This window comes from Serinus canaria, chromosome 1A (assembly GCF_022539315.1).
Source record: "Serinus canaria isolate serCan28SL12 chromosome 1A, serCan2020, whole genome shotgun sequence".
Lineage (NCBI taxonomy): Eukaryota > Metazoa > Chordata > Aves > Passeriformes > Fringillidae > Serinus > Serinus canaria.
In genome coordinates this window covers 20,734,269-20,806,357 of record NC_066314.1, presented here as the reverse complement: position 1 = coordinate 20,806,357, position 72,089 = coordinate 20,734,269, and the positions used below count along the sequence as shown (strand labels likewise).

At 39.0% G+C, this 72,089-nt stretch overlaps 1 protein-coding gene across 1 annotated transcript; it reads right to left on the bottom strand.

Annotated features, from left to right (window-relative positions):
* Positions 1–44,402: 44,402 nt before the first annotated feature.
* GPR37 (G protein-coupled receptor 37) lies at positions 44,403–57,918 on the bottom strand. Its single transcript, XM_030238672.2, has 2 exons — positions 57,208–57,918; positions 44,403–46,789 (listed from the first exon to the last, which is right to left on the bottom strand). Exons 1-2 carry the CDS (start codon positions 57,916–57,918, stop codon positions 45,971–45,973), a joined length of 1,530 nt encoding a protein of 509 aa, XP_030094532.2. The 3' UTR covers positions 44,403–45,970.
* Between the last annotated feature and the right edge of the window lie 14,171 nt (positions 57,919–72,089).

Here is a 72,089-nt window from a genome sequence, read left to right as displayed (position 1 = left end):
ATTAAAAAAAATACAATTCTACTTCTGTTAGTAAATTCAGAATATTAAATCTTTTCATTTCTTATTAATTGAATACTCCATGTAAAAAGTTTGTTTCAAAGGCAGTCTTTGTCACCGCCATTCATTCAGCTCTATTTGCTGCAAGTCTAAGGAAGAATAAATTGATAAGTGGCTCGTTGTAATGTCATTTAAATGGAAAAAACCCTTTACTTATTTCCAGAGACAAAATGTAACCAACTTTTTATTTATTGTCCATTGGGTATAAAAATATAAATATACAGGGAGATTCAAAGCTCTCAGAAGCTCTTTTTTAAAGATTAGTCATGGGTTGGTGTAGTCTTTGCTATACTTGCTTGAACTCAGGACACAGAATGCTTAATATCTCAAGCAGTCTCTCTAGAAGTGACTCTCCTTTCTGTGTACACAGGCAGTGGCAGAACACAACATCACCTTTATGTAGTGCTCCTGCTGAACAATCAGTGTGCAGACTGCCATTAGCAACACCACTGAATATTCCAGGTACTCGTGTACTTTCAACAGAACAGCACAAGAAGACAGACAGGCAGCATCACTTTTGAAAGCCTAAGCCATTGGATATATATCTGAAATACTGAAGAAGGCATGGATTAAATTCAGAGGACTCTGAGTTGCACTTTTCTCTGTTGATACATTCCTGTCTTGTTGTCTTAGATAACTCAAGTTCTATCATCATCATAGTACAAGGATTTCATATTATCAGAGCTTCATACCTTCTTGATACAGGCAGCTCCTCTGCACACTGACGTCTCCAGGTCCTCACAGTAATCAAACCCTCCTCACTCCTCTTTCCTTACTCTTATATAGCACCAGTTTTTATTGATTGCAGGTGTGGCCTGTTAAGATCAGTCCCACCTCCAATCTTCAGCAACTGAAACAGCTGCCACTTATTGGGGGACAAGATCACCCTCTACACTGTCTAGGGGCTTGATAGGATGATTTCATCAGGACAAACTCCCAAGCATGTTTGCTGAGTGAGAGTAAATAACATGGCTAGTCAGTTTGCTTTTTTTCCGTCTAAAATAATTCCCAAATTTGGTGGAGGGCTAGGGAGGGAATATGGTGCGGTGTTTTTTACAATTGAAATTAAAAACTAGTGTCTGGTTTTGTTCTGTGAAGAGATAAAGCAACAACCAACAAAAAAAAAAAAAAAAAAAAATCAAAAAACCCAAGCAGAACAAACAAACAAACAAAAAAAATCCCAAACAAAGTCAAAGCCAAAACCAAGAAAAAACCCCAAAACCAAACACTCCTCCCCCACCCAGACCCCAAACACCCAAACTATGAATAAGCAGACACATCCCATGATTAAGTTTTTTAAATGAAATATCTTGAAAAATTATTTCAAGTAGAAGTCTATCTCTAAATCTACCATGGAGGTCAAACAGCTTGAGTGTAGGTAGCTGCAAGGGTGATGAAATGGGTTCCATTTTTTCACTCATGAGTGTGCCTCTGTGTTGGGTAGTGAGAAAAAATGAAGGTGCTGGAATTTACAGAATGTGGAACAGAACAACAGTATGATAATTCAAACAGAACTCTTATTTTCTGTTCTGAGCTCTGATTTCAGCCAATAGATGGCTAAATGCATTTTTTTATTTAATGAAAGGTATATACCACTTTTCAACACACACTGTTCTTTCAAATAATAGAATCCTTTTTATCATTCTTCTTAATAGACTCCTAGAAATTAAACTGCCATCTGGCCTATGAAGACATTAAGATATAGGAGAGGAATTTTACCATCAGGGAAGTTACACAAGGCACTCTCCTCAGGCATTCTGGAATTTATTGACCTACATCTCTGGTGCACCAGGTCACCTTGAGTTTCAGGGACTTTGAAAATTCTAAAGAATCAATATTTGCAAAGACAGGAATTTGCTCTCAAGCAATGACCTGGATGCAAGCACATCTATAATATCCAGGGATGCTTCACTGGTCTTTCATCAAGACATAACAGCAATCACATTCTTTGGCCACAGTTCTTTAATGTTTAAAATTGAATTGAATAGGAAATTATTTGAAATTTATTTGGCCTTTAAATTGAAACTGAATTGCCACAGAAGAAAATATTGCTTATATGTGAGGTAAGGAAAAACAGGATATGAAAGTGGTGAAAGATAGCAGATATAGACAGATTCATTTAGTGCCCCAGAAGCAGTAGATGAAAAACATTGCATTAAATACTCAGTTTTGCATTGAACATGGTTGAAAGCATTTACAGCTTTCTATAATGCCATGTTCTTGATAATGTGGCTTTCTGCTACTCAGAATTTTTTTAGTGCTTTTTGCAGTTTTATTGAATGAGAAAGGCAGTAAGACACATTTTGTGACAGTACCAATTAAAGCTTCTCTCTGAAGAGTTTTGCTGGGAAAGATGTTGATCAACAGGCTGATGTAGTATACAAAAGGCACAGTCACCTGTCTGCAGCCACCCTCAGTGATGCAAAATGACAGAGAGGAGGCTCTGCCATTACCACATTAGTCATGAAGAGTGCTCTGAAATGCTCTTAAAATACTGACAGGAGAGTGCTTCCAGATTTGTTAAAAGAGCTGTGAATTACTGTCTCAGGGCTCTTCAGTGATGTTATCTATCCCAGGCTGAGAATGCCAGGCCAAGACAGGCACTCCCGTATTATTACGAGATAAATGTGGAGAGTTCTGCTCTATTTTCTCACATGATGCAGAGAAATTCATCCAAGAGTAAAATAAAAAGCATCTCATCTCCATTGTGCTTCTTGTCTTCACTGTGTTAACACAGGCTCAGATCTCAACTCAAAATACAGAGGCTGCTGAGATTTGTGGACTTGGAACTTTTGATTCAAAAACATGTCATGACACACAATTTTGGTATTTCCCCCACTCTAAATTAGTCTAAGGGTGAAAAGCAAGAACTGACAAGGCTAAGCACAAAACTGTTACTTTGGTTTTTGTGGGAGGCTGAGAGAGGTCTACATGTCCCAAAGTCAGATACATAAATCCAGTAACAGCCTTATCTTTTCCAGTGCAAAAGAGTAGCAAATTAATTTCATTTCCAGGTAAGTTTATGATATATGAATAAAAGGAGAAAAAATGGAAATTTTTAAACATGTCTGAGCTGTATAGACACTGGACAAGTAGGCGAGCACTCTAGACCATATGGATTTACAGGCAGCTTGCAACCAGCCTGAAATCTGTTGACTGTAAATCCCATCTGCCTTCATGGCAGGTAGGATTGGTGCATTTTCAGGCAAAATGTCAAGAGTGCTTCTTCACAGCTCTCCATGGCCATCTACTCTGCACAGTGCTGCAGCAGCAGTCTCCCCAGCTGTTCCAAATCTATCTTTGTATGGGAAAGAAAATTGCTTTTCTGTGTGCTCTAAAGCTCCTGATTTATCTACAGTCTTCTTCCAGGGACACTCCAGCTGGTCAGCTTCAAGCCAGCCCTGCAGTTTTCTTTGCAGATAGATAATGCAGATGGGAAACAAATATGACTTTGAGCCCATCCTAGAGATGATTTCTTAATTGTGTGAATACAGCCATAGTCTAGCTGAAATTGCAGACAGAATGGAAGCTGTGATGATAAAAAAGCACTACACAAAACAAATGTCTACAAAATCCACATTATGAAGTTAATTTGTAGTTAGGTGGCCTCCTCTTTGTTGTGCTGCACACTAAGGTGTGCCCAGAGGAAGGTTTCTGTAATGTTTCCAGCATTGTTGAATTCCACCAACACTGAGCAGGTCACACTTCCAAGGACGTGGGTACTGGATTTATTTTTCCTAAGTCTAAGCTAAATTTCAATCTAAGTTTTTAACCTTGGTCTCCTTTTAAAGAGAATGGTGCGTATTTTAGAATGCGTGTGAATTTTAGACAGACGTCTAACATGGGCCAGATGACTCCCTCTCCAGAGCTGCTTATCTCTCCTTGTCTATCTTAGTTAACAGGTGCACAGGAAGCACGTATTAGATGCAGATACTTAATTTTTAAGGTCTCAACTTGAGGAAAAATCATCAATAAATACTGCCGGTCAATAAATTTTCATTTTGCCATAGATTTTACTTATTACCCCAGTTTCTTTGTGTCTTAGTTTCATCTTAGTGTCCTAAGTTTCCAGCTTGCTCTTCTCAAGGAGTTACCTCTCAGTTCCCAGAATCTTTAGTATGGCTACTGCTTGTTACTAGGTGCCCATACAACTCTTAAAAAGGAGATTTTTGAACTTAATCAAAGTTTCTAATTGCCATCATGCCATAAAATTCACAGTACTTAGAAAAATTGTGTTGTTGCTATCCTATTAATAAGCAACATAAATCTAGTAAAGACTTGCTGGTTCTTTGCTAGTGTTTCTGTGCTATGGTACAAACCCATTTAAAAAAAAAGCATTTCAGTGGAAGCCTTTTTGGTTCATAAATTTTTAAACACAAGAAGACTCTTGTCCTTTTTCATAGTGAGGAGGCATTATACATATACAGCTTGTGGTACGAAGCAAGAAGTTAGCAAAACCCAGTAATTAAGCTGAAAGAACAAAAAAAAAGAAGTATATAAGTTATCAGTCATAGAATACAGGATACAAATTCTGGGGCAGGGGTTTCTACCTCCAATTTCTTTTTTAATTTGACTATCATCATTATTGTAAGTGTGTGCTTTGGGATATAACCTTCAGCACTGGAAAAAGTACTCAGAGGTCTCTGCTGCATTTCATTTTAATGACCTCTGGGTCATTAAAATGTGCATGTTTTCATGGTTGTTTCTCTCTGTGCTGGGCATCCCAGGCGTGTCCCTTGTGAATCCCACTAAAAGTTGCAAGGGTGCTTCCGAAGCAAACATTTTGTACAGAAACTCACAGAGTTTCTTTTATCAGCATGTGTGCACAGATAGCATATCACTTGGGACAAAGATTCCAAGGCACCATCATCACAGCTCCTATGATCTTTGGACCAAGGTCCAGATAATCTGGAATTAACAACTGAAAGAAAAATAATTAACACTTTGCATATATTATTATTTTCTTAGATAATATTATTTATATTTTTAAGTGTTTGACATGCATGAAACATGTACCAGCATGTAAATTCTTTGTGACACCAGTCAGTGTACTCTTCAGTCTCCAGCAGGGATGGGTGATCACAAAATGAGAGGTGTACACACATACTCATGATGGATTCGTACCTTAGGACAAATTCCATTAATCATCCATTCATCTTCTGCTGTAAGACAAAGATCAAGTATAGATTCTTATTATTGCTTGTACCAGACTATGATCTAGGGGTTCAGGTCATAACCAGCTGCAGTGGCCATCCTGTGGTAAACAGGAGTTTCAGGATGCACGTGAAGTATTCCACCTGCACACCTGCACAACAACCAGGGACTTATATTTCCTCTGTGCACATTATTACCCTTTTTTAGTCCTACCATTTCTTTCAGAATTTGTCTGAAAAGAAAGAAGCCACAGACAGAAAATCTTTTCAGACAACCTTGAGAAAGATGGAAGATAGTCAGGAAAAAAAAAAGAATAATCCTCAGCATTCCCAGTACCAGACTCCATGAAGGTTGTTTTCCTACAGTTCTGCCTATGATTCTGACTCTTCGGAGATTACTGGAAACATTTAGTTGAATTTTGAATGTAGGAAACATAGTTGCACCATTTTCTTCCTCTGTTTACTTGGGAAAATTTGAAATATGGGCATAAAGATACTTATTTCACCTCCTAAGGATTACGTGATGTGGAAACTGAAAAAAAAGGAGAATATTATTTCCAAATTGAATTACTCCTTGCAAAGCTAACTGAAAAAGGTTATTGAAAACAAAGTAACTTGTTGTCTTTAACTGAAAAATCATTCCTATCAGTGCATGAACCAAAGCCCAAGCCAAATGGCATAATCTTTGTCTAACAGGCTCTCTGCATAAGATGCAAGGAGGTTTGTGCCCAGAGACTGATTGTGCCTCCAATGCTGTGGGGTCCTGGTGATCCCTGTCATTCTAATGGACCATTAAATTCTGTTACTAATGGGCACACATTAAAAAGCCAACTGTAAGGTATTATGAGGTTAATAATAGTCTCTAAATGGCTAGATGTTTACTTGGATAATAAAACCACCCTGTTCTACAATAGCTAACGTTAAAAAAGACAAAAATTATTTTGAAAGCAGCATAAATTCAACTGGCTTCAAGGCAGACACTAACCCCTAACTGATGGCAATTCCCTTTGTGTATTATTTTTCCATAATTTCTCTCTGCTGGAGAATTTATTGCACCTTTATTCTAAACATTTGGTCCCAGATCTACCACTGACAACATATTGGCATAGAGAGGGAGAGAAGCACTCTTCCAGCATATGATTTATTGATTTCTATTGGGGTGTAGGAAAATGCAACTTTTCAATAGCCTGCAATCAAAAGACATTCAACAAAAGCTATGGAGACTGTGAAAGAATAGGCAAAATATTATCATCCATATTCATGAAAATACATTAACCCACTTACCTGGGGTATTCAATTATTTCCCTACTTATGGATAATATGCAGGCTAAATGTGTGCTCTAAGTGTCAAGATCAATTTAAAAAGTGAGTCTATTGCCTTTTTATGTCCTGATATTAAACAGTGTCCTGCATGCATGGCTGTATCTTCAAAATTGTTTAGTTTTCACAAAAGCCCCAGCTATTCCATTACAGTACATGAATAGGAAAATGGAATGCACAGAATACTACTGAGCAGCTAATGACATAGATGTTTTATTTGAATCATTCAGAGCAATGCACAAATGTCTGGAGACCTCAGAAGAGACTGATATAGTCGCAGTCAGTTTGACAGAGATGGAAGGAAGAAGGGTTTGTCACTACTGTGTGTTGCATTATAGAGAGAGCAGAGAAAGGGGTAAATATTTCTGTAGTGTTCATGAATTCAAATGAGAAATTCATACTTATATTGTTTTCCATTATACATCCAGGAACTCCTGGTCAAATATTGCATTCATACTTTCTCATTAAATACTTTTCTGTTAAAATATGTTGCATAAAATACTCTGAAAGTTGAAGAACACTATGAAATGCCTGGACCATGCAACCTAAAGAAAGTAGACTTTGGAAGAATATCTACACTACTGAAAAGTTTAAATTTTTCAGATATGTTACAGGTGACTTACCACATTCAAAAGCACTTTTACTATCCTGTTGATGCCTTAAAGAACCCAGAAATAAAACAGCACACTTTTGAGACAATATTAGTGTAGCAGGTAGTATAAATGCTGGTCTTTATTGGAGGCCTCCAAAGGGCAGATATGGAAAAATGTCCAACCCACACAGGGTAAATACAGTTTTACAAGTTTAGCAAATTAGCATAGTTTACAAGAATCCCCAATTGGAAGCAGAAGTGATGAGGTAATTCCCTCCTTTTGGTTTCACCTCTCCTGTAGCCCCCCTTCAGATAGGAACTAAATTCTGTTTATGAAAGGGCTGGTTTCAACCTTGGCTCCCAAGGAGAACCAATCTAGGATTGGTTTGAGCCCTCAGAGTTTGGAGCCTCTGGAATGTGTTCTGTCTTTCTGCCTAGGAGGGTAGGAAAAAGATAGGGAAAAGTACTGGAGCTAGCTAGGAACTATATAACCATACAACAATAGCCTGCAGAGCTAGAAATACATATGAAGGAAATAATAAAGCAAAAATCATTCTGGTCTCACTGCAATACATCTGCACAGCAGATGTATTCCACATAAATAGACATGATTGGAGAATGTTCTGTCAAAGTTGTGTTAATCTGGATATGTCCTTTTTATATTATAAAGAAAAAAAAAAGGATTTTGACTTCCTTGGATTCCTTATTTTTCTGAACAATGAACATTTTGATTTCAGATTGTCATGAAGAAATTCTGAAAAAAGTTCAATGAATTTTTTTACAAAACTTCCTATGAAAACATTGCTTGCATTGCTTATTCTGTCAGCTGCTCCTCTTAGTATAACACGAAGAAAGTTGTAACAGATTCTCTCCAGTTTTCTCTTTCTTTTTGTATGAGAATGATTTTGTCTTTCAGTAGATAGCTAGCCAGCAGAGGCAGATGACTTTGCAAGGCAGGTTATAATGCTAGTACAGTAGTATTTGAATATTATGATTTGGTAGCTTATTTATTTGCTTAGTTTTTCAAGGTAAATTATTGATTTTGCAAACTGTGGGGTTTTCTAAAAATCAAATCCATGCTTTGCAATTCACACATAACAAGAAAGATTAACCACATTCCCCTGGGTTTAATTTTGAAATTTCTGAGTGAGACTGCATTTAATGCATCATGAGGTAGTTTAAAAATGCTAATATTTTCAATGGAAGCTGAGAAAGGCCTGATAAGTGTTTTAGGCAAGTTACTATAAGATAGTTCTGCCACAATTTCTTCCATTGTAGCATATGGAGAGAAGTAATGCATGATGAAACTCAGAATAAGGCTTTTTATAGAAGAAGATTTCTTGCTTTAATGATAACATTTCAGGGCAATTTGTGAATGCTGAAATGTAAACACTTAGAAAAACAAGTCATGCTCACAGGACCTGACTTTCACAACAGTTTTGTGCTAATGCCCCCTATTTTTTTCAGTCATAACCAGGTAGAAAAATTCAATTCGTATTTCAAATATAGCAAATAAGGATGAATTTGAAATAGTTTTTTTAATGAAGAGATTTTTATGTTATACTTGTAAAAACACTGATGTTGAAGTGAAGGTTTGAGTAAACTGTCAATAAAGCAAAGAGTTCAGACTGATCTTCACTGTTTAACTTCAATCTGCCCTTGTGTTGAGTAGATTGGATAAACTGGTTCTGAGGTCAGAATTGAATTTATTTTACTGGAGGCTTTTGCTGATCTACTTCAATCTGGATAGGCTTCCATTCCCTCTCTGAAAAATAATGATGACAATGTGTGTCTTTAAAGATAGTGCTTGCGAGAATATTCCAATTATATAATACACAGATTTTTAATATTTATTAATAATTCTATGGTATTGAATTTGTTAGCATTATTTTTTTTTCTGAGCAGAAACTCTTTTGAGAACATGATGAAGCTTGCCTTAGAAACTGCCACAACCAGATAAAAGGAACAAACAAGTTCATTGAGATGAACATGTCTCTTGAGAACCATCAAGGAAAAAAGACTTTTCTTCACAGCTCATAGTAAAATAATATTTTCCCTTCTATATCACATCCTTGTATTTTTTTGGCTTTTTTTTTTTTTTTTTTTTAGAGCATGGGCATTTAAAGGGTGTTTTTTAGAAAAACAGAAAACACAACATAGGAAATCAATATACTGCAGTTGGGGTATGGGATACTAGTACCTGCTCTGGCTTTAAACCAGCCAGTTGCAGCAGCTAGTCATAGCTGTGGACAAGTCAAACTGAACTAAACATTCAAACACCTAATTTTGAATAGCCTTTGAGTTTGTTCTCCTTTGGAGCTGACCAGCACTGGCAACAGAAATGACCAAGAAGAGCAATGGTATCCTGGCTTGGATTAAAAAAATGTGACCAACAGGACTAGGGAAGAAGAAGACCCCGTACTCAGGACTGGGTCCAGTCTGAGCTCCTCACTGTAAGAGAGAGCTCAGAGGTGCTGGAGTGTGTCCAGAGAAAGGCAATAAGGCTGCTGAAGGGTCTGGAGCACAAATCTGGTTAGGAGCTGCTGAAGGAAATGGAGTTGTTTACCCTGGAGAAAAGGAGGTTTTGGGGCACCTTATCATTCTCTACAACACCAAAGTGGAAGATAAAGCCAGTGTGGGTCACTCTCTTCTCCTAGGTAACAAGTGGCACGACATGGCCTCAGGCTGCACCAGGGAAGATTCAGGTTGGACATCCAGAAAAATTTCTCACTGAAAGGGTGGTTAAGCATTGGAACAGACTGTCCAGAAAGGTGTTGGAGTCATTATCCCTGGAAGACTTCATAAAATGAATGGACATGATAATTAGTGCTATGCTTTTATTGGCATAGTGGTGTTTGGTAAAAGACTGGACTTAAACAATCTGGAGCACTTTCCAACCTCAGCAATTCACTGATTCTATGATTCTCTCTTATTCAGGATCAATATACCCTGACAAAGTAAGATCCTTATGATATAACTATTACTGTTTCCCAAACTGCACATTTGTCCCAAAATTGTGGCAAATCAGCAGAGACATCTCTATAACACCACCCCAGGTCCACAATGCTTAGAAGCTCAGCTTAAGGACAGCCCAGTGATGGAGCCCACTGAGATCAGTAAATGATGTAGGCCCATTAATACAGAACAATCTAATAAATCATGCCAGAAGAATCATTCTCTTTGTCTTTTTTGTTTATAAACCAAGTAACCTGCCTACATATTGGTTACTTATTGATTGATTACAAATTAGTACTTATTAGTAATAGTACTTATTATTGATTACAAATAATCAAGAGGTCACCATACTGTCCAGTTATTCAGGTGCATCTTCATCAGTGTGAGTTTCAGCAAGGAGATAAAGAGAGGATTAAAGGTGTAAATAGGTGAACTGATATCTATTCAATACATGGACAGTAGTAACTTTGACAGGTCCTTACATGTCAATTAGCCAGAGATAGTTACAAAGGGGTCCCAAATAAACAATCCTTTTCCATCACAAATATAGCTTCAGAGTTTTTCCTTTTATGGCCTGGACTTCTATAGAATATAGAAAGGGAATATAGATTATTTTGCACTGTAAAACAACCTTGGTGAAAACAATTCAGTGAATCACATTCCAGATCCCTTCCACACTAAGAAATCTGAAATTTCTCCAGGGAGTTTTATGGCTAGAAGCACTGGATAAAGCTTTGGTGTATGGCAGACTTTCATAGCTGGTGCAAGGAAGAGTTCCTAGGTTTCAGAATTAACACCTATTACAGCGGTTTTCTGAGGGTCCCAGGATGAGGGAAGAGACGAGACAGTTGGCTCCATGCATCAGAAGGCTTGATTTATTATTATACGATATATAAGATATAAAAACTATACTAAAAGAATAAAGAGAAGGATTTCACTACAAAGCTAAGCTAAGAATAGAATAGGAATGTGTAAACTGAAGTCTTCTCAGCCCGAGACGGGCCGAACAGGTGAATTGTGATAGGTTCTTAATTGCAAACAGTCTGACGGGGCCAATCACAGATTTTCCCGTGGCATTCCACAGCAGCAGATAAGAATTGTTTACTGTCCCTTCCTGAGGCTTCTCAGCTCTCAGGAGAGGAAAATTCCTAAGTAAAGGATTTTTCATAAACTATGTCGGTGACAAACACCTTTTGTTGATTTAAGTTAACAGATAGTTTTAAAGCCTTACTGATGATGCTTAAAATATTGTAACCACCTACATGGCCTTTACACATCAGGATATCCCCAGTGAATGGGTGAGAATGATCCTGACCCTGAAGTAACAAAGATGAAATCTTGGTAAAAATTCTATCATGACCACATCCCTATAAAAACTTTTTTTGACACTTATTTTAAATTTCTCCTTCCATTTTTACCTAATTCTGACTTATTCTTCTTCAAAGACAAAGCAAACCCTCAAAAAAAATTTAATTAAATTAGAGTCAGGACATCCCTGCTTAGAATTTCCTGGCCAGTAATAGTGACATAGGTAAGTAGCCTAAAGTAATATCTAGAATTTTACACCTCCCTTAGACATTTATTTCCAGGAATTGTTCAACACCTTGATATTTATTGCTCTAACAAATAACCCATTAACTCCTGCTCATATTTTTATCAAGCTGAACTTGTAGGTTTGTGTAATCTACAACTGCTCGTGATATACAATTATTCAAAGGTAGGACACTTCATTTCATGTTCACTAATTATGATTCTTTCTTCAACACTGATGTTTCAGATCAAAAATGTGACAGCATAGCCAGTAGAAATAGCAACTGAAAACTGTTATCAAAGAGTTAATGAGATTTTACAAAGTAATTGTGATGTAATCTCATTTTTATAAAATGCATTTAAAAACTATGCTTCTGTTTTATCACAAAACTCACTTGCTCTTTTATTTCTATTGTCTCATTTTAGGAATGCAGAAGTGTGTGCAGAAAATTATAGTATATAGCAAAGTCAGTTGGTTATTTTCCTCATAACTCTTGCAATTTCACATCTTCAGCTTTGTTAATTCCAGCCTAGAATGAGACTTTACCTCTCAGAGGTAAAATATCTCATGACTGGGAGACAGCTCTGGTTTCTTGTGTCTTCCTCTTTCAAAGCAGAATGAAGCAGCTATGCTAGGTGGTAGGTGAAAATTTGGTGTGAAGGTTTTGGAGTCTGACAGTGTTCTCTGGTGTCCTTAGCCAAAGAAAACTACCTTAAATTGCTAACAGACTGAGATAAGAGTAATGTACAGAACAGAGAGCACTGGAAAGTTGTGTAAAGTCACTTTTTAATCAGATTCCACCCCATTTTAATGTGGTTTATTTCATCTCCTAACAAGACATCACTCCAAGTAGGTGCAAAAAATTGACACTTTAGCTGACTGTAAGAATGTCAAAGACCAGAAAAATGATGGATTAGTTGGATTGGGTGATCAGCTGTGATAGTTTCAATTAACCTATTTTCCAGGTGGCAGTATTTATAAAAGTAACTTTTCAGCCTGAGGCATTCAGCCATGCCTTGACTGTCTGATTATTCCTGTGACTTATTTGTATTTCTTGCTAATAGATGTTTTAGCAAGAAAAGGTGCTAATACTATCACCTAACACAATTTTTTCAAACTGCCGTACAGAAAATGACACTACTTAATTTTTGGCATCAAAACTATTCCAACTAAATGACTAGGACATGACTTTTAAAAATGCATTAGTGGACAAAGAAAATGATAGAATTAAAGAATCATTTGGGCTAGAGAGAAACTCTTGAGGTACCCTTTTGAACAGTGTGTTCATGGGAACAGCACAAAATTTTCCAAGGAAGAAAGAGCAGTCTTTAGAATATTTTATTATTCCAAGGCATCTGGCTTCCTTCATAAATTTGGGTATGGCCCTTACTTTTCCTGATTCCTTACTTGCTAAGGGTATTATTTTCCTATCCACAGGCAGCTGTGGGGCAAAATGCCATCAGTAATGATTAGGGATTTGAAAATTTGGATAGTGTCATACAAGCATCTAAGTCCTTAGTTATCTATTAGTTGAGAAGGAAATTAGATTTGGGAGATTGCTTTGTCTTCATCTCCAAACCTATAATTTAGTAAAAATAATGAAACACTAGGACTTGGGTGGCTGACTAAACTGAAGAATTACATTATTATCTGCTCATTTTCAGTGACAGAGTTGATACTCACAAGTCTGACTACCTAAAATTGTTTTGAAGACTATAGAAGCAGTTATTAAGCTAAAAGAAGATACTACTTTTGTGCTACCTTAATAAAATAAATATTTGGAAGTAAACAATATAATAATTTTCTTTGCCAATGGAATAGCTTTGATATGTGAACTCATTCCTTACATCTTGACTCTTACATTCAAATACACATCAACCTTTCTGTATGTCAGTCAGTATTACTAAAGGTAATAAATACATTTGGCTTGAAATATTTTACTGAGCTACTCTTTCAAATAACTTATTAACACCCTTTATTGGAAAGGAATTTTGCTATTATTTAGTATTAACACTAATTTTATGAATTCTAAAATTCTATTTTTATTTTTTAATTTGGGATTAAATTTGGATCCAAAAGTTTTATATATGAGGCAAATATTAAAATAAGAAACTATTTCACTCATTTTCTCATACATACTGTAAATGACAAGAGAACTGATCTCTTCTAGAGAAGAATCCTTAACTGTATAAAAAGCTGTAAAATATTATACTTTTAATTAAAATCCTTACAGGATCTCTATTCAGTGATATGAAAATACTTTGAAAATCCAAAGAGAAAATGAATTGTAGTCAATCAATATGTAGCATAAAAGAGTTGCTTCTTTCAGGGTCTTTGAAGAAATATTTTCATTTTCAGAATATTACAGAATTAATTCAGCAAAGATGTCTGATAGTTATGAAGAAAAACTCAAACAGACCAGTGTAATGAAAGACTTATGAACCTGAAAGTTAAGAACTACATTTCCATTCAGGTACAAATTGAAGATGAACAGTCCCTTAATATTAAATTCCTAATTTCACATATTGTTGAATAGAGACGTTAAAGAGGAGTTGGGAAATAAAAACCTGAGGATTTTGTTGAACATGGGCCTTTAAGCTGAGCCTTTCTGCACGGAGCAGAGACAGTACTCTGGGGAAATGGAAGATCATAGCATGGTCTGCATTCAGGGATACAAACTTGCTTTTGGGTAAGTACTTTTGTGATCCTTTTGTAAGGGTGGAAATACACTATGTGCAGGCATAGCCCAGCCTCCTCCTCAGGAGGAGAGTGTTCCTGAACATTCTCCCACATTTAGGCTTGGCCAACAGCAACTCCAAGAGAAGTCAAAACAAAAAACACTGGACAAGGACCTGCATGATTTATATATACCTGCCTGACAATGCAGCTGTAATGTTGCCTTCAGTTAAAGAATATGAAAACTTAAAGGTGACTCTAAAGATGTACAAAAAAAATATCTCTGCCTATTTTGAATGCATAACTCTGACTTTCTCTTTGGGGGTACCCACTTGCTCCGCTGAAAAAGGTTTGGTTAGTTTTGGTTTTTTGATTTTTTTAAGCATTCTACTGAATTGTGATTCAGTTTTTTTCCAAAAAAATTTTAACCCAGTAATATTTTACCCCAATAAAGAGCAACAGAAACACATATCCTCCTTCTTAGCCACATGCTTTACCTATTTGTATACTAAATCATGCTCCTTAAAACTAGTTCTTTCTTCCATGACAGCTGCCTTCTGGAAGGAACATGAAACAATTCTCAGAGGAATCATTCTCCAAATTTTTAGCAATACTGATTTTTATAACGCAGTGAGGGAGATGCATACTCTTCCAAGGAAGTTTTGAAAGAAAAAAGAAACCCTGTGTATTTTTTAATAGACCATGGTCCTGGGGGTGTGCTTAGTGCTCTTGGCCTCTGCAGGTCACCTGAGCAGAGTTTTTTGCAGAGTGCTACTGAATCTACTAAGGCACAGAGATGTAATGTACCTCCTTACTCCGGATATTTTAGTCAGCTTCCCTGTGATTGATTCTTCTGCCAGAAATAATGCTTAGGCTTCTTCTATTACTTCATAAATTTCTCCCATGCTGGGGCACAACTCCCTTTAGTCTCTCCTAATGAGAGATATTGTTTTGTGACATAAGTCCTCCTTCTTCTAAAATTGTAATATTTGTATTTTAGGGGGTTTGCAATTCACTTTCTAGGCTATTGTCATTTTCACATAGCTTTCTTCTCTTATCCCATCCTCACGGATCAAGATTTTAAATATCTTAAGAAGCTTTCTGCTGTTTTGATTTTCTGCAGATTTCTATTCTCTTTGAAATGCAGCATCCCAAAATGTGGGTGTTATTTCTTGTAAAGCCAAGGCAGCACTATTATGCAGGCATTCCCAGCAATCTTGGCTTACTGTGATAATCCCATTGATACAACCCAATACTGGAGCTGCTTTTTTTATGATTGCTGACTCCTCCCTGGTTTATATATACTTTAGTCTTTACACACTCCCTGATAAGCCCAGTTTAAATGTGCTTGAAGTTGATTACTCAGTTTTGTGAATTTATTTCCATATGTCCTCACTGTTTCTCCTCATTGATTTTAAAACTTGATCCATTTTAAGAATATTCCATGTTTTAGTCCTAACTTCCAAAATAATTTAGATCTTTTTCAATGTCAATCTTTGCATATAAAAGTTATGAAAATTTTACAGTAAAAGTTTGCTATATGGTGGTAAAAGATAGTATTTTACAGGACGCAAAATCAAATTTATCATTGGAATATCAGAATTACTTTATTTCATTACTTATAATGCTTACATTATAGGATTTCAAATTAGTTTCTCTATGGCCCACAGCCATATAAATTTTTCAGATTTTCCCTAGCAGATGTTTTCAGGAGTAAAGTAGTAAAATAGACAGAAGTCAAAAGGTGATATTTCCTTCCCCTTAAAATTACAGTCAAACATTTAAGGAAGAAAGAGATGTTCTGAATAATGTGCAAGGAGCAACCAGTAGCATCTTCCTGTCCAGCCAGACCCTCTGCCTGAGGCTTTTTCAAATGTCAATGCAAAACTGACAAATATTTATCCCTCCCAACATCTTGAATTTACTTGTAAAAAATGTCCCTTCCATACTAACATCGGCATTATTACTTATCCTTTCCTCATAGTGCACCAACGATCACACCCAGTTTCCTGTTCCCTGCTGCTCTCTATTTTCCCCCTACTTGAACACAAAATTATCTCTGCCTCTGAAAATTTCCACTGCCTAAAACCAGTTCTTGTTCCTCACACTGCTTCTGCCTTATTGAATAGTCAACCTGTACAAAAGAAAACTGCCCTTTGCTAGGTTCTTATTTTTCAGCTTCACAAAAAATTACTTCTGAAACCCACTGTGTTCACACAAAGGATTTCTCAGCTGCATGTTCATTTTATGAATATCTCTTCCCTCTTATCTATGCTAACATACAGACTTGAGTGCCAGTCTTTCAGAAATCATGCCTTACTCCATCGCCTTTCCACTTCTAGTTTTAACAAGAGTCTTCTCAGGGAATATTGCTTAAATGCTAAATATTTCTGAAGTCAGAAATATTCAGGTTGCAGGGGCAGGCCCTTTTGGCAATGAATGTTGATTTGTTCTTGGACTCTGCAGGTCACCTGAGCAAAGTTTTTTGCAGAGTGCTACTGAATCTCTTAAGGCACAGAAATGTAATGTACTTCCTTACTCTGGATACCAGTTACAACAAAGCAAAATAAAACAAAACGAGAAAAATCCCAAACACAAACAAAACAAAACTCAACACCACTGCCCCTGCCTCCCACCCCCTCCCCCCTCCAAAAAAAGAGAGCAGAAGAAAAAGAATAAAAGCTGTTTGAATAATGTAGAGAGGAGCAACATAGCTTTCTTCCATGAGAGTGAGACAAGGAGTAGACACACATGGCTGAATAATTTGTCCAATGAAGGACTAAAGCGCTAGTTTCAAAAAGCGAGATGGAAACTAAATCTCAGTTTGGTCACTGACCAGCCCCTGAAGAAATGCTTTACATGAAACAAATGTTATGATTTTGTACTGCTTTAGAAAGATACCTAACATGACCATCACAAGTCAAATCCTCAAGGGAGTCTCAGAGGTAACAAGGCAGTTTGGTGATAGGTGCAATGTCAGATGTGGGACAATTAAGTCAAGCATAAGATTTTCCCAAGAGCAAAAGAATTCTTAAAGTAGAACAGAAAATTGCTTTGTTCCAGTCCATATAGACAACCTGGCTGTCAGCAATACAGGCAATACCAGAAGATAACAAGAAATCACACACATAAAAATCAGCTAACAGAATGCCAGCTGATGGCTGTCTTATCTCCTGAAGCACAGAATTTTATCTTTCAGAATTTCTGCCGCATCAGTTTCAGGAAATATGTTTTCTAAGTGGTGGAACCAGCTGTTGCTTAGACAATATAGTTTGTAGTACATACATAATTTTTTGTAGCAACAGACATGGGATAACATCAACAATGGGTATCGTATTTGTTGAATGTTCTCTCAGAATAGAAGGCATTGAACAACAAAAAATGTAACTTTAAATTCAATTCAGGCATTGGCATTGACTGAGCAATAAATTTTTTCAGTTGAGATCTAGATACCAATAATTCACCAGCAGCATTTATTAAATAATGGACTTTTCTCCACAACAATAATGACTGAAAGTAATGAAATCCCAAAAAGTTTTTCACTAAAGAAATTTATTGAGCTTCATGAATTCCATGTTCAGACTGATCATGCTGATGCATGGTTTTAAGACCCAACTCAGATGTTTGTATTTGCCACTGCTGATTGTACAGCTGATTGTACCTTACTTTTAAAACAAGTGCTAATGTATCTGTTCTGTTTACAGTACATAAGGGCATGGGGATCTAGGTCCCTGTGACATTTTGCTGATATAAAGATATTGCAACAGTAAACCTAATTATATTAAATGCAGTGGAAAAATTCAGTAGTAAATACAAATTGTACCTTGACATATACCTATGGCGACCTTACCAACGTCAAAGCACAGAGGTTTCCCAGAAAAGTTTGGCCTTATCAATAAAAGCTATATAATGTGACATAAGGCTATTTTTATCATAATTTGAAACAGGAAATATGGAAAAACACTTTTCATTCTTTGCAGAAAACTTCAAGTCCTCTTTGTTCCAGTGGTGCTCTTAAAATCCTATTCAAAATCAGTTGTCCTTTTGCCCAATAAATAATGTACTCGTGATTTATGAAGTGCATATTTGAGATCAAAACTGTACTGCAAAGAAAAGTAGCAAGTCTTCTTTAAAAAGAAATGGGATTCTTACTGGTAAATTATTATTTATCTAAAACCATCTATCATTTAATAGAATTTTTAATTAGATTGAGAGATTAAAGGTTGAAACAATGATGGGCAATAGGTACTCAGGTTTGAGTAAGAGGTGATTGAGAATCCTGACATATTTTTCTTCCCTAAGTTACCAGCTATAGAAAGGCTTGAGCCTCACACCATGAAAATAGCACTTCTGCTGATACTCTCAGTGCCAGAAAAAGAAAAGAGGATTTGAAGTGAGTTGTCCTTTCATGCTTTCTTGAATTCTCAGGAAAATTACTCCCACTGATTGATAATAATCCACTAACTTAACAGATCTATTCTTGGCCAGGTTATATATTTATTCTGTCCCTGCCTACCTGGTGGTGCCCTTATCCAATTTCACAGAGTTTCTGTGGTGCCTGTTCTCCTTGCAGATGTAGTGAAGGTGTTTGTGATACCATCTGCTCCCAGGTCTGAACTGGACTTCCCGCATGGGAAGGCAGAGCAAGAAGGCAGGACTGGTAAAGGGGCTGAGCCATGCCACTGCCCAAGCCATTCCTATGGAAAGAACTGTTTTCTTGGACTCCCTTGCAGTGGCAGCCTCTTACCATGTAAAATGCTGCCAAATTCCATGCAAAAATTGGCTTGAACTCATGCCCAGATTTTAATGGATCCTCTCCTTGGTGACTCCCAGTAAATAAATTCCATTGCTGATTTCACTATTATCTGATAACTATTGTTTAGTACCATCTGCTGCATCAACCTTCACCTGCAATTTCTGTGCAAGAGCAAAACATGTCATGCAACAAGTAGTTTTGTAAAGCACTTTTCTGTATTACTCTAATTTGTAGGGTCTGGCAGTGCAACTTGTTACTCATTTATAGCAGTACTCATTTGGACCCCACAGAGGAGCTTTTGTGAAGCAGAACTCACAAGGATAAAAACCAGCCAGGTTCACAGACTGGGAAACTCCTTTTGTATGGGTTTGCTCCTTCTGGGAAAAAAAAACAGAAGGCCCTAGAATTATGTGGAATATAGAATTTCATACAGAAAAAAATGGCATCATAGGCACAACCTCTGCTTGAGCTAAAGTAATTTGCCCAGCATTTTGCCCACCACCACAGCCTAAAGCAGAGCATCGAAGCTCTGATAACATACCAGTATGGTCAGGAATACAAAGGAGATATTTAGTGTCCTTTAGCCTTCATAATGGCACTGAAAGTAACCCTGCTGAACTAATAGTGGGGAAAGAAGGGGGAACCTGGTGAGACTGGGCAGGCACATGCACAGAATAATTAGCAGCGGTCTGAGCTGAAGAGAGTCCCCACTGCTAAGCATTTATTGCTTGCACCTCAGACAGTGCTGTGAATATTACTTTTAACTGATAATATTTGCCTGGAGACAAAGTGATTCAAACCTGATAGCAGACATACTAAGTGAACAGGGAAGCAGTGTCCTAATAATCATTTGCTCCTGGAGCTGATCTCTGGCTTTTTAGTGGCAGACAAACACAGTGTGCTACAGCTAAATTATTATATGCCGATGACTACAATAATTTCAAATTAGGCAAGGGCTGGAGAATGGTACTAAAGCAGGATGAAAATCTATTCAATTGAGCAAGGTATTTAACACCTCTGCTGATGGGTTTTGTTTCTGCTACCAGTTGTATGCAGGAAGGATGTGTTTTTCTGTTTCCTATTTTAATGATATGCTATTGTGCTCATCTTTAAAGGGCCTCATGCAAATATGCATTTGTTCCAAATGATCAAATGGTAAAGAGGAAATAATAGAGGTGTGGCACTTTTATAGCTCTGCCTGTGCATTTATGTGCACAGTTTTATTTGACCTTAAGGCAGAAAAGAATTAAAACAATAATTTTCTTGACATTGTCATTTAGAAGTTATATAAGAACTGGGGATCTGATAGTCACTCTTTAGGACTGCACATAGGCTTCTGAACTGCACTTAATTTCCAACACATAGCAGACTTGTTTAATTAACTTCCCTCCCACTCCTGAATGAATCATCAGTAATACTGAATAGGTAAACCCACAAAAAAGGAGAAGAGACTATACACCACTTTACTGTGCCAGTGCAACCTGTTTGGGCTATCTGTTCTGCTACACTTTTCACTTCGAGTATTTAAAGATGGATTTCTTAAACAAAGCTGGTAAGTTGAGAACTTTGTTGGACAAGTAAGGACAAATTAGATCTTTCATCAACACTGCTGTACAGATACATCTGCTGTATCTTCTTCAGTCTGTGGATTAAGGTAAATATGGTGGTTCTTACTGAAGTCATAAGAGCATTTTTTCAAGTCTGGTCAAGTCTTTATAAGTAATTTGCAAAGGCTTTTTTTTTCATCCTGCCTTCTTCCTTCACTTTTGTCTCTCAAAATCCCTCAGATATTTTAGGGGACTTATAATTGTCTGTACCATGTTAACACCTGGCAAAATAATGTGTGACATATGGCCAATAGCTTATGAGCACAAAAAGGAATTTGGCATTGCATGAAAAATTAATTTTAAATTCCTGTGTAAATTAGTGGCAAGGGAATGTGATTTTCCAGTTCACATGCATATCTCCAATAACAAATTGCAGTTTAAGACCAATGAATTATCTGCCACAGCAGAAAGAACCAACTTTCTCACTCTGTCTGCATCTGCTGGTAAATTCTTAACAAGTTCACTAATGTAGGTAATTTTTAGGTTCAATTTTTAAAAAATCTGGCATCATTGTACTGTAGCCATGCTAGCAGCATTTTAGTAATAATCATATTTTTTCAATCAATTTTTGTTTGTAGATGATACAGCTGCTGTGTGAAATAATAATTCCCACTTAGTATGTGGTCTATCTAGTCCAGTTAGATTTTATCCAAAACATCCCTTCATGAAGGGAAATAAAAATAAGAGGGATTAGTTCTTTCTGTCCCAATTGCTTTCCAAAGACTTTTGAAAGAACTACCTGCATAGTCATTGTTTGTCTTTTAAAGTTCTTCAGGTCACTCTCATTGTGGAAATTTTTAGCATAACATGCCCACTAGATTCCAAAAGAAGTAATTTTCTCTTTTAGAAAAGCCATGGCAAAAAATATCGCCATTTTTTCTTTTTTTACTTTTAAAATGCTTCCATAGAAAACATTTAATTATTTGCTGAATTTGATACTTTGAATTTAACTCAAAGTAGTGGACATCATGCCTTTAGCAAGCTAAATACCACTGGCCTGGTTGTCAGGAGTATCGTGCTCTACCACCTTGTCTTTGCTTATCATCTCTGAAAGAAGGAACCTAAATTCCTATTTAGGCACTAATTTGAGTCTCCCAAGTTGGAAGTGCTGCTGTGTTCAAAATTCCCTTACAAGACGATTTTATAACCTGTACTCACCTCTGCCAGGGAGATCACACAAGGTCTGTGTGAAAGGCTGACCCCGGACTCAGGCTGCTTCTCATTTTCTAGGCTGGCTTTAGAATCCCTTGGAGACCTTGCTCACCACAGGTAGGAGATGAGAAATTTGAAGGGTTGTTACACACTGCCAATGTTGATGGAAGGCTGGTGCAAAGCTATTGGGCACAGCAGGGCATAACCAGAAATTCACTCTCAGCTCAGGGATCTCTTCCATGCAGGCAGCAGAGCTGCTGCAACCTCTCACACAGGGTCACATTTCTGAGACTTTCTCTCTTTGCTTTTCAACTTTTGCTTTTCAAAAGAGCTGACAAGACACATGCTTTTTTTCAAATTGTAGGGTGACACATTATTGCATGAAGAATATAACATTAAAAAGGAAAGCACAAGGATTTTTACTCCTGTGGTTCTTCCAGCTTCCTCACCACTCTTTTTAGGACTTTTTCTTTTCAGCATTCAGAGTGGAATTATTTTCTGTTGTTTCCTTCTTTCCCAGCTAACTATTACTCCTAAGATTTTGTTCAACCTGACACGCTTGCTATAATGTTCTGTCTGTTTTTTGCTTTAGATTTCTGACTTTCATATTTCTACCCTAATTCTTCCTTCATTTATACTTCTTTGAAGTATAACCTCACAAATTTAATTTTCCTACTCAAACCTAGGCTTTAGCAGCAGCTCAGACCACCACAAGCCTCCAAGACTGCGTACATTCTGCTACTTGTGTGGCAGGTCACCTTTTGTTATTAGCTAGAATACAGCCATTAGGACTGTGCTAGAAACACCAAATTTGTGCCACTCAGCTGGCAGGAGATGGAAGCCCTGAAGGCACAGGAACTGATGTGGTAATTGGGGAGGTGAAGAAAGTTCATGGCCAGTAGAGGAAAGACTGAGGTTGTCAAGGGAACAAGACAGCTCTGCTGTGCATTCTTTTAAACTGGAGAATTTTCTTTTTTCTTCTTTTGGTGGCAAATGCTTTGCAATTTAATTTTTACCATATATTATAGATATTTCAGTAAGAAAGATGTATTTCAAGAATCAACTGGGCATTTTCACCCACCTAGTGCCCCGGAAAAGCAAATACTGGCAAACCTCTGCATCTTCCTTGTTCTTAATTTGTGTTGTGTTTTCAGTTTTTGATGATTATTTACTGAGATGTGTATTGCTACTGGAATAATCAATACACCTGCAGTTCCTTGCTTCCTGCTATAGCATGAAAATCCCACACCAGGACCCTTTAATCCTATTTTAGTACCAGCCAGTACCAACAGAGGCACTGAAGTCAGCCTGGTCAGCCTGATTGGGCTGTCTGGTCTAATCAGTAGGCAGTGTAGTCAGTGGTTCTCTAGAAACAGTTTGCTAATTGCACAGACCTGGGCTTAGGCAAAACCTCCTACCCAGAGCTCTCTGACCATTTCCACAGTACAAATCTCCATCATGAATTGCCCAGATGCACATTTTGCTCCCTCTTTTGTCATTTCTGTCTCATTAGCAGTCTCATTTCTCTGCACCTTTGAAGAATCGAATATTTTATGATTCACATTCAGCCTTAATTTTAAAGCAACACAACTGTCAACCTTTGCTTAAGAAGCTTCCCAGACCTCTTTCAGGAGGGCTGGGAAGATCATCCCAAATTGTGGCTGATAGCAACAGAGAAGTGGGAGTGTTTTCCTTGAATTTTTATTAGCTCCATCTAGGCTGTTTTCACTTTAAAAAAAACACTCATTGACATGAAACCACTTTCATAATTATATGAAAAATAAAGAATACTGACTGACTTTGAATTAAGACACAACTTCAAAGGTGTTAAGAACTTCTTATGGTATCAAAATGTCATTTTCCTCATGATATAGGAGCAGTTGTCTCCTGCATTGCTGCAGACTGCCATTCTTTTACCCCCAAAGGTATACTAATCAATTCTTAAACAGTCCTACTTCATCCATGTTTTAGATGTCTGAACTACTGAGTGATCTTTGTAGCAGACACATCTGAAAAAGCAGCATTCACAATGCTTATGCATAATTTACAGTATAATTCTTTACACTTATCTAGCACCTTTCAGCTTAAGATTCCAAAGCTCTTTGCAAATATTAATTAATTTATCCTTCCAGTGGTACTTGAAGATTGGGGATATTATTATTCCCTAGGAGATGCAATGGTAAAAAAAGGAAAAAAAAAGAAATGTAACTTTCAGCAAGTCACTGTTCTACACAGCTTTATTTTTTCAAAAGCAAAATGGAGATAAAATAATAAAGTAATTTTCAAAAAATGTTATTATGAATAATTATTTTCACTTCCAAGAGAAATCTGAATAATTTTAGAGCAAAAGATTACTTTTAAATATGTTTAAGAAAATGTATGAACTTGTGAGGGGCCCAACTCTTGCATTCAGCTAATGCAACACTGAAATAAACAGGAGCTTGGCACCCAGTCCCTGTGCACTTTTGAGAGTCTTGACCAAAGACCCAACAGTACAAATGGGTACAAACGGGAATATCAATCCCTCCCACTCCTGAGGTGCTTACCAGGAATTCAAGGTATTATTGTGTATTTTTATTTTTAAATTTCAGGATCCCAACTTGTTTCTTGTCCATCTTTATTTTGTAAAGAATACAGTCTGCTTTGAAAACCAAAGAATGGTCATTGAAACTATTTTTTTTTTGAGTTTCTGAGAGCATTTTGACACTTAATCAAGTCTTGCTGCTCCCAGATCCTTTTATTATGATAATGTATTACACTACATTTAAGATGGCAAGGGGAAAATTACTGGGATGATGTCTTAACACATGGGATGGAGGCCTGCTCTCACAGAAGCCCAAAGCAGCACTCCCATTATTTGCTTAATGCTGACATGGCATTCTCAGCCATGACACACAGCAAAGAAAAGCCAGTTACACAGCCCTGAATAGATTGAAATGTTAGCAGCATTGGGAACTTAACTCCTCCGTGCTATGGTGTTCTAATATGGTATTTGATGCCTTGCTGAAATGGAGTTGCCTTGTCTACTCCTAAAGAGTTATTCCTGTTCCACCTTCCACATACTTGAGAATTTCATCAGGACTTTTCATTTTAGAAGGATCCCATTTTCACACTTCTCTTTCACAGGACTGGTGCATAAAGGAGAACTTTTTAACTTCAATAATTTTCCCTCCAGCAATGCTGTGTTTCTGTAATAGCCCCAGAGGGCAATATTTATTCCAGTGTTCATGCACATTGGTTAAACTTTTTTCTAAACTTATGAGATTTCACTTCCAGCTGAATGTTTGTCTTTGAAGACACAGTCACTTTGGTTTCAACAGATAAGCAAAATAGTAGGGAATTTACCTCCTGTTACCTCATAACCAAACAATTAAAAAAAAAAATCTTTCTAAGACTATTTAGAATTTTGCTATCCAAAATTCAAATTATCTGTCCCCTAGTACATTAACCAATGACAGCTTTTGTAGTCATAATTTAGAACTGTTCTGGCCTGGAATGCATAAGCTATGTTTTCACTTGATCTAACTGGCAACATCATTGTCATGAAGCATGGGATGGAGATACAAGACAGAAATCTGGCCTGTTTCTGGAGACAAACATTTGTTTATTATTACTGTCAACAAATATATAAAAATTATTGAAATATTTAAATGCTATATATGATTTTTGCATCATCAGTGATGCAAATCAATATAAAATAAAATAAATCTAAATATAGATTTAAATATTCAGCATGCTGGCCTTGAATCTTAGCACTACTAGCTAATCTCTTTGTAATACATTCCTATATTATATGTATGAAGGTATATTATGTATGCCCACATATATTATTATCCATCTTCTTAACATCAAGTACCATATCTGTGAGTTAAAATTTTTTTGCAATTTGTGACTTTTAGCATGTCAATTTTTGGAGGTCAGCATTAAGAATTTTCCTCCAAACACTTTTGATAGGTTCTGCCTTTGTGCAAACAGAGTTCAAACCATGTAATTAAAATAGGACTCACGGGCAACTGGGACTTTCTCCTTTTTCTCTTACTCTCACTTTAGTGAGTCATGCGACTCTGCTATGCTTGATTGAGTACTTCACTGAAATCCAAGTGGATTTCATGCAGGCCTACCAAGTTCTCTCTATACTAGCTCCCTCATTCACAGATAGTTATACAGCTTCAGACTGCAGAAAATATATTATGGGCCTGGAACACTCACCAGAGTGGACAGAAATCATATTATAAGCTATCAGGACACAGAGAGTCTCAAAATTGGAGTGAAAAGGATGCTACAGGTAGCTTGGGCCCTTCCCACATGCTCTTTGGGGCTTTCCTGGCTCCCTGGTAATTTCTGAAGTCCTTTGGTAACAATGCCTGTAACTTGTGGACACTGCCAGATGGCATTTGTGAGGCCATGGTCCTGTGTGATTCAGAACTGGGTCTACCAGACACAGCAACACACCTTTGTTTTGGATGGTGGATGGGCAGATGTTCTCTGTGTGTAACATTTGTGCTAGCTATGCTCTTTCACATTGGTTCTATGCCAATTAGAAAAGTAGAGAAAAAGCCTGATCTGGCATAAAGTTAGAGACACAGACTGACAATACTTGATCTGGCAGGTAGCCTGGCAATATGGAGTTTGTTTATTAATATTTAAAAATAAACATGAGTCAGCAAAGTAAGTATACACCACATCAGTGCCTTTCATCCTGTACCTACTGTGGTTTGGATTCCACAACAGGATAGGTTTGTCATTATGGTGGATAGCAAGACGTGTGCTCAGACAGTTCAGAGATCAGTCAGAGCCTAGAAGTTCTCCATAACTGTTTTTTCCAAATCTGTCAGTAATATATGTCTTTCTAGGAGGCAAACTCCCAAGGTGTCTTTCCAATGTCTTTAACAAACAAATGCTGAACTTGCTGAACTTGGTGTGATCCTGCTAGTTGTACCAAATAAAAGCTTACATTGTTTTCATTTTCATTAATGTAGTACAATGAGGGAATGTTATTTTAAAAGCCCTGCTCTAAAATTGAATTTTCTTCCTTCAAGGGCAAAACTTGTTACAGAAACTACTGCTTCACACCAAATGAGACATGCATAACTTTTTATTTCTTGTTTTATCCTCAAACATTTTTAGCACACATTCAAATTCTAATGCTGGTAATTCTTAATACAGAATATTTGCACACAAGACTGATAAGAAAACACAGACATATGCATATTTTCCAATTATTTAACCATAATGTGACTGCTGACTTTGTGACATGTTTACTTGGCTTTCAAAGATTTAAGTCTATTCCAAGATGCAGAGCTTAGCCAAAAGTGGTTGTTAACTTTCACAACAGGGAGAATCCACAACTCTGTTCAGAATCCTCTCATGCAGGCACTTTTTTTACTCCTTACTATTACAATAAATATCTGTGAACCTCAACACAATCTCTAGCCCACATCCTTTAGGTAAAAACAGTGATGTTTTCAGTTTAGTGTCTTGTCAGGCAGGTACTAAGCTCATGACCTGGTGCTTAGATAATTAATCTTTAAAGTCTCTTGCTAGGAGAGGGTAATCTAACAGAGGCAACGCACATCCATATATAAAACAAGCAAGCAAGGGAGTGTCCAAATTAATTACTAGTATTTTGGACCTTTGTGAACAGCAATTTTCACAGTGCTTTAAAAATGTGTGCAATTATCTTACTTTTCCACATGTATGCTCTTTACTAGCCAAGTGGGGTGAATAGAAAAAAAATGCTGAGGTATTTGTCTTCCAGTAATTTAGATCTTTCTGACTTGATACCACAAAATGTCAATGCATTCTAAAAATGGTCTGTTATTAAAATACTGTGTGATTGTATATAAAAGTCCATTCAATTCAGTTTGGATTCTAAAATGAATAAGAAAGGCATTTCTCTTTAGACTGTAGTTAGGGACTTCTGCTTTTCATATTCTTATATTCATAGAAAATTAGAAAAATGGGACTGAAACAGATTACAAATGATCAGATGTCCAGTGGTTGGACCAAGACCAGTTCTGTTACACCTTGGTCAGTCCTGAACACACATTTTGTGTTAAGCTGTAGTGAAAACCTCCAACGACGAAGACTCCTAATCCTCCCCAGGCAATTTATTAAGGCTGATAAAATGAATCCAAGCCAACTTCAAACGAATCCAGATGTTGTGGAATTGGCTCTGAACTGAAATCTCCAGAGGGCCTTAGTGTGGAAGAGCCACCAGCTGTGTAAGGGCTCTGAGGAACCGTCTCTCCTCTGCTCTTGGATTATGTATGCGCAAGGCTGAGAGACATTCACATCGCCAGCCGTGGAAGAATTCTCTATCTCTCCCACTTTTACAAATACAGTCTCTCTTGTTTCTATCATAAAACTGCCAGTCCTCTTTCATCTAATGATCTTCCCTCTAGATTCATCACAAATAGCTAGGAGGAAAAAATACCATTACATCCCATAATCCCATATTAGGCTGCCAGACATTGCTTTGTACATGCAAGATCGATTGAGTCATAAGAAAAGGAAAAGCCATAGAGGATCCTACAGATATTTATTGATTTACATCTGTACTTTTGTAAAAACTTCAAAAGCTGGATAAAAGATGTTCCTTATTCAGCTACAGTTCCATAGATCATGACCTATGACCACAAAGCTAAATATTGCCAACCAAGGGCTTTGGTTTTATTGATGTAGCTGCTTCCTGAGCAGCTCAACTAGCAAGCCTCCTTCACTAAATCTGAATAAACCAAGACACCAAAGATGACCACACTCTGGCAATGATGCCAGCTGACACAGAGCAGCCTCTATCCAGTGCAATTAACTATTTGAATTTTCAGAGCAGAAACCTGTGCAAGGCATCTAGGAATGATCAGTGAATGGTGTTCCCTAGTCATCTCCAGGAGACATTTGGAAGATAATTGTGACTAGGATTGTTCTGAAAACATAGCAGCATAACATATGGTTACTAGTGCCTAGAGAGCTCCTGCAGAAGGCATACAATATTCCCCTAGGTATGAAAAATGTTTACTTCGCTTCATCTGAGCAAACATTTTTAAGCTGTACCTTATGGCTGTCCTAATCAGCTGGTACAGGCACAGAAGAAAGAGATGGGATGGGGACAAGGTGGGGTGGGGGGAGAGAGATTGTGAGTATTATAGGAGCACCTTTTCTTTCCAAGGACAGAAGCTGGGTTGTAACAAAGAAAATTCTTGCCTGAGTTAGAGCTGATTCCCCAGGCAGACATACAAATCAAAGCTGGTGTTTCTTCTTCACACCAGTGCTGTGGGCTGGGGAAACCTGCAGCCCCAAGTCTTGTCATCCAGGGGCATGAAATTTACCAACTGTGGCTTAGGATTCCCTATCGACCTGAATTGTTAGAGAAGTGAGACAATTCAGTTTTAAGCTTGTTCTCTTGGAGGCCCTCTGCAAGTCATCAGCACAACACATGGCCCTAGCACACTAGGTGTACAGGCTGGCTTTTCCACCCCCTGATGTGAGGTGTTCTTCCAGGCCATCCAGCTTGTGCAATACCTGTGCTTATTGCTTATCCTCAGTGCTCCCATGGCAGCTCACTGTAAAGGCAATTCCTTTAAAAGCTGAGCTCTGATTGAGGTGAAGCAGAGAGCAGCTAACGACCTGAGACAGGTGCACCACCCCTTTCTCCTGCCTCTCCTCGTTCAGCCACTGTAATCAGCTGTACCAGGGATCAGAGATCCTCCTCATGTGCTTACATATAGGAAATTCTAAATTGCAAGGTTTCAAGTCAAGCAGGATCCTGTGTCCACCATGCATCAGGCTTTGTCACTGGTTTTGATAACTGATATTTTTTATTCCACAGAATTAAAAGAGACAGAAGAGGAGCATAGTATTTAAATAAAAACCACCCTTGACTGAGGTTTTCAAAGAAATATATTCTGAGGCAGGACAAACCCAGGAGCTGTATTCACTTTAAATAATTCTAATATTCCAATTAGGAAAGCTGTGAGCTTCTTGTTTCCTAGTTGCCTGGAGACATGGAATACTTTGTGAGGCTTTTAAAAATTCCCTATAATTCCAATTAAAGGCTTTTATATTTACTCCTAAGGTGACACCTATGTAATATTGTTGTTTGCAGTTATCTTTGGCAGGAAGATATAGTAGGAAAGTAACCAGAATTGCTCAGCAAGCCCAACAGGCTGCCTGGGAGAGAGAGACTGCACGACACCATCAGCAGTGGCTGCCTGGGAGAAACAAAAGCTGCAGTAAGGCTCAGAGGAGCAATTCCCCTGTGATGTGCTGCCTCATCCTCAGGGCAGGATTAATGTCATTCAGGAAAAACAAAATAGGTAAAGATGAGAAAAGCAACAAAATTAACCACATTAGAGTTTTGGGGTTTATTTTTTCTCCCTAACAAGCCTATAGTTGAAAGAATTTACATTTTTCATTGATTAGGAATTCTGTAGATTGGCATGCTTTTCCTTGTCTTAGCAGAATTTATATTGGTTTGGTGGAAGAAAGACTGGCTTTCTAAGGGCTTCTAGAATCTGAGAAGATATCACTTCTGATTAAAAATTCTATCTTATATATATATGTTTATTCTATAAATTATTTATCAGTTATCATTGTTACTACTGCTATTTGTTTATCATATTACTGCATTTCACCACACATTACTGTATATTATGGTATCATTATAGCATAAGTTTTAACAATATTAAATAGCAATAATATGGACAAAATTAACACCAGTATTCATTAACATTAATAACATGCTCCAAGGGTGAAACAAAAATCATGTTATCATCAATGGGAAAATGCTTTATGTACCAGAGGGGTGAATCAGAGTCACAAGATTTCTGATGCTGATGAACTTCAAGCCTCTTTTTGAGAAACACAATTTTAAGTATACAAAGCTCAAATTAAAATAATTTTATCTGACATATTGTAACATTATGTATGGATGTTCCCTACAAATTACTCTTGGGAAAAAAATTAGTCTGTGTGATCAGTTCTTGGATGTTTTTTCTTTGGACTTTTTTTCAAAGTCAGAATTTTTTAAAGCAAGGTATGTTCTTCATGATTGTGTAATTTTTTTTTTCCATCTACAATGAAAACATCCATGAAACAAAGTTATCAAAGGAATATTTTTACCTGACTTTATTAGAGAAAAGCACTTAAAAATATTTAACTCATTTTTAATGGTAATCAAACATGCACTTAAACAATTTGGTAATGGCAGTCCATAACAGGAATTACACATTCAAAATTAGGTGAGCATATAAAAATAAATAGATCACTACACTTGTATGAGGTAAAAGGAGATCGTTCTCTGATTTGCATTTATATCCTCTATGCATATCCTGTATTACTTATATTCTTCTAATGTATTATCTACACATTGCTTATCTAAGTATGGCTTGCTTTTTATCACATAAAAAATATTAATTTTATTCAGGCAAGGATTTAAGGAAGAGTGTTTTTCATTTCACTCCTGCATGGTTGAATCAACTTCTGAAATGCTTAGACACTGCATGTTTCTCCTCAGCACAAAAGGTCTAATATATAAATCATTATCATATGTACCTTATTCTGTTTCATAATGATGCTTCATTTATTAAAATATGAGTTCTTTGGGGTTTTAAATTTAACATATGCTTTAGTAAATAATGGTAATGGCTGTAGATGTAGAGTGGTTACAGCTTGGAAAGCCTGCATATGCTAGAAAGTCATATCTGCTATCCAAACTACAGCTTTTAATGTATCAAAATAAGTATATCAACATAATTATTGCTGCTTACTTCAGATTTAATGAGGAAAAAAACATAATAATACATGAGAAGAAAGAAGGCTTGACAGGTGTATTAGCAAATGGGCTTATAAAGAAACAGATGCAGTTTTGTTTTCAGAAGAGATGTAGAATAACAAAAGTAACTTTAAATTAAGAAATTCGTAGTCAAGATCCAGCATTCATAAGCAATATTCAAATATCTTAAATCATGCCCTTCATCTGTTGGAGATCAATATCTGCAGTACTAAATGTTTTATGGATGGTTTTATGTCACTCTGAATAACTAGTTAAACATGCTATTTAAAAGGAAAACATTCTCTGTAGCACAATAGCCAGCCAGAAACTGTGGAAAAGCAAGTGAGAGCAGTTCTTCTCTGCCACACAACATGTGCAGCACCCAATTTATGATAAACCAAAGGGCCAGCATAAAAGAGGGGACCACAGAATGGGATGAAGCCATTCAATAGCCCAGTGACATACTCATGACCCTCATACACTTTCAGTTCTTTAGACACCATAATAGATGTTTTTTCCATTGTATCTATTATTCTTGAACTAACCTACTGCTTTTGCAAATTCATTCACTCTAGTATTTGTCACTACCAGCATTGTGCCTTTGATTCATGCAGTAGGTCACATAGCTCATATTTTTGGAGATGTCCTAATTTGTCTTCTGCATCTTCTCTTCTCTGCCTACCTTAAATCAGAATCCATATGGGCAAACAACAGTGATTCTGTTTAGACATGAGGATTGTTCAGCTACCTACTCCAGTCATCCTCTTCACACCCCATGACTTCAGCTTCCCCACAAAGAAACTTAAAATTCCTTTCTTCATCTTCACACAATCTACTTCAGGGATAAGTCTTGGCCAGATTTGGTATATTTTGCTCTAGCCTAACTATGTATTTGTCATGTATGTATGTCTATGTTTAAAAATCAGGTAGGATATGTATCTTCCATATCTGGGCTGAGATATATCTGATTGTAGCACTTAGTGGGGTGTTAATGTACATTCACTTGGCATTTGTGAGGCTAAATTTAAAGAGACTTAATTAGTGTCCAAGCATGAAAATGTCATGCAAAGGTAGCATAAAAAATACCAAAAAGTTAGAAGGTGTAAGTTGAAAGCTATGGGAAGTAGCAGAATGAATTCTTAGCTCTTGTTAAGCTCAGAGGTAGAATTCTTGTGTGGGTAGTGAAGAGGAAGAAATTAAAGACAGAACTGAAAGCTGCATTTGTTTGGGCCACTTTTGCAGTACATGCATAATAAATACCAAATAAATATAAACATGTTTTATTTTTATATAAATTTATTATAAATCTATATACTTAGTGATGCACTTGGCAATGTTAGGTTTACCATAGGACTCAGTGATCTCAAAGGTCTTTTCCAGACATAATTATTCTATGATTTTATAAAAATTTCTTTATAGGCATTCAAAAGCATTTTCAGCCACTGGCAATCAATGATTCTTCAAGGGATGAAAATCAAACACATGGGAATGTGTGCCATCTGGTGACACACAACATGACACTTCCTAAGACACATGTTGAAACTGATGTTTTAAAATTTTTGTTGATATTTGTAAGCCCTGCAATTCTTTTACTTTCATTGTCAAGATGAAGTCGTGGTAGTAATTTGCAGAACTTCACTACTGCTTATTCAACTAGGCAGCAACACATAATTCAGGCACAAGAAAATTATTGTCTCTCACTCCCTTTCAGCAAAGAGAGAAAAATTCAACACTGAAATGCTCCATAACATAAAAATATTACTACATTGGTAAAAAAATATTAAGCTATACTTTCTGGATCTCTTTTGTCTACTTTTTCCTTTTTAGTCATGCTATCGATTCAAAATAGGGAATTATTTGTGAATTACTACAGAAGGCATCCAACCAAGAAAAGTTACAACTCCATGATAAAATATGAGAGCATGGACATATTCTTACAACTTAGGAAGATCCTGGCAACAGAAAGATTTTCTCTTAGCAGCATGAATTTTTCAGCACACCTACATGAAGCAAACATCATCTCTTCCAACGGAGTAATGCATTGCATGGATGCAGGTTTCTTCTCTGCTTAGATGAATGCCAGAACCACATCTACTGAGAGCTTTTGGTAATGGAAAGGGAGAGGAGAGCAGGCAGTGGACAGTCTCTCTTGCTGCAGCTCTCCATGGTAAATATTTTAGTGCCATAATTTTGCAGTGTTGCTTTAAGACAGTGAAGAATTGGTGAGGCTGGTTGAAAAAAAAAAATTACCTGATCCTCTTGCTTGTCTTGCCCCTGGTTTGACCAAGGCCTCACTGCTGAATCACGTCTGAAGCAGAGGTCTCATGGCCCAATGGTGTTTCAGTGAGGCACAGAAGAACATCTCACCTCTGTACCAGCCAATAGCCACACTCCCTTCACTGTGAAAAATAAGCCTCATTATAAGTCTGGTTCATTAAGGAGATGAGAATGTGCACAAAGATCCTCTGAAGCAGGTCAGATAGCCTCTACTGCTCCTTCAGTACATGAAGGAGGACCAAGGTGTTTGTTCTACTTCTTTTGTTATCTGTAAAAGTGAAATGACAGAGTAGAGCCATTTTGTGCATTTTTTTCATGAATTAACATCTTCAACATGTAATAATGTGATGAGCTCCTCAGATTTCCTAGTTCTTTGTTTATATGAATCACTTTATGTTTAGGGGCAAGTCTTTTCCTCAAAGGGGGAAAAGCAGCAAATACAATCCCAAACCTCAAAGACCAGTCATTAGATTGATATACATTATGGGGTAGCATTTTGTTTTACTCTGCAACACATAGCCCAGGATTTGCACCCTTAGTTCTTGAGATGTTTTTAAATGGTATGTCCATTGCATAGAAAGGCACCTGCCTGATGAGGTATGAGCATTTTTTAAACAGAAAGACAGAAGCTGTAATACTCAGTGATGCAAAAGAATTTGTGTGGACTTTGCCCAAGGCAATATCTTTGACCTAGATTTGTTGCCTTTGGTTTTAAGACAAATTATATTTTAATATTCATAATCTCTTGCATGCTGAGCTTTTAGCTTTGGACAGTACCACCTATAAATAACTTTAAATAAATAAGCACAACTAGATAGGCATAACTGGTCAAAATGGAAATGGGATATATTTGTACTGCAGAAATAAATTAAATTAGGAACGTACCTAGTAGCTCTGCTTAAGAAATTTAGTAGTTTGCAATGACTGATGCCATGACAGAATTGAACTGACAATTTTATGTCAGGGAGATATTAGTTTGTCTTAAATTATTTCAGAATAATAAGTACATTAATATTGTGCTGCTTGTTTATCTATGTCTACAAGTTAACAGAAAAAGGAAAGGAAAAAAATATTAAAAGGTGAAGGCAAACTACTCACAGGAGTAGTGCCATCTGGCTGTAAGAACACTGTTTCCTGTCTCTTTTTACTTTAGAGAATAATTCTTATTATCAGTAATTTAAACGGCAGTCTCTTCTTTATTCCACTGGCACCATACCTTTGTAGCTTTAAGGTCAAAGAAGCAAACAGCTGTGGCAAATGAATCCAAGCAACTAGTCTGGTAGCTCCTCATGGGGAAGAAATGGATTGTGGCAGGGCATCTGTAGGATTTCCCTAAGGCCATGGCTGTAGAGTAGCTTCAAAATGCCATGGAGTCCAGCAGTGTTCAAGTGATCACTTAGATTAGGTTAACAGAAAGATCGTTCTTTGTAAAGCGAACAACAAACGGCAACCCCAGAATATCGGCGCTTCAGCAGAAGCACACGTTCTTACACTGCATTTGCTTCCCCCCACAGAGAGGAGAGAAAACCTTTTAGCACTCTTAAAAGTGAGAGACGAGCAGCCCTGTCTAGAGCCAAGTGTTGCAGGGATGGCGGCAATGTGTGAACCATCACCAGCGCTCCCTCGGCAGCGCAGCCAGCTCTCCCAGCCCTGTCACCGTGGGGCTGAGCAGCCTGCCAGCCCTGCTGCTCCTTTGTTCTTGGAGATGATGGGTTTATGATGCAAATGAAGCTGGACAGAAAACCACTGCACCGATCTCCTCCTGATCACCTGCATCACTTTTTCTCCTCTGAGACCCAGGGTCTCCTTGATGGAAAATGCATTCACTTTTTCTATGGCTGCTCCTTGTGACCATGACAAGGCACCTGCTTTTCTGTAGACACCTCCTGTCCGAATCAGTATAGCCCAAAGAAATTACAGGAGCCAAAGAAAAAGAGGATTGAGTGCATTTTTCCACCAGGGGCCCAGCATTGCTGAAGTATAACAACTGCAGAATTACTCAGCTTGTTTAGTCAGAAGTGTTCTCTTTTCTTTTCCCAAAATAAATCTCCATGTGTTTGGGGGCTGGAATCGGCCCTAAGCAGAAAACCCTAACAATCATGGAGATTGAAGGGCATAATTGAGGATTTTTGCCCTTGCTGTGGTTTATCATATTCATCCCACAGAAAGACAGTATTTTCTGGTTTTGACAGAAGTGTTTGCTGTATCTGCAAGAAGCATTGCCATCAGCAGGAGCCACAAGCCTGTGTTGCCTGGTAAGGCTATGCAATGGTTTTGTCAGTCTGCAAAGGGCTTTTTGGTGCTGACCCCTCAGTAAATGAAGCTTCTTTTACATCAGAAGAATCCTGGAATAACAAACATACACCATATTTTTATATCATAACATTCTTGGAGAAATACCCCCACAGTGGACATCCATACAACTGAGATCAGCCTCTGGCAGTAATCTCTGTTATTAGCATAACTGATAGCTGAAATGTAGTAAATTTTATCTTTAAGAAATGGACAATAGACTGCATAATGTTCTAAAAATCCCCAAATGCTCCTGATGAATTCATATTAACTTGGTCATTGACAACTAGAGCTTTTTTGTGAATTAACAGTGTGTCTTTTCAGCAAATAATTTCCTGTAACAAACTTCTTAAACTTCGTCTGAAAAGTAAACACTAGAAGCAGCCAACAGAAAATGGGTGAGGAAAAGCTCTCTTTAGTTAATAGCTTGAAAGTCATATTGAATACTTTGCCTTAATAAAAATAGTGTGCTGTCCTGAAAGGACATGAAAAGCACATGCTAAATGGAGCAATGTGTATATTTTTCATGCTTTTTAAGAGGATTGACTATGTGGGAGGAGGAGGGACTATGTGGGAGGAGGAGGAAACACTAAAAGAGCTTCAGTGAGAAAAGAACTATTGGTAATTATCTTGAATTGTCACCAAAATCCATATGTAAATATCCTGTAACGAGCTTATAGATCCTGAGGTTAGAAAACTCTTCAGCTTCAGAAATTGAGTGTAAAAGAGATCTAATCTTGTGTTCAGCTATTCCAAAGCCAATTCAATTTAAATAACTAGATATATTTGAACATGTACTATCAAAATTATGAAAGATTTGTTGAAGTCATAGGGTTGCTGTTTTCTTAATGAGCACAATTAGCACTATGAGCAAATGGAATTGCAGTCTCCATCATGTCTGAACAATTAGGTCTGCTTCTGGTATCCAAAACTGAACCTGGATTTTTGCACTGAAGTAACTGGATGAAATTGTGAGGGTTTGTTAAGCAATTTAGCCAAGTTTATTTCTTTATTGTCCTTACATTTTTATATCTCTATATGAATATTTAGCTCTAATGCAAAGCAAGAGCTTTCTGTTTCTAATGTAAAGCAAGAGCTTTCTATTTCCAATATAACCTACAATAAATCAGTTAGCATATTATAGATATAAGCTCAAATCTTGATTCAAATTCGTCTTAATTTGATTAAAGAAGCTTTCTCTAGAGGCAAACATAAATCTTACCTCACAATATCCTTCCTGAGCTAGTGATTTTTAGAAATGTGTCAAGAAGGAATTTTGCCCATAAGAATTCACTTTTACCCATAAGGAATCTCATCTTTCAATACCTTTAGGTTGACACTAATATTTGAGTTAGATGCCAGAATCAACAAAATAGATTTTCTCCTTCAGCAGGGCCAAAAGCTTGACAGCCTGCCAGTGGCTTGGGAGTAAAGCAGGTCAGGTATGCTCTGATGGAATGGACCTTGGTGTTTGAAGTGCTACTCTGCTGAACACAGCATGTTTCATTTAAAATGCCTCATATTTTAATTTTCATTGTAGTGAAGGTTGGTTCCAAGGGACGCCCATCTCTTGTTTGGCAGGTCCAGCCCAAGGCAGACTTCTGCAGCTGGCTGCTGAGTGGTAGCAGAGAAGCCCACAGTAATGATCAGGTTAGCAGCCTCCAGGTTCTGGAAGCTTTTGGTTAACTGGCAGGCTCATTTATTTTTTGGCCTTTATATTGATTTGAGGCCCAATCCACATAGGTGCATGGTTGCATAGTGAGACAGAAGGGCTTACTCTCTTTAACTCACTTTTTACTCACTGAACTCATGCTCTGATTAAACAGAGGACACTTTGAGATGTATAGAGGACAGCACAAACAATTAAAATTCTCCAGCTGAAAAGAACAGCAGAGATGGAGAACAGAATGAAAGATGACAAAGAAAAATGAAATAAACAGAAAGGAAGAATAAGACATTTTATGAATTCTTAAGCAGTAATAACACGACTGACAGTAAAATAAATATTACTCTATTATCAGGGAGTGGTGTATTGAAAGAAGAAAAAGGTAGGTTTTTGGTGTGTTTTGAACTGATGGACTACCTTCTGTCAAATTCAGTGTAAACCCACAATTCTGCAGGTTTTTTAATATGATTTGTAGAGTTCAAGTCTCTAGAGTTTCTTCTGAGTATAGTTGCTAGGCATGGATATATTTGCAAATTCTGATTTTTACTGCAGTGGGTGTCCAGGACGAAACAAAGCAAAGTCCTCAAACAGTTAACAAATGCTTTCTTTCCTTTTATTTACCAAAGAAAGGTTAAAAAAAGTTAAGCCCTACAGGCAGTAGGGCCTTCAGAATCTCAACATACAGTGCTGCCTTGTCCAGGATGAGGATAGCCAGAAACAGGCACTGAGAAGGCACAAACTGCCCCTATTCATCTGAAACCAGGCTCTGCTAGACTAAGTGCTAGCACTGTTAACCCTTTCAGCACTAAGGGGAGACATCAGAAAAGCAGGCGGACTGACATGCTCTTTAATCCAAATAGATTTATAACTCAAACAGGTATTTGAAAAAAAATCAGGTGTTCTCTCAGGTATCTTCATTTTACGTGGGTCACTAGCTCCATCCTCAGCAGCTGTAGGGGGTTATGTATTAGAGTGGAGTATTCAATGTCCAATGAATACTGTTTTAACCTGGGGAAGATAAGAAACCACTGTAATTACAGAATTCTATCCCCAAAGACAGAAGTCAAGCTTATCCACATCTGAGCAGGATCCTCTCCTTTTCTTACACCTTCTTTCTTCCTCTTCTCCTGTTAAAAGCCAAAGGCAAGTCTTCCTCCATATGAAACAAAGATGTCTTAAGGAGGAGTTAATAGTTTAAGGGACTGGCTACCCTATAAAACTTTGCAAAAGAAGTGCTACACAAACCTTGCAAAACTAGTCCCTGCTTTTGACAGGCTTGTCACCAAATTGTCATGGACCCCCAGGAGGCTGGATGCAGATGCACTGCATTGCCTGTGGGGGATCCCTGTCCTTTCACCTTCCAGATGCAGCTTCCAGCAGGGCTGGCTGCACACAGGCATGTCTTGTATCATAGACAGGTCAACAACTAATGTCAATCCCCAGCTTAATACACAAGCCTTAACGTAAGGTTCATGAATGATACCTGTTAAAGGAAGCCCTAAATGAGAAATAGTTTGCTCAGAGGTCACTCAGAGACTCATTCACCTAAGAATCTAGATGGATTTTTTAATAGCTAAAAAGAGACTCCCTAGAGAATCACAATATGAAATGAAGATCCCTGAGCCAGTTTCTTGTAGAAACCTCCCATGTTTTGTCAAGGAGAGACCATTGCTGTCTGTTGTATCATGATTTGCAGGTAGGTAAGCCAATTTTAAGTCAAAAATACATGCTGTAGTGTGGATACTCCGGCCACAGGTATAGTACAGATTGATGAGATTTATTTTTCTTGCTAGGTTAGAGAAAGATAGACTGCAGCTTCCTTACTCGTGAATACTTTCCACGGGGAGAAGGACTGTTCACCTTCAAGTCTTCCAGTGGATAGATTGTGTAAAATGAATGAGACTTACTTACATGCTCAATTTAAAAGAATTGATCTTCAGAAAAACAAAAGGATTTTCCTTAGCTCAGGGGAGAGTTAGAAAATGAAATAAGACACTGAAAAGACTGATAAGAACAGTCAGTAGAAATTGCTTCAAAATAGATGGAAGAAAGTATTTAAGAAAAAATGTGAAGTATAACTGCTGGCTACAATTACAGACAGGATACCTTCTTTCTAAAGCTTTTGTGTTCCCTGTACAACACTAAAAACACTAAATAGATTAATCTAGCACACACATGTATATTAAATCAAACTGGAAGCACATTTTAGGGAAGAAGTAGTTCTCTGGTATAAAAGCGAAGAGGCTAAAATCTATTTGTTTATTTACATATTAGTATTGTCTTCAGTAGGGACTATCACATGCATATCCAGCTACTAATAGATAATTTTATTCCAGATTGTATGTGTTCTGAAGTCTCTAGTGACAATTATGAAATTCAACCACAAGTTATTGTTGAACTGTATGTATCTCCCATCTCCTAAAAGGTTTAGGGTGGTAAGACCAAAATTATTAAAACAAAACAAAAAAAAAAGTTACCATCCCAGCCTGGAAAGTTTATGCAAATCTTATCTTTTCAAGATCAAGTTAGTCATGACCATGTTTCTAATTGAGTATTTTGGTTTCCTTTCTCAAAGAACAATGGGCCAAATTCACTGTGTATACAAATGAAGAAGTCTAATGTAAGCTAATGATGGAATTTCTCTAACTAGACAAAAGAATGAGTGTTTGTGGAATTTTTAAAATATTTTAAAAAATATTTAAAAAAAATAACCTTTGTGATGACAGAAAAATAAAGAATAAAATAGAAAGGATAAAATACATACATATTAAAAAATGAAAAGAAAAGCTTCCCCTTTAGCTAAAAATTACCTACTAATTTGAGTAATGATGCTGCCACTATCACTTACATTAAAAACATTAAACTGAGAATCCTGTAACTTTGACAGGCTTGATTTCTACTTGAAGAAAAATCCCACAAGCATGTTAGTCAGGATAATATCTTCTGCTTTTCAGTAATAAGAAATCTTCATGCACAACTTGTGCACAAGGACATAAATCTTTGACCTCTTCCTTGAAGGCGGCTGGGACATCCAGGCTGATGGATCCTGGCACTGCAGGTAACACTACATAGGGAATGTGTCACCACTAGAAACAGAGCACTGGCTTTCTGTGTTGTCATTTTGAAAATGCCAGGGAGTCTTTGTCACAGCTTTTAGTGTCTGAAACCCAAAACCTGAACCAGCCAAATTATACCATAGGGAAAGCAAGTAGCCTAGATTTTAGGGGTTAAATGCAGTGCATGATTAAACACAGCTCTCCTGACTGGTGAACCTTTAGCTCTCAACATGAGTCAGTGTTTCTGTCTTCATCATCTATCCGAGATGCCTGGGTGCCCTGGAGCCTCTCAGTCTGTGACTTTTTCATTTTCTTATTCATTACAAAGCATACCCAGGTTTTGAAAATTTGACACCTACCAAGGACAGGTGTTAAATGACTCAATCAAATACAAAACAGTAGTGAAAAAATACAGCTCCTGAACACTGAGACAGTACATGTAGGATACCATTAAGTTGTAATGATTCATATAATCTGCTCACATTGACTTTGGCTGAGCTTTTCATAGAAAAAGAAAGAAGGAAGAAAGTTATAACTCCTCCTAATCACATTTCTCAGTGATATGAGGAAATAAGGATTGTTTCATCATGCAGACATAAGAAGTCAGGACATAGCAGATTCATTTCAAGATCCCTGCTTGCCTTTGCAATTTGGACAAATCATTAAGTCTAAGTTCTTAAGTAAGATGACTCAGCTTTCTGCAGGCAGTTTACTTCTAATAGCTTCTCCCCTCTGTAATAACACCAGTGTGTCTATTACTACAGTTATGCCTTTCTGTGGGTATGTGGAACCACCCAATTTCAAGTCTCACCTATAAATTAAGCAGAGTGGGGTTTTGAATCTTGCTCTTCCATCCTAGAAGTAACAGAACCTAATTTTTTGATTCATCAGAACATTCACAAACATATACATTAGGATGCTACTGTGCTAAGCCTCTATCCACTGACAGCCTGTAACCTTAGATGTGCTCTCCATGCACAGAAAAGAGAGCCCTCCTAAGGAGACAGACTAATTTTGAGCAGGTTTTGCCTTCAGTCGTAGTTCCAGCACAATAACAAGGGGATGATTTAAGTGGTTTGGGAGCTCTGTTAATGCCACCTGGCAAAAAAAGCCTAGAAGCAGCTCAGCAATGTATCTGAGCACATCAACAGCAGTCAGGCACCCACAGGGCAAGTCCCATGTATTTACACTGTGTCTAACACAATGGCTCACAGATATTAGGAGAGGTTTTGAATACTCTAGTTGTTTAATGAATTTGGGTAAGCTACTCAGAATTTCAATAGCAATTCACATTTCATAGAATCTAGTTTTCTTCTGAGTGCCATGAGCACAATAGAACAGTCTCCCCATGGAGCCTAGCATCACACAAATTCTTACAAAGAGATGCAGGACAACATGCTTGGAAACCTCTGTAGTGTCTTTAGGAGCTGTTCCCAGAGCTGCTGGAGCAGCAGCTGTGAAAGCTTACATCATGGTCTCAATGACAGAACAGGAGCTGAGCAAGTCACTGACATAATTTAAATGCAGAATTTATCTTGGAAGTGGTAAAATAAGAGATCTCATCTGAGAGACTTTACTCAATAATTTGCCATTTGTACTTTGGCCTACACAATTATATTTTGATAAAGGTCATGAAATGTTTTCATTGGAGATACTGAAATACTTACTAGAGTTTCATGGGTTTGAATTTCTCAATGGAACCAGGGCTGTGACAATTATTGCTAATGTATTAAAGGCTTACATACCTGAAAGTTATAAGGTTTTCTTACCTTACAATCTGATTTTCCATTTCATCACTCTTCTATGTTGATCACCATGCTCTGCAATTTTATCTAGTTTAGGTAAAAAACTAAATCTTTGCAATAAGCAAATCCTCAGTTATTAGATTCCCTCTTATTAATGGACAAATGTCTGACAGAACAGGATTCAAACCAGACATAAGCAGCTTATTAATTATTAGAATAATAAAGAATTATTATTTAATGCTGAAGAATATTAAAGAAAGTATGAAAAGCAAACACAAGAAAATTTCAAGAGTTCACAGAATCAACCCCGAAAGTTGGATGGAAGAAATGCAATGCAGTACTGCATCTTTAACATAAGGAATCATTTATCATGACACTTGAATGGCTGCAACAATACAAATTGCTAATGAGGTATTAGTTTAACCAATTTAGGGAACAAATTAGAATAAAAGGGTGTCAAATTGCTACAGTTATCCATGGCAAGGCAGAGAAATAGCTGTGAAAAATGCTCTTTCAGCAGCAGAAAAGGCAAGGTTACACAGGGTACAAAGAAGCCCCATTGGCTGGAGAATGCTCTGCCACACAAGGAGGAAGATGTATCTTCAAACACAGCATTACTGACCTTTGGATCCTATCTTCTCCAATCACTTATTACATCATTATGTGTGGGGGTCCATTTTTTTGCTGGGTATGGGTTTGTTGTTGCTGTTGAGGTTTTTGTTGGTTTGGTTTGGTTTTGTCTGGTTTTTTGATTGGCTTGGTCGTTTGGTTGATTTTTCCAGAATTATCCCACGCGTATTGTGGAAAAGTTTAAATGCAGAAGCAAATGCACCTCTCTGGGACACAGAACATGCAACCCATGAGCTAGCAACAGTCCTTAGCAGAGCTCACACATGCCCAGTGCTGAGAGGAAAGCTGGAAGCACCTTATATCCAAAGCAATGGGGACATTTCGTGTCCGGGCTCAATTTGAACCTAAAATAGCAAAGTGTGATAATTTCATATTTCCAAGTAAATTCTCTGTTTTTTTCATTTGTTTCTTTTAAAGTGCTTCCTCCCATTCTGCTGTTCTTTTCCAAGATCCTTGAGCCCCTGTTCTAACAGAAAAGGCAGCTGAGGAAAACAGGTCTCTCAGCAAGGAACAAAAAGAGAGTCTTATTCCCATTCTTTATAAATATTGGCAGGTAAAAAAGAATAGTAACAATCAAAATGCAGAGATGGGAATATGTATTTGAGAAAACACAGGCACTAAAGTGAGGAAGATTTTTGTTTCCATCTTTTCTCTTTAATCCCTTTCATACTTTATTGAATGTAATCAAGCAAAGCCAAGTCAATGAAAGGTTTTACAAGGAAGGGACAGTTGCCATCTTCAGAAGTGATTGAGCATGGTAAATAGGACTTAAAAAACTTGGGTAATTTCTCAAGTTCTTAACAGAAACAATTGCCTGTGTTTAAAGCAGACTGCCTTGCTAGGGCCCAGTATCTGACTTAAAAGTCAGAAGAAGAGCTCATATGCATATATATTTAGATTCATATTCATATTAATTAATTTCATCTGGGTTTTTTTCAGTTGAAATTATTATAGGTTAAAATGGTAAAGAAAAACAAGAAATACTGATTGCCCAAGAATATTACCAAGATTAGATACATTAAGTCTGGAATCTACAAACAAAAAATAGAGACCTTTCCAGAAGTTAGAGTAAGCTCTTTAACACATATAGAGGCAGGTATCAGAGGGACATAAGACTGCATCAGTTATATTCAGTTTTAATTTCAAAGCATGAATGTATGAAATGTTCCTTCTGCTCAATACAGCTGCATTATTTATTTAATTAGTAATAAAATACAAGCTATCTATAAAAAATTCAGTTCCTCAGCATGTGTCTACACTTCAGCCTGCTGCCCAGTGTAAATACGAGCCCGCTTGCCTGCCAAGAACAGAATGTCTGCTTCAGCCAAGAGTGGGGATATAAGCTCTGCTGGTAGGGATAGGCACTTTGCAGTCTCCAGCCTGGCATGCTTATAACAACTTTGGATTTTACTCTATCACACTTGCTGGCAGTGTTGACATACCCTCCTCATTTTAACAACTCTGTGGACAGCAAGAAGCCATCAGCAAAACACACAGTGGCTCTCAAAACCAGCTTCAGGGCTGTGAGCTGCTAGTGAATAGCAGTCTCTGAGAGCAGCATGGTTCTGAACCAGCACACAGAGCCCCTGTGATTAATATTCATGCTACACATCCCAGAACAAATAGGAGATGCCAGTCTGATTCAAAGCTCTCTGAAATTGATGGAAACCTCTCCATTGACTGCCATGGGCTCTAGGTCAAGCCCCAAGTGTGCAAGTGTGTTTATACCTTTTAAAATAGAAGGAATTCACTCTCTGCATGTTTCAGTCCCTCACATTTATTGTCAGCAAACCTCTGGCACAAAAAATGCCTTTCTCAGCAATGAAGCTTCTCACTGAAGCCAGTAGGAGCTATATATACAGAGACGGAGGAAATAAACTCAAACCAATAGCATCCTGGAAAGAATCTTCATTTTGAAATCACATGAGACAAAATTCAGTGATAAAGTGAGTGTTTCTTTGTAAGAAGTATAAAATAACTCAAGATTTTGCATACCTGCAGGTTAAGAAGAAAATTTTCAATGAGGCACATTGAACCTTCATAATATAACATTAAAAAACCCACTCCTATAAATCTAATACCATTATAATCATCTTTTTTAAACACTCTAATTATATCCTCCAAGTGTAAGTACTCAAATGTTAATTAAATATGGCTACCTAAATTATGATATGCAAAGTTCTTTTTTTTACTTAGTAAAGCAATTTAATACTACTCATCGGTGTCTTTGTTAAACGTAGATTGACAATCAAGTTAAAGAATAAAACCTCATTTATTTTTATGCTACTTTATAAATTCTCTGAAGCCCAAGTCCTCTCAAAATAGGGTACAGTAATTTGATTAAAACTACCTTCAAATACTTTCCACCACGTCTTTTACATGAAAACACCTTGCAAAGCCCACAATGTCTATATAAACATTTTACAGTGATTATCAAAAAAATACTACAGAATTAAATAAATTGATATGGATCCTCCTCCTCAACCAATGAAATCCTAGCACCATACAAAACCTCATGATGTACAACTGAGTGCTGGCTCTCATTCTCTCTCTCTTTCCTTTTAATAACCAAAGAAATTATTTTCCAAAGCATGACTGTTAATACAGATTGGTTTCAAGAGTAGTTTTCAACAGTGATTTTTTTTTTCCTGCATTTTGCTTCAAGAAGAAAAATATGAAGTAAAAAAAAAAAGAAAAAGGAAAAAGATGCAGGAAATGAAGTCCTAAGGTGAATTAACAGTGAGTCCCCACTGAAGCAAAAGTCGACATTTCACGACGAATGGTACTGAATGGGGAGAGCTCCAGTTCTGTGGTGTACTCGTTGTCATTGTCATCACTCGTCACCGTGGAAGACTTCTGGATGCATTCATCACAGCAGCAACAGCAACACTCCATAAAGGCCCGGCTGAAAGGTTTACAGAGACAGAACAGGAGAACTGGGGTAACACAGGACTTAAAGAACAAAAGGAACTGACTAATGAGATGGAGGAGGTCCATAGTCTGTCGAGAGACCCCTGTGGACATGTAGGCAGTCACAATGTTGCAAATGTTTTCAGGAATGATGCAAAATCCATATAAAATGGTCAAAGCCACCACTGTGCAGTTCATCTGACTTTCCAGCTGAATCTGTCGCTTGTTCCCCCTCGTGCAGGCTTTTTCTGCCCTCCTGATTTTCCTCGCTGTCACCAGGGAGCAGGTAATAGTGAACAGGGTAGGCAAACAGAAGTAGCAGCCGAAGTACCACCAGAGCCGCGCCCCATCGTAGGTGAGAGCCAGCACGTAGATGGTGTCGGGCAGGGCCGTGGAGATCTTCACCACGCAGCGCTCGCCCGGCGGGCTGCCGCTGTACTCGGGCTCCTCGGTGGCCAGCTGGCGCAGCACCACCTCGGGCAGGGCCAGCAGCAGCGCGCCCACCCAGATGACGGCCAGCTTGGCCGTGGTGGAGGCGCAGTTCTCGATCATCTCGTAGTACATCTGCACGTTGGTGGCGGCTCGGAAGCGGTCAATGCAGAGAGCGCACAGCGTGAACGTGGTGACGCCCAGAGAGGCCACCTGGGAAGCAGGAAAGGCAGCACAGATTAACACAGGTGCTGTCTGGGGGAGGGGGAAAAAAATGTGGGGGAGAAAAGGGAAAAGAAAATGAGAAAAAAAAGGGGGAGGGGGGGAGGAAGAGAAGCAGTTGAGCACCATGGTGCTGAGCACCATCAAAAGAAGCATCACAGACAGCACTTAGCTACCATCCAGCATGCATTCCAAAAAGGGTACATGCTTCTATTTTTTCGCCTACAATTCTTATTCCAGCTTGGTGCCAAACTCCCCTGGAGGTCCAACAAGCATCTGTGCAACATTGAGTGGAAAAAAAAAAATATAGGAATTGACTGAAATTTAAAACTAAACTGTTTCCTCTCCTCACTTCTTTCTAAGAGGTGTTTTCCAGTAAGATTGGTTCCACCACAAGGGTTGGAATTTTAAGTCAAAGTGGGAGATAGGAAAGTGTCCCTTCAGCAGAAGTTATGACCACCTAACAAGTTCACCATGCATGCAGGGGATCAAAACATGAAACCTTCCATACCTGCAAAACCCTGGGCATGAGGCAGCTACTGAATTGAATAGGATCCAACAACTATTTTTGTGGACTTAGGCTTTTAAGTAAAATTTTGATGGGATGTAGGCACATAAAATCATCCCCCTCCATGAGTTCAAAGAAACTGTATTTGAAATCCTCAGACTTCCAGGACCTGTGCAAAACTAATCTTCACTACAGTGGTTAGGCTCTATATAACCAATAGTCAATATTTCATTTACAAAAATTCAAGGAAAACCCAGGCTTAATTTCACAGGAAACATTCTGTGGGAGAGTGTACTGTAGGCCAGGAGAAACGGAAGAAGTTTCTTTCTTTAAATGATTTGAAGATGGATTGGAGAGAGCTATCAATTATGTACTGTGAGGAAGAAGTACAGAGCGATGCTTATGTTCTCTAGCTTTAATAATCATTATTCTATGCATGAACAGAAATCTTGTGCTGTCATGAAACATCATTTCCTACCATTTTATCCTGTTTATAATTTAATTTCCTAAAATAAATTTGCAAGAAGACCATATACATTTTGGCCTAATTCTATTAGCAATAAATTCAACTTCAGTTCAAATTTAAAGCAGAACTCCCATTAACTTCAATTGGAGAAAGACTAAGTGTCCTGTTGAATTTTAATTCACTTATTTTCTTGTGTTTGCATACACGTGTTATGCTGAAAAATTGTTGATGTGTTGTGAAGGAAAAAAACCCTAAAATAATGTTGCTAATAAATGGAAAGAATGCTTACTTTTATAATGAATGAACCAAATCTCTGCAATTAACTGAGAAATGTAAAGTAATATTAGGCAGTTCACTATAATTTTGCTTATCAAAATTTGATGTGCAATGCTATATTAAATTTCATACAGGCAGACTTTAGGAAACACTTTCTGATTTCCACCATAATATTGAAATAACACTGTTTACCCATCTCTGAAAGAAGTTCTTCAAAGATAGATAGCACAATTATATAAATGTATCATTAATTTTGGCCTTCAATATTTAATGGCCGTATCAGATTGCTAAAATTGACTCTCACTGAAAAATATAAGGCACTTGGAATTACAACTGCAAGATGTTGGCTTGGTTGGAGAATTCTTTGAAGCAGCTTCCTAAAAGACGAAATAAGTAAGATGCAATCTCTTACTAATTAACTTGCAGAAATATTTAATTATGACAAGGCACTCCTGTAAACATTTTTAATAGGCAACCATTGATTTGAAAGTTTAATTGTCTGACAAGATTAAAAAAAAGCTTGGTAAATGCGGCAAAAAAAAAACATTTGAAGAAAAATAGTTACAGGGAAATCCTAATGCACAGTGATAAACTTTGCTAATGAAATATGATTTTTATGTATCATAGCTCAGAGTCAGATTTTTAAATTCAAGATGAGCAACTTTGTTTCCAAAATATTTAAATGTGTGCGCAGCCTTCAAATCTCTCAGTGACAGCAAAACCTTTAGCCTTAACATGCAACATGAATAACAAAAGGCTCAGGACTCAGCTTGCTACAATTATAAGAGACAGGAAAATAACTAAGATCTGGAGATGACTAGGGATTGAAATAAAAATCAGCAAAACAGAAAAATCCCTGAGTCTCTGTACATTAAGATATTCCCTTCCAGCTCTGGCCTCCCCCACGCCAAGGCAGACACTTGTACTGCTTCAGCATTTCATTGCAAACAGACTGCTACACAGCGCCCAGACATTAAACTCTGCAGCTGTTAGGGCTGGGCTAATGAAAGAAGACACGTCTGCCATGAAGAAACATAACCTACGGGGCTCCTGTCACATTAACTGACCAGCAACTTGGAGGCTTCAAACAGGGAAATAGAGCAAGAGGAAACAACTAGGAATACTGGAAGGCAGCTTTGAAAACCCTCCCATGGATTTACTGATGAAACAAGCTAAACAAAGGCAGTGTTTCCCTGGAACAAGCAACAGTCTCCTATTTTCTGTAGATTAGCAGAGTTAGTGGTGCCATGGAAAAGCTTGCAAAAACCAAACAAAACACTCAAGCAGATGATCATGGATTCACTCCAGCTGACTTGCTTAAATGCAGTAGAGCAATTCAAGGATTGAATTACTTAGTCCACACAGCAGACTATGAGTAATAGCCAGCAAAATCAATGGGTGCTGCTCAAAACCTATGGGTGAGAACTGGGACATGCATTCTGCATCTTCACACAATTTCAGTCTAGGTGTGTTTCTTCGTACAAGCCATACTAATAATTAAAGTTAAGCTGAAAGTGTGAAAAAATTCAGAGAACTTTTCTTTTCAGGTATTATATTGTCTTGAAGCAACTACAGAATTAAGATCATTAATTTGACAGGGAGAAGGTAAAGCACAAATTAATAAATTGCAAAGTGGTGCAAGGCTGCATGGAGTTTAATGGCGCTCTTCTTCTAACAGCTGAGTGTCTGATATGCCTTTCCAATCTTAATTCCACCAACCTGGCAGGAAATGAGGCAAGGTAAGGGCAACTCAGGCTCAGCAGTTTTTGATTATCACTTAGTTGTCTGGTTTACTTCCTTATTGTCCACTGAAGATTCTCCTGCAGCCTATAGACATTCAGGAAGACATAATTTTACAACTTTCTCTTACTACATGAAATCAGAAAAGTCCCCAAATTTCCAACTGAATGACCATCAGTCTACTCTGAGCAAGTGGTGAAGGAACCCCTGCTCTGAGGAGATACCCACACCATTTGGGCAGAGAACTGCTGTTGAAGGGATTGCTAGCTACAGCACACACAGACAGAAGAAGAAATCATTGTTACAAAAGAATCTATTTGAACACTGTTGCTCTTTAAAAAGCCTTGACAGAGTTAGTGGGCACTGTGATGCTCCTTCAGACACTGCATAAACCTTTGGTCATTAGCTCACCACCTGTAGGTCAGCAGTGTCAAAACTGATTTGGGGAACTGAGGCCACAGAGAACAATAGCAAACTCATGAAATGCTCAGCATAATTGTTGTTCTCCTGTCCACTCTTCCAAGATACTGGTTCCCCTTTCACAAACTTTAACAATTACCAAAATGTTCCCAGGCCTTTCCTGGCCTGCCCTACTTTTCCTCCTGGCTGTGGTCCCACAGCTCTTGGCCCTGGCTTCCATGAGCAGAGACTCTGGCTAACCAGCAGAGCAGTGTAGATGTATTATAGTGAGTTATGGCTGTGGGAATAAAACTCAATTTTGTCCCACTAATTTCTAGTCAAAAGTAATGAAAACCAGAAACAAAATCAGAAAAGGTGACTTGGGTGAAAAGTCCAACAAAGACCAAATTCTGTAAGCGAATATAAAAGAGAGGTTGGGTCATTCCACCCAGTAAGACAAAGAACAAGCAGTGACATTGCTGCCACCTACAAAAAAAATGTATTATGAGATACAAAAGTTACTTAAGCCAAAAGATAGCGAATGTAACAGAATGGAAATCAAGCAGCTCCGAGCAACTCCAGGCTAGAAATGGCAGCGACCACTCTGATGGAGAAGTGATGGAAACAGTGTAGACTAAGCTTATATTGAAGATGTTAAAATAAAGGTGTTAAAAGAAGCAGACCCTTCTACCAGCTGAAGCTGAAGTTTCTAAGACAGAATACATTTTTTGTTGATAGCAAAGAATTTCTTAAAACTACATGGCACTCTTCCTCTGTTACAAGACAAGATGGGTATACAAAACATTTTCCCATTGCAATGAGAGAGCTGAACTACAGAAGAGGTTGGTGACTACTATCCAAGCCACCTCTGAGCTATCAGTGACACCCCATAGGTTCTGTATATCCATTCCTGTTATATCATATAAATGACTTTTTATTCCTCAAGCCATTATAGTTTATCATTTTCTGATGTCTGTTCCACATACACATTAAACTTCATAGCTTTTGAACATGTTAATGCAACATACCAGGGGGACCCCTGTAGATTTGTCAGTTTTCCCTAAGATAAATAAATAAATTTAGCACAGACTGTAATACTTTTTTTTGTGCTACTCTACACTTACAGTACAGACTTCAACAATAAGAACAGACTACTGCAAAATAAAAGATCAACTCATTGCAAACAACAATGTAATATTTATCTAGATTTCTGTTCTTTTAAGAAAAAAGTCCCACTCCACTCCCAAAAAAAAAAAAACCACAAAAACCCCAAAACAAAACCAAGAAAAACAGTCATCATTAAAAAAGAAAAAGATATCTGTATTTCTCACAAGATGTGCTATTAAACATGATTGGCTTTAAGCATTAAAATAGGGAAGAGTCTCACAGTGAAAACACTACTGTGGTGTGGCAAGAATAATTCAGTGGCCAAGCTCTGGGGCCAGTGTACAGCTCTGACATTAGCAATTATCTCATGCATTCCAAGTAAAAATCTACATCACCTATCTGAAAGAGGAGATGATAGTTCTGAAATCTACTATCAGGGAGATGATCCTACACACATGGAATAACAGGTGCAACAATGTTGTTTCTTTTGAAGTACTATCAGCATTCACACCAAGGAGTCACAAAGCCCACATGCTTTATGTGATATTTACTCTTAATATCTTATACTTCTGTATATCACAAGATATACTGCTTAGAATCAGAATCCACTTCCATGTGCTGCTCTTGAGTTCAGCTGGAAGCAAAAGCCAACAGACTATAAGGGCACTGGAAATACTCACTAGTACACCACATGTTTATCCAGGGGCTTGGAAATATCTCAAAACACAAAAGGATTTCATTTTTGTTCATTTTCCTGTTTGCAATCTACCATGCTACCAAATAGGTACATTTTTTTTTCTTTTTTCTGTATCACTCTCCACTGAGGGTCAAGTTCTCATCACACTACACAAGGGACTCCTGCACTAGTTCTTACTGGCAGCAAATGGAACTACAGACAGAAATCTACCTCTTCCTCTTCCTGCAGGAAAAATCCTGTCATATGGAGAAATACATGCTAGTGTTCAGAGCAGAGTCAATAGGGCTGAGATCACAGATGCTGCCTTTTTCTCTCCACACACATGTAACTTAAATATTTCTGACCCAATTTTAAACCTACTCTGACACAAATTCATTTCCATGCTGAAATGCCACAGGCAAAGTTTAGCCAAAAACTTACAGGATCCTAAGGACAGGATTTGCAGAGGAAAGACTGACAGAACAACCAACATGGCAGCTATCATCATCATGCCATTAATACCTAAAGGGCAGAGGTATATGAACAGTTCAGCTTTAAATAATTATTGTGTGATAAGCACGGAAGATATTCTGCTCAGTAAGATACATCAAGCCATTGCCCTAGAAAACTCTGATGATGAAGCCTTGAAACTGCAAACATCTCTGAGTGTCTTTGTCTGTGACCCAGAGGAGTCACTGGAGGTTCAGGAGCACAGCTCTGACTAGAGTCAAAGAAGAGACATAAAGAAAATGCCGCACATCAAAAGACACAGAAAAGACGGATAATACACAGCTTTTATAAACTCCCATTAAAAATGTATTTGCTTCCCTAAAGTGAAACTTAAAATAAGGATCTCTTCTCCCAGCTTTGGAACAGGCAGAGAACAGCAGCTTTCTCTGTGTTTCTTGCTTACCTCTGTCAAGTAAAGAGAAATGGGAAAAAGCCTTACCTCAAATTGCCCTGGAGGATCAGCTCCAGGAAAAGAGAGTAATTCGTATTTCAGTCCAAATCAATCCTTATGCTTTCCACTAAGAATACTAATTGTCATAGCCTTCCTGAGCTGGAACTTGCCCACAAGAAACAGGAGTGATGCCACAAAGTCATTGCCAAAAGCACATTCAGAGTTTGGGCATCAGATTTCAAAGGCTTTTACTGTCAGCCTGCTCCAGAATCACGCCAGTCTTGTACGCATGATATGGTCCAGATGAGGACACCACAAACTTTGTCCTGTTCTTTGTGAGGTGTCTGGGAAAGGCAGAGGGCCTCATGTTTACTAGCACTGATTCAGGGCTGTGTACCATACACTGGCCTCAGCAATTCTGCTCTGTGCTGGACTGCACAGGATGGTAAATCAGCCTCTGCAAACCCTCATGCTAGACCATTCCTCAGTTCTAAACTCTTACTTGGCCATAAGCAGCTTGATTCAATCTGTTGACATAGAATGCAACCCCCTCAAACAAAGCTTCTCGTGTAACCTCCAAGAGCAAAATGCACGCAACTCAAGCAATGTTCCTTCTTGAGCCTGAAAGAAGGTTTCCAGTCCTACCTGACAGAATCCATTTGTCATCTTGTGTAAGTTGCTCTGGGCCTTAAACAACTTATTTAATCATTACTGGCTTTCAGCATTAAAATAAAATAAAGAAAAAAAATAACTTCACATGACTAATAGTTGTAAAATATTTAAAAGCACAGTAACAGTACAGATTTTGTCTACATTTATATTTCTTTCTATTAAGGCCTAGAATTAATCTGTAAGTAGGGAAACTGGCACTAGATTCAAAAGCTCAAAAGACTGAGTGGTTTGAACAAAACCAAAAGGATTCCACATCAGCAGGAATTAGCCAAATTCATTGTCTTTCTATTGTCATTTACCTCATGTCTCCTGATTCTGAGTAATACTGACAAAAGTATATGAAAGACAAAACAAGCAGTGTGCAAGTAAACACTTCAGATAGGCATGCCAAAACCTAGACTTCTGAACTGTGCTGAAAAGTGGCAGAGTATTAAAAGGGCAAAGGAGAAGCACATCTCCACACATCCTTACAGGAAGAGTTGCTGCATCAGTTGTTCAAATTCCCTCCTCAATTCCTTTTCAGTACACTCAAAACTAGCAGTTGCAGGTGGCCATACTGTAATACAATATATAGCTGAAATCACTGCTTAATGTACTTGTCATAGAAGATCTTTATTAAGTATGGGAAAACTGCCCTTTAAGTTAAATTTGTGAAGACATTCCACTGCTGGAAGCTCAGTCTTTACCTATACAAATGTACAGGAAGATATCATAGAGCATTTTCCCCAGATTGTGCATGCATATGTGTTATCACTAGCAGCAGATGCTTTATTGGAATTCTATACAATATCCATAAAACAGCACAAATAAAAACCAATTGGCCACAAGAGGCTGAACTAAGAAACCCAAGGTATTTCCCTGGGAAATACCTTGAAAATACCTTTTCACTTGAAACCTTCAAACAACATAAAGCATGCTTGAATTATGTTAAAATGTTATGATCACTGCATCACTTGCTGTGGATAATCAGCCATCCCCTGTCCTCTAGTTCTGAGAGTAAAAGCTGGTATGACAGAAGACTCAGGCCAATAAGGGATTTTGATACTCGAGATATTTCTGGATCTACAAACCCAGGTGAGACACATAGCTCTCTCTCTAAACTGCATATGCAACCCCCCCAAAATAAATAGATGAAAAAATGGAACCAAGAGACCCTTAAAAGAACTAAATACTGTGCAAACTTATAGAAAATACAGACAGGAGGTTAAAATGTGTCCATCTTCAGGAAGATTATTCCATTTGTATTCCACAAAGGTCTGGAAACTTCTCCTGAAGATAGCTGTCAAAGCTTTCCTCTCAAGGAGGCAAGAAGACTTCACCCTTTCCCTCCGTGTGAGAAAAAGATGGGCCTGCCCAGGTGAGTTACAAAGGAAAAGAGAGTGTTGTTCAGCTGTCAGATGAATGTACTGCTGTAAACAATCCTTGACAGAGCAAGGAGCAGCAGCTGCATATGGGATGGGTTTCACGACATGCTACACATCTGCATTGCTCCTGGTGGTGTCAGTGTCACTGTGTAATGCCCCTGAGGTTAGATCAACCCTTGGAAAGCAGTGAACCTTTGCTCTGCCTGCCTTCTCTGCCTCACTCAGCAGGGTCAAATCCTGATCTATAGGACAGTGTCCTTCGTTCCAGGCTCCAGGTGAACTGTGGAGAGTCATGATCCACTAGTGTTCAGTATCTGCCACTCATTGCACAGTTTACAGAGAGAGAAATCCAGCCTTTTACTTACTCCTCTCAAGGCAATGAGATACTTTACATACATGAGTATTATATTTAATGACCACTGAAGAAAAAATATACAATTCTGGGAGCAACACAGAACCCTAAGGCTAGACCTCTTTATATTTGTAACTAAGAACTAAAGTTCTTAAGAACTTAACTTTAGAACTAAGTTATTATACTTCCTCAAGGACTAGGAAAATGCTTTATTTTTAGACATCAGTGATAATTTAGCCTAACAGAGCCACCGGTTCACCTGACTGGACTGGTGCCAGTTCTTGAATAAGACCAACTCTAGACAGCTACAGAACTTTAGAGTGAAAAAATAAGGTAACATTAAATTATAATGGTGTATAGCAGCAGCTAAATATTTTTCAGGATTACAGTTTTGAATTTCAGCAACTGCATTTCAGCTAAACGACTTTCAGTTTTAAAAACTCTTTAGTGCCCAAAGCTGCAAAGCATAAGGAACTAATTTTAAGGAACTGTGTGGCCACACAAATCATCTAAACTACTGGTCTATTTCAACTTTGCATGTGGATGCACCAAAAAAGGGTTATGAAATGTCACAAGAAAGTCCTCGAAACACAAACTACAGTATCTATTTAAAATGAAATGGTTACTTTTAAAACACTGCTACTTACTTACTGGCTACTTACTTTTACCGGTTAACACATCAGCCCCAGAATTCATTTCAGTAATTTTAAAGGATTCAAGCACTATCAGTTTTTCAATAAGTACATATTTACTGCATCATGTCTTCCTAAATGAAAATCGCTTAAGTGTACTCTGAGTTTTTTAAATGCAGGTGGCCTAGAATTCAACTAAGCACAACGCAGCTCCACCCTTTGTCCAATACCATCAGTAATAAACTAAACAAATGAAAGAAGCAGTGGCAATTTTATGGTTACACAGGTCACACATCTTCCTTAATACTTTAAAATACCATAGTATCATTTGATAGTTAATTCTGTGTTACTGTGTACTACTGTGCTGCTGAAACTGACACTCTCTATATTAATAACAAGTTGGGTATTTGAGGGTTTTTTGGGAGGGGGATAGGGGACTGCTTTTTTGTTTGTTTGGGTTTTTTTTTTTCTAATAGCACGTTCTTAGGACAAGAAAACCACCAGTTGTTTCCTCAGCTCTCAGTTGCAGAATAATGTTGAACATAAGGTTTTGGGAATACAGGAGAGCCAGCCAGAACTCCAGGCTACCACGGTAGCAGCATGCCTCAATGCTCAGTTCCAGTAAATAAATAAAGCGGACAACCTGAGCACTGCCGGCAGGACTGCGGCCAGCTGTCTGAGAGCTTCTTTGACAGAGCCGCTGAACAGCTGCCAAGAAGCTGCAGTTTAAACGGAGCTGGTGTCTTTCAAAAGGAAAAAAACAAAACAAAAAAAAAAAACACCAAAAAAACCACACCACAACAACAACAAAACAAAGAAACAAAAAAACCCCAGCAGCTAAATAAACGTGAGATTTGAACGCTGAAATATAAGTTAAGAGCCCAGACATTCCCTTGATGGGATGATCCTATTTTTACAATCACTCCTTACAAACGATCCCCTCAAGCCCTTCATCCGCTTTCCTGACTCATCTCCACTTTACTGAAATAAGCAAAGCAGAAAACTTGAAATCTAATTCTGATAGGACCACTTGGTTTTCAGGGTCACAGGGAACAAGGAAAGTTTGGCAGAAGTCGTGCGAGTGGCAGGAAGCGCCGGACGCACCCAGCGGGAGCGACAGAAATCCTGGTGCCGCTGGACCCGGTGCGGGGCCCCGCTCCGTCGCAAGAGCACGCAGGAAACCCGAACCAAAGCGCACCGGGACGCCCCCGGCCGGCAGCAATGACAGCGAGTAGCGCCGGCCCCGCACACGGCTTAGGCTTGCGGCGGGGAGAGGAGCTCGGGGTCCGCGTATCCCCACCTCCCACGGACGTTACCTCAATGTACGGGACGATTTTGCAAGAGAAGTCTTCTAGAAGCCACTTCTTGGTGAGCTCCTGGAAGATAACCAGCGGCAGGCAGAAGAAGACGATGAGGAAGTCCCAGAAGGCCAGGTTGGCCAGCAGGGAGTTGGAGATGCTCCGCATGTAGTAGTTGTGGCAGACGATGCACATCACTGCCATGTTGCCCATGATGCCGATGCCGAAGATCACCACGGAGAGGCACATGACGGCGTAGGCGCCGTACGACTCCTCGGTCAGCGGGTAGAAGGGGTTGCGGAGCCGGGCGCGGCGCCCCGTGGCGTTCCCGCGGCCCCCGGCGCTGCCCTCGCCGCCGACCGAGCCGTTCAGGGGCAGCCAGCGGGGGCCGCCCGCCCCGCCCCTCCTCTCCGCCGCGCGGGCTCCGGGCTCGCTGCTCCGCGCCCGCCGTCGCCCGGTCCCCGGGGCCCCGCGTGGCGCGCAGCTGCCGCCCGGCCCCGCCGCTCCGCCGGGTGCGGCGTCGGCCCCGCCAGGGAGGGCTCCGCGCCCCGGGAGCGTCGCGGCCGCCCGCCCGCCCGGGGCGAGGGGCGGCGGGGCCGGCGGCGAGCGGGCGCGCTGCGGGGTCGCCGGCGGCCCAGAGGCTGCGACGGGGTCCGGGGCCAGGGCGCAGGCAGCCCAGGCACCCAGCACCTGGCAGAGCAGGGCGAGCGGAGCGCAGAGGGGCCGCATGGCCGGGAGGCGGCGGGGCTCACCCGCTCTCCTTCAGACCCGTCGGCCGCCTCCCTCGGCGGGGCTGGGAGCGGGAGACATGCCCACCCGGTTCTCGGGGATAGCCTGCCCGGCCGGGGCCGGGTCAGGAGCAGCCACGACACCGCTGCCGCCGGGGTCCGCCGCGGGCAGCGGCCGCCGTTTGGGCCCGACGAGCGGAGAGGCGAGGAGCCTCTTGTCGCCGACGCTCGGGGCAGACCCGGAAAGTTGTGTCGCCGTCTCCAACGCGCCGAGTTAATGTAGCAAGTGCAGCGCCGGGAGAACCCCCCCTCGGCGCTCCGCCCTTTCCCGGGACCGCTGCCTCCTCGCCAGCAGCCGCATCGGTCTCGTGCTGCCCATTTGCGTCCTCCCGCCGCCGCGGGCACCCAGTGGCTCTACGGGTCAGGAAAGGTCCCTTTAGGAAGACACCTCCCCTCGCCGAGCCGTCGCGAACACTAACTCCTCATCTCCAGCACCTCGGAGAACACAGGTTGTTGCGCGCAGCTTAAGGTGTTTCAGAGCTTTACAAAACTCTTGCCGGGATCGATCATTGCACGCCCAAGCACTCGCACGCGGGCAGGGGACGGCGAGAACGGCCAGGGCGCCAAAGATGCTGCCGGTGCCTGGCGGGCAAGCCCCGGGACGGACCCCTCGGGGCTGCTCTCGCCTCCCGAGTCGTGCGGGCACCAGGTGAAGCGGGGCGGCAGCCACGGCCCCCGCACAGGCAGGGGCTGGTGTACGGCGGGCTCTGCTCCTGCTGTCTGCTCCCCGCGGCTCCGGCCCCGCTCAGCCCGGTGCGGCTCGCCGGGCTCGGACCGGCTCCGCCGCGGCTCTCGGGGCGCGCCGGAGAGGCGGGCGAGCGCCGCGGCGGCCGCAGTGCGCAAGCGCCGCCCGGCGGCTCCGCGGGGCCGAGGCACCGCCCGCCGGGGCGGCCGGGCTGAGGGGCGGGTGTGGGGCCGGGCTGGGGCGAGGGGCGGGTGTGGGGCCGGGCCGGGCCGGATCCGGTCCGGTCCTGCTCTCCCTGCCGGTCCCCGTGCTCTCCTGGCGGGGTTGCATCCCCGCCGCCGGCTGTTCCCAGCTTACCGGCGCGCCCCGGTCTCAGCGTCTGGCTGCCCTCCTCGGGCCGCGGGTGCCCGCGGGACCGAGCGAAGCGACAGGCGAGCCAAGCGCCCTGCTCTGGTACCGGGAGTCTCGCCCCTGCGCGAACCGCGGGCGCTGGGAGCGGAGAGTGTCTGGGAGGCGGTGGGGGAAGCCGTCGGCACCGGGACGGCACAGGAGCAGCGAGGGCACCTTGGTGCAGGGGCAGAGGCCACAACGGGGAGAAAGGGGCGCGTGTTCCCCCGCGAGAGCGCAGAACGAAGCAGCAGGCTGAGCGGAGGCGATGGTGCTCACACATCATCCCGCGGTGGAATAGCGTCAGAAGCGTCTCCACAAATTTCTTTCCTGCTTTGGACATTAGTGTAGGGTTTTCTTTCTCGCATTTGTACAGTCAGATAAACTTCATAGTTCTCTTTTCTTGTTTCTCTGGTTTGTTTTTCATTAAGGTGACAACTTGCCGAATTTGGATGCAGTAACTCTATAAAATTATAAGAATACCTTAAGGATTCTCCATCTCCCCTACAAGTTGCCATTTTGTAGAGCTTTTATATAAAGTATGCCCAACTAGTTTAAAAGTTTAATATTTTTCCCATAAAGCAGTTTGAGAAGGTGTTGTGCTATTTTTCCTTTGAAAAATGTCCGTGACAGTCACCCAGAAAACACAAACATGACAAGCAGAGAGTTTTTTCTTTTCTCAAACCGTTCCCACACATGTAGGTGAGGTTCAACTGTGGAAACTGAAAGGTGTTTCTGGGCTTACGGGAGTGTGTAATCAGGCACTGCTGTGTTGCATATCCCTAAATACATGTTAAGCCATTTTCTTCTTCCTTAGCAATGTAAATATAATCTCCTGGAAAAAGATGATCAAACTATTTTTAAGAATTCCTAATAAATAATAAGCTTAATAATCTAATAAAGGTATCTATGAATGTTAAAAAACTAACTAGGAAGTGCTAAAACCTATCAGAAAAAGAAGAGAATGTCAAATGTAGTTAACCTTTCTTTCCCTTACATTTTTCTCTCATTTGTTCCTTCTGAGCTCAGCTGGTGTATAAAAGGAGTTAATGATGATAATGAGCTTACATTTACAGTGCCTTTCTTCCTGAAGAGTCCCAAAGGGCATTACAACCAGATATGATAAATTCCCTGCTTGTTCTTAAAGGGTACTGGGGATTATTGCTGCTGGCTTTTATACGAGAGGAGCAGACAGGAGCTAGCAGACATACTGCCCTTCTATATACTTCTGCAAGAAATATGGATCATCAAGAAGAAGGTTAAGCAGTGTTTGGTTGACATCACTGGTCCTGTAATGGTGAGATAAGAACTAAGTTGTGCATAGGTTTTCCAGTGTCGGCATTTCGCCTGCTTTATAATGGAGAAAAATTATTTCTGAACACAAAGAAAAGTCTTATAAACTATTATCTTTGTCACATTTCTTTTGGTTCATTAAGTATTTTCTTTGTTGCAAAGAACAGCACATACAGAAAATTTGGATTTTGTTGATTGTATTCAGCCAAGCTAAAAAGGACTTTTTCAAAACAGTTGATTTGCCATTATGATAGTCTCCTGTTTACTTATGCTGCTGTTAAATACTGAAAGTCAGTTTGTGTGAAAATTGCATTTTTCAAATCTTTGGTCCCATTAAAAAAAAAAAAATTGCTGCAGTCCATGCAATTTGAGAGTTTTTGGTTTTTTGAGTTTTTTAAGGAACAAGTTCATTGTGGGGTTTTTTAGGGCTAATGGTGCTTTCATCCCATGTCTTTCAAATAATTCTGTTACTTCCTATGATAAGATATTCCTGTAGAATAAAACTCCTACTCCATTATTTTCTGATACAGCCTACAGTTCATTCAGGCTTTCACAACTCTGCTAAAAAAGTTGTATATGTTTTGACAGTCTTTCTACCAATTCACGCATCAACCCAGAAACGATCTCAAAAACCACAAGCAGACTTTTATATTTATAACATGTTTAAAGAAAAAAAATTCAACTCAGAAACACCCAAAACATTTTTCTCTGTTAGATGGGGGAACTAAAATTCATAGATGTTTTTGCAGCCAAAATCTATAAAAGGAACACCAATAAGCATGTTCCTACATGAAAAACATAAAATTGAAAGGTTTCCAAATACATTCATTCTGTTCTGTTGGTGTTCTATGATATTTCATCTATGATAAAAAATCAATGGGCTTTCAATGCCTGCACTGCTGGGTTTTTTGACATCTCCAGTATTCATTACCTGAATAAGTAATACTGAACATGTTATTGTGTTTCAGCAAGAAGCTGAAACAGCAAGAAGCTGCTGTTCTTTTTACTTCTCCTCAGGGTTCATAGAATCACAGAATGGTTTGTGTGGGAAGGGGCCTTTGAGATCATCTGGTTCCAGCCCTCCTGCCGTGTACCTTCCATAGACCAGGATGCCCAGAGCCCCATGCAACCTTGGCCTTGAACATTCCAGGGACAGAGCATCAACAACTTCTCTAGGGAACTTGTTCCTCACTACCCTCACAGTAAAGAATTTCTTCCTAATATCTAATTTAAAACTACTTTCTTTCATTTTGAAGCCATTCCCCCATGACCTTGTCAAATGTCTCTCTCCAGCTCTCTTTAGGTACTGGAAGGTAACTTTAAGTTCTCCCTGGAACCTTTTCTTCTCCAGCCTGTCTTGGTAGGAGAGGTTTTCCAGCCCTCTAATTATCTTTGTGTCCTTCTTCTGTACTAGCCCCAACAGGCCCATGATCTTGTTATGTTGGTGTTCCCAGAGCTGAACACAGCACTGCAGCTGGGGTCTCACCACAGCAGAGCAGAGGGGCAGAATCCCCTCCCTTAACCTGCTGGCCACACTTTGGTTGCAGCCCAGAATTCTGTTAGCAATGTTCAACAGTTCATCACTGAAGAAGAAAGAATATATTTCCCAAAAAACTTCTGTCTTTTGGTTTTGAACTATACTGTACTCCGCACCTTTATGCTTGTTTCTTCTTTCTCATTTAGGCTGATTTAATAGAACAACTTTTTTGTCTATAAAAAAGGTAGATTTGTTTATGTTGTCTTCTTACATCTCACTGAATTTTGTTGAGTATTCTGTCATAAAAATCTGAGTTTGAAGAGAGCATAATTACTGTGATGTGGTATCATTGGGCTTTTTATTTCAGACAGATAAACACACTCTAATCAGCAGGAGGAATTTTGGTTTTGAATTCAGTTTCTTGCATGGTTGGGCCAGGCTCTATAACAATAAACAAATGCTGAAAAATTTGAAATTTAAATTACAAAAAGAAATTGAAGTTTAATGATAATATTGTAAGTTTCTCGTAATTAGTATTTTAATTGTGCATTTATTGATATCCATTAGGAAACCTTCTGATGTCGCCTGAGTATAGATTGCTCTTCCTGTCTAGTTTCACATTTTAAATTATAATGCTTTTCCCTGTAACCTTTCTCATTTGCTGAAGTTTGAATTTTGTTTTAAAGATTAAAAGTCAATGCTCATGTCACACAGTCCAAATAGATTTGTTTGATAAGTTATCCTTGTTTTAAAAGAGAAGTTTCAGCAACTCTTCAATTACAATTAGTAATAAAGAAACCAAGTATATATGTTACATGGAAAACTGTGATGTGTTGATACTTGCATTGCTGCTTTTCTGTCCTTCTTTATCCAAAAGGCTTCCATCTTTTGATGATGATGTATTGACTATTTACAAACAGTGATCATAGGATTGAGAAGGCATGAATTCTTTTTTTCTGGTCAATGACTTGAGGAATAAGTTATATTTATATGATGTAGAACTGCTGGAAAGAGTATCTATTATTAGTGGGTATCCTTGATAGAATATAGTTTAAGACAATGAGGGTAAAGCCAAGGTGTGATATCCATCCACAGGAATTAATTTTATTTCAGTCTCTTCTGTTAGCATCCCCCCTTTTACCTGTATGATCATCTTCACAAGTTTCTGTACAGAGAGTACTCAAACAGTAAAGGTCTCAATACTAAAGGTGAGATGCAAAGACTTCTTTTTTTTCTTTGCCTGGGTATGAAATTTAGATCAGTGCTTTCTTTCTTAAAATTTTATCTGACTTTTCCACTCTGTAATTAGTAAGAAGTGTTGAAAAGCAGTAAGAGTCATATGGACACAGTTTAAACCTTTACAGACTTTAAAAGTGTTAGGTCCTGTTCAGCCTGAGAGATTTTTCTTTAAGCATCCACCATGGTGAAATTCTTTTGATCATTGCATTTCAGAGAATTTTTGGATATTTGTTAATATGGTTGTTTGTTTGCTTGTGTGGCATTTTGTTTGATTTTGCTTGCTGCTTTATACAAAATGTTTTTTTTCTATATTTACCAGTTTGACTATTTCAACTCATTTCAATCGGAGCCATAAAGCCTAAAAAGCACAAACTGATATTCAAAGTTTCAAGTCAGACTGCCATTGTGATACAGATACTCTGCATGGACATTGCTCCTGTGAGTAACTACTTGCCCTAGTTTGTTATCTAATGCAATCCTCAAGTTCAAGGGAAATCAGGATCTGAACTGTGGTGACTTCTTAGCTATGCCCCATGAACAGTAGAAGATCTTTGGGGCCATAACAAAGGTTTCACAGCTGTTGAGGAGAAACTGATGGAAGAATGGGAGCTTCACCATTTCCAGTTGCAACCATACTGAAAAACTGCAAAGAATTTCAAAAGGTTTTGGCAGCACTGCTGTCCTTGGGATAGCCAAGATTGCCCAGTACAGCAGCACCTCCTCTCATCCAGCCTACAGTCCAGCCAAGAGTGGGTGATCACATGTATCTCAGAGTGGCAGAGGTAGTTGAGTGGCATCTCAGTAGCTCATTTTAAGCAGCCTTGTGCAGCTTTAAATATAAATTAAGAAAATAAGAGGAAGGGAGCTGAGAAAGACTCTGAAAGACAAAGAGGGAGAGAAGTCAAGAAGGATGGCAGAAAAAAGAGTCATGCGTGAGGAAGAAGAGATTTTTTTGAGAGAATATGAGGAAAAGAAGAAGAGCTTAAAGAATAGAATAGTTAAGGGACATACTATAGTATAGACAGTGCCTCATCCTTTGAAATCATGAAGCAGACATCTTTAGATTATTTGTCCCTAGCCCCTGTTGTTATCTCCTGGTGTTATGGTCCCTGTTTCTCCCTTACATGTGCATTTCAAGATTTTTCTGTATTTTGGTATGCTAAAATGTATTTAATAGTTTATGTATTTAATAGTTTATGTTTTTTACAGGCAGATTATTTTCTCCTTTCTTGTTCCACATTAAACTACTAAATTTGCAGCCTGGGCATGCATTAACTTTTGTGTCCAATGAAGTGCACTCCAAAAAGTCATATGTATCATAAATAACACATATTAATTACCCTTTCATTGCTAGGCTAAGTGCAGGCCATTGCTTTGACTGTAGAAGATGCTTGTTTTTTTCTGCTGTGGAGTCTCCCTTCTCTAATGCAGTAGTTTGGTACTTCACATTTTATTTTTTTTTTAATTAGACCTTAGTTTTTATTTTCTGCCACTTTAACATTACTCTCAGTAGTTTCATCTGTATGTCATTTACATATTGTTTACCTTTTCTTTGAGCTTATTAATGAAGTTTTAAAATAAGATACAGCTTCATACTTTGCAGTAGACCCACTGCTTGCTTCCCCACAACTTAGTGCAATCTGCTGCCATTTCTCATCAGCCAGTGATTGTGATCCTTCATTCAACCTGTTTTCAATTTACATGACAGTGCTTATGTCCAAAGCAATTTGGATTCATTTTGGGAGATTTAGTAAGACACTGTATTAAATCCTTTATTAAAATCATGCTGTGTATCTCTCATCCAGGATTTTTGCAGTTCCATCAAAAAAGCAATCACGTTTCCTTGGCACAACATGTTCCTTATGAACCCAAGCTGCTTATTGCTCATTGTACCATTATCCTTTGAATGTTTGGAGGAGTGTTTTAGAGTCATAAGTTCTGTTTCTTTTTTTCTGTTTATTTTCTTTTTCCCCTCAATAAATGTTCTGTTCTTTCTCATTACAGAATATGCTTGAAATTAAACTCCTTGCTTAATAAACCACACTTCTTCCCTTTACTGATGTTTGAGGCTATATTTCCTATGCTATATGACTTTTCAGAAATAGTTTTTGAGGACTTATTCTTTTCAGGGATGCACTCAGGGATGTTTTAACGTGGGCTAATTGAATAGACACAACTGTTTTTCTTACCTTTGTGCTATCCATAGCAATTTTTTTTCTCGTCCTGATTTTGGCTAAGATAGAGTTAATTTTCTTCCTGGCAGCTGGTGGAGTGCTGTGTTTTGGATTCAGTACAAAAAGAATGTTTTAACACATTGATGTTTTAATTTTTGCATATTACTGCTTACCCTGAGTCAAGTACTTTTCAGCTGGCTGGTGCTCTGCTGGTGAGGAGCTGCACAGGAGTCTGGGAGGGAACATGGCCAGGAGAGATGACCTGAACTGGTGAAAAGGGTGTTCCACACCACAGAACATCATCCCTGTATAGAAACTGGGAGAAGTTGCCTGGGAGCTTCTTGAGGATGGGCAGGGCATTGGTCAGAGGATGGTGAGCAATTGTCTTGTGCATCACTTGTTTCTCTTGGGTTTTATTCCTCTCTTGGTTTTATATAATTTTGTTACTGTTGTTACTATTACAATATTTAATTTTTTTTTAATTAATAAAATGCTCTTACCTCAGCCCCTGGACTGTATCTTTTTGTGATTCTCTTTCCCATCCCACCAGGGAAGGAGGAGTGGGGAGTGAGTGTAGGGCTGTGTGGTACTAAGTTGCCAGCTGTGGTTAAACCATGATACTTTGTTTTCAGCCAAACCTGATTTCAATGGGAACAAATACATGTATAGGGAAAAGTGAGTTTTGCCCACTTCTCTCCCACCAAAGTATTTGTATCCTATTTGCATTTATTTTATATATTTTAACAATTCCCTTTGGGATGATTAACTTGTTCTTGGCTTTATCCTGAGAGCCACTGAACACTTCGACAGAGGTCTCTTGAAATTGTAGAGTAAATTTCCTTTTCATTGCTCTAGTCGTCCTGCAGGAATTTGAATATTCTCTGGTGTTGGGAATCTTCATACATTCAGGTTAAGCACAAGATTTTATGCTTTGCTGTTGCTCATACAAGTTCTCTTCTACAGTTCATCTTTTCCCTGAAGAGTAGCCCACTGTATGTATTGTCTTCACAAACAAGCACAACACACCCTAGGGAGAAGAGTTATTTTTCATTTATTTATGATAAATGTCATACACATTCTCCCTTTCATTACTTATTTGTTCTCTGTTAAGGACAGATACAGAGTTTGTTAAAATTGTAGACAATTAAATTTTATCACACCCTTACTTGTCAAATCCCATATTTTGGCTTAGAGTTCTCCTTTCTGTTTTGGTTTGCTTTGGGTTTTTTTGTTGTTGTTTTTGGTTTTGTTTTGTTTTTGTTTGTTTTGTTTTGTTTTTCCCTAATTTTTTTCTTCTTTTTCCTCTCTCCCACTTTGGTATCACATGATGAATTGATAGCTTCTGAACAATGACAGGGAATAAGGAGGTCAGCTAACTGCATCTCAGCAGCTGGTGGGCTACTTTTTGTACATTTTTATGTTATGTAGATAATCTGTATTAGAAAAAATGTCTGTATTTATTTCAAAGGCTGAAATAGCAGCCTTCTATAGCATTGTTCAAATTTGCCAGTATCTATTAATGAGGTCATAGTATAAAGTCACTAGTAATGTCAGCAGGTCATTAAGGAGGAGAAGCAGTCAGGGATGCCAGCTCTTCTGTCACTGGTCTTATGAATCACAGATGTCCAGGACCACAGAAGGCATCTGAGGGTGTTGGTAAAAGCTGCCTGTGGTGATGTTAAATTAGGCTGGGCTTTTTCTACATAAATAGCATCAGCACTTATCTCTGTATAGGTGTAAACCTCAGTTTGCTGCATGAGTTAGTATATTCTTCTCTTAAAATCATCAGTGAATACCCTGATTTCAGCAATGACCTTTGGTACCAGAACATGTCTGTCAAATAAAATATCATTAGGAGGCACTTGCTATCTGTGCCCAGTAATAAATTCTAGGATATTTTTTACAAGACTGAAAATATCTTGACACTGAGAGCATGGTCATTTCCTGTAGCAGAAATCTCTTCGCTTGAGTGGTAAGTAAATTACTTGTACAGTGGGGACACATTTTTGGCTGTGGCTGTTCTTTCCTAAACAAGCCAGCAAAAATACAGAGTTAAAGTAAATTGCCTTTTAGGTACTCTGACTCCAAAAACTGCTTTGAGGTTCAGGGGTGCTCACAAAAATAGTGCTCTGGACTGTCATCTGCAGCTGTCTTTCCTCCTGAGAGGTGTCACAGAGCCATGCTAGATGATTTTTGGCCATCAGCAACTTTCTTTAACCAGGGAAAACTCGCTTGCCTTGTTTTAGCTGCCTTTTAATATGTGTAGTTCATAGCACAAGGAGACCAGAAAAGAAAGGTCAAGGATCCAGTCCGATCACTGTAAAGAGCTTTAGAAATATGTTATTGACCTCCCAAAGAACTTAATTCCATGGAAGCCTGAACAGCAGAGAAAGCCATATGTTTTCTGGAAGAAAAATATTTTATTGGCTAGAAGAGGTTATTGCAATTGTTTTAAAAAACAGTAATTCAAATTTACAAATAATATAATCTTGAATCCCGTTTTAAATGTGGTTTGAAAGGAAGCTAATGGCAAATTATTTTTCTCTCTACCTTTACTTCCAGAATGAAAGTTAAGGGTTATTAGAGTATAATTGTGAAGTGAATATTATTATCTCTTTTGAGAATGCTTTTTCTTTTTCCTTAGCATCCTCGGTGAAACTGTATTTGTGTGCTGGCAAACTGTTAGCTTCCTGTAGAGTGAAGCACATATGCATTTCACATGGAACACGTGTATCATAGGTGAGCCTGGTTGAATTGTATGCTGCTGTGAGCTAAGGCTTCTGCCACATCCCCTCCCATATTATAAAGGTAAGGAACAGCAGCAGTGATTTATGTGAAGAATTTTCAAAATGTATTTAATGAATATTTTAAATAGGAAAGGGCTGGGCTGTTAGGTTTGTGAAGATCCTTCTGTTTTCAGGCTGAGCCTGTCTGAAAAGCACTCATCGTTCAGCTCAAGTCACTCGCTGGGACACTGCTGAAAATGAAGGGCTGCTCTTTCTAACCTCTTGCAAGGAAGGCTTTAGCTAGAGCCAGAAAACAGAGCACGACCCAAGCTGCCAGCTTGTTAGCGTGAGAATCCCGCCTCCATAGAAGTCTTTGGATTAATGACTTCAGACAGACAGATGTGAGACTAAGAGGCCATGTGTGGGGGAAGGGGTTTCTTGTCAGAGGGCCCTGGAGTGTTCTTGGTGATGAGAGTAGCTTTAGTCCCTGAAAAATACAGGGTGTTGACTGAGCAACTGCAAAGGAAGGCTGGCAAAGTGGAAGGAAAAATATAAATATTGCAGGTGTCTTTGTGCTGGAAAGTAATGCACAGCAGCTGCCCTGAGTCCATTCAAGAAAACACCTTCCTTTCTCTGTGTTTGCTGTAAAAATCTTAGGCTGAGTTCTCCATACCTGAATACAATAATGTTACCAATGCATCATTGCTAATGGAAGAGATCTGAGTTTCCCATGAGCCATCATTGCAGGAAAACTGATTTCTGTGGGGTGGAAGATTTTATAAGCACCAAATCTGTCATAGCAAATCCATCAAGATTATCTTCTGCACACTAGCCTTTCTGCTATGCCATCAAAAATAAATTAAATCAAATGAAATTTAACATCTTCATCAAGGCCTTACAAATGAGGGAATACCCTGTGGAGCACAACTTACAGTACATGCACTGTACAACAAAATAATCAATAATAAAATATTTGTATGTTCTGTGACATCTGTAGAGTGCAAGAGGCCATGGCCTTGAACAGCATTTGGAATGCAATTGTGCACACAGAAGAGGCAAATAGAAAAGTTGCACAGTATTTCCTAGTGTGCTTATAGAGTTATCATGGGAATATAAAAATGCAAAACACTGATATGCTGAAATAGGTTTCTTTAACTATTGTGCATTCAAATTTAATATTAATTACATTTTTATAACCTGTATGTTTTAAGTGCACATATGCACATGCACTGTTTCACAGAAACACGTGTTTGTCATACACTTATTAAAGTATATGTCACACTTTCTATTTTGTGATGTATGTTAATGTTAAAACCAAGAAAGTAGAAGCATACTTTCAGTCTAAATTCATAACACTGGGAATGGGTAATAGGAACAGATGTGATGTAGAAGGAATTTTATTCTGGAGGGCTGTCATAACAGAATTAAGCTATCCAGCTGACTTCATTTCAGTGGTAGAAACTTTCAGCAGTGGGTGGTGTATGAGCACAGAGTCACACCAGTTTAGAGCTCAGTGAATATCTCTTAAATATAGCTAAAGTACAGCCCAGTGAAAGATTTAGGAATAATAAACAGCAGCTGATGCAAAAAAAAAAAAATTGCTGGTGGACATAATGTGTCACAATAGCCCATCAGACTGAGATAATGTACAGCTGCAATGATGTCAGCTGCCCTGTTGAGAGCCCTGTGATGGGGTCTTGGAATAATGCAACTGAATAAAATAATAGCAAAGGCTCTGTCAGTGCGTGCAGTGTGTCAACAGGCTGGAGACTTCTGAGTACCCTCTTGAGGTGTGTGACTTCCTCCAAGAACACAGATCTATCTTCTCAGGTCTGAGCACTAATAACTTCTGATGCATTCAGTTACCTGTCTTTCAAAATTTCCCATGGACCAGGCCCTGCAGCTACAAGGCCAGGAAAAGATCTTGCACCATCAGCATAATGGTAATACTCTGTCCTGTGTTCAGTAATGATCTCACCTAGAGATTTTGTATTTACAGTATGGGAAATTGGAAAGACAAAGAGCCTTGAAGGGTGTCATGTTTCAAATTCCTTTACCCTGACACATAATTACCCAGCAGAGCCAGCTACCTCCCATTTTTCAGACAGCTGGAAGAGGAAGGATGCACTTACATGTAAGACCTTAGGAAATACAAGCTCAGTAGCTGGCTCTGAGAGAGCTTGTTTAGTGTGTCCTTGAGTAAGTTCTTCAACTGGCTACTATTTTCTCTTTATTTACAAGAGGATCACTGTTTCTGGTCTTCTAATTGTCTTGATATTTCTAGGCCCATGGGTTGACACCAAACACCTACAAAGTATCAGACACACAATGTTCCAGTGCTGTTTGGACCTGCATGCAAGTCCAAGCACACAGTTCTTACACTGCATGCAGTTGTTTCAGATGAACAGTGAGCAAGACTGCTGAAGAACCACTTTAGAAACACCAGCCATTTCCTCTGTCTGCTAAAAGATATGGATTAGATACATTATTTATTTAAGAATCTCAGGAAAAAGTAAACAATATTGAACTTCTTGAGGGACTGAACAGGTAATCACAATTGTGATTGATGTTTTCCTCAAATTTAATTCCAGAGTTTTTCCATTTTCTAGACACTGGCAAAATAGAGTAGGATTATTTGCTGAATGTTTAGATCATTTTCTTGCAAAGCTTCTGGGTAGAGCACTGAGGAAATTATCTGTTATTTTGATCACTATGGAATGTTGACACCTGTTTCCCTTAGAAGCTCTCAAGTAGAAGTTTGAAATGTATTACAACAGGGCAAAGAAAGAGGAGGATCCCTTTTACTGTTTCCCTGAAATCTAATTCCACTGGAGCTGGTTTTTTCTCTCTGCAAGCGACAAGCTGTGCCCTTGTCTTTAAACGGTGTAAGGGCAGGACCTCGAGGCACTGTAGGCTCATGACAGGGCTGAGTTTGGATATTTGACAGGGCTGTGTTTGGATATTTGACAGGGTTGTGTTTGGATATTTGGAGTCCTACACACACACACACACACACACACACACACACACACACTCCTGCCCCTGACACACCCTGCCAGGAAATGTCTCTGTGTGTCTGCTGGCGATCATGCCAATTGTTAGTCACCAGAGACAGGGGAGGAAGGAATGCAGGGGAAACCAGAGGAGGTGATGCTGGTGAGCACTGCAGCACAGGTGTGTGGGCTGTGCCACAAGCCCTGCTGGAACTGCAAAGGCTCCATTAGCAGTCAGTCCTTAAGCCTCTACCTGCTTCCTACAGTGAATGCACACTGAAATGTCTAGTGAGCCATCAGATATGAGGTCTTGCCCCTTCTGAGCAAAATGTCTCTTGATCTCAGCCATATATGCTGCTAAAGATCTTTTTCTTGGATCTAAACGATTGGTATTCACAAAGTGAAGGAGAGGGGAGGGGCACTCAGGAGAAGCTGCAGGACCTTGGCTGCAGTGAGAGATGTTTGAATGCTAACGTCTCCTACAGCACTTCCTTGGAACAGCATCCTGGATAAAATAAGGGGAGTTTTGCTAGTATTTTATGGACCAGCCTGTTAAATAAGTGACTACTTTCAATCTAACATGCTATTGTTTCTGATTTACACTTTTTGATGTATTTCTATCCACTTGTTCTGGAATGCCTATTATATCAGACTGTCATGGACTAATAGCTCGGTAGATTATCAGGGCAAGTGGACAACAATTGAGAAAATTATCTATGCCTCTTAATACAAGAATCCTATTATGTTAATTATGTATTCACTGAAGAGCTAGAGGGCAAATATATTGTACCTCATGTAACAGTGTTTCAGCAGAAGCTATTACTGATCATATTTGAATTCATATTTTTCAGAACACTTGTGCTTTTTTACTTATGTTCTTCACAGCAAATTTCTAAAATTATATTTGGCGAAAAATCTTGGTACCAGCTGTGCAGGGTCTGCAGTAATTTGTTATCCTAGAGAGTCACTGTCAAGTCAGACAACCCGGTTCAGAGAGGCAGGACTTTCAGGAATGGTAATGTCATTTCATTAACATGTTCCCTCGTGCTTTCTTTTTTAAGGAAGGTGCTTTCCCCACACAAACACACACAAAATTATGAATGCTGCATTGCCTCTGCAGAAATACGTCTATCATATT

What these genes read in the sequence shown, in the direction of transcription:
- GPR37 (XM_030238672.2), bottom strand. Translation starts at nt 57,918, where the DNA reads ATGCGGCCCCTCTGCGCTCCGCTCGCCCTGCTCTGCCAGGTGCTGGGT. An exon ending in AAATCGTCCCGTACATTGAG is followed by an intron (nt 46,790 to 57,207) that starts GTAACGTCCGTG and finishes CCTGCTTCCCAG; the next exon opens with GTGGCCTCTCTGGGCGTCAC.